General features: G+C 39.2%; 1 protein-coding gene across 1 annotated transcript; it reads right to left on the reverse strand.

Annotated features, from left to right (window-relative positions):
* Positions 1–5140: 5140 nt before the first annotated feature.
* Positions 5141–35615, reverse strand: ERCC4 (ERCC excision repair 4, endonuclease catalytic subunit). The gene is made up of 11 exons (XM_063099727.1): positions 35409–35615; positions 33912–34092; positions 26250–26445; positions 25105–25312; positions 23009–23189; positions 21903–22031; positions 20866–20976; positions 18533–19130; positions 16756–16848; positions 10127–10239; positions 5141–7963 (listed from the first exon to the last, which is right to left on the reverse strand). The coding sequence occupies exons 1-11, from the start codon at positions 35613–35615 to the stop codon at positions 7230–7232; spliced, it is 2751 nt and encodes a 916-aa protein (XP_062955797.1). The 3' UTR covers positions 5141–7229.
* Between the last annotated feature and the right edge of the window lie 36474 nt (positions 35616–72089).

Below are 72089 nucleotides of genomic sequence, written 5' to 3' on the forward strand. Positions count from 1 at the left end.
TCTGTCCACCGTCGCACCCTAAGGCCACCAGACTTATGCTTCTCTCCTAATGCTGTGGGTCACTCCCTTGAAATTCTCTCCTGCTTTTCATTCTCATTTTGCATGATTCAGTTTCTTCTGATATTCTGTCTGCTCTATCTTCCCACCACCTAAGTGTAGGCATTTTCTAGCGTTCTGTTGGTCCTTTGTGTTTCTTTACCTTAACCATTTATTCAGTGTCTCCGATTCTCATTTCAATGCAGATGTCTATGGTATCTTAAATTGAGATGGTCCCCCTACTCGCTATCTCAACATCTGCTTGATCAAAACTGAGCTTATCCTTCTTCCCAACAAGATCAGGTCCTTCTCCAGACTTTTTTTCTGATCTCATCATTTCCTGAGCCGAGGCTTACAAGCTGGGCATTTAGACTCTCTTCTCAGGCATGAATTTCTTTTGCTACTTTCTATAGACTGTCCTTTTTGGATGCTTCTGCAATTGATGTCCTTTCCATTTCCAAAGCTATCATCCCAGTTCTGGCCCGCATTACCTATTGCTTAGATTGTTAGATCAGATTCCAAAGTGGTCTTATGACCTCCAGTCCTCCCTTCTAGCCAGCAAAGTATGGTAGAAAGAAGACAGGCTTTGGAATTTGAATCCGCACTTACTTGCATCTTGGCTTTAATTTCTTAATCTCTCAGAGTTGTAGTCTCCTCATCTGTAAAGGTAACGTACATACACAAAATACCCAGCACACTGTTAAGTGCCCAATTAATATTACTTTCCATTTCAAACTCACTATTGCTAGATCAAATTTTAAAACAGACTTCTTGACCACATCTTTTCCTTAATCAGACATTCACTTGTCTACTGAAATAAGAACGAACTCCTCATCTTGGCCCTTCAGAGACTTCTTACTTCTACTTCGCTGTTCACGACTCTGTCTTTAGATATCATCATTCTATTTCCCATCTGCTTCTTCGCTAACGTGCTGGACTTGGATTGAAATGCACTGCCCCGCATCTCTGTCTGTTGAAATCCTAGCTGTTCTTAAGACCCATCTGGAATTCTCCCTCCCCTGTGAGGCCATTCCGGATCCCTGCACGGACAGGACATCTTCGTTCGACCTCCGCAGCACTGACACCTCTCTTGCAGCATTTTACTATTCCACTCCTTTTCTGTCTTTGACCTCTCTTCACTGCAAGACTGAGCATCCCTTTGTCTTTTTGGTGGTTGGCGGGTACCAGGATCTGAACTCTTGACCTCGGTGTTGACTGAACGTCCCTTGATGGCGTGGACTGTTACAGCATCAAACCCAGAGACAGCCCTTTGCCTTAAGCAATTAATGCCTGATGCTAACAAACCTGCCAGGCATGCTTCCCTATCTTCTCTCCTAAGCTTCTGTTGGGTGTCACTCTTCCCAGAAATAAAGTTGCTCAGGGAGGCAAATCTGTTACTCAGTGAAGGGCACTCTTGAATTGACATCAAATTCTGGAGCTCATTAATTATAGGAAAGGGTCCCTAAATTATCATCACCTCAAATATGCCATCCTATCGTTTCATTAGATCCAGTTTATTTACTGTTTTCATAAATCCCAGGAGACCTTTTTGTTTGAAATCACAAGTTGATTTTGTTTATCTTCCGGGCCTCAGGGAGCCCTGTTCTCCTGATATAGAAATATCTTGGTCACACAAATAGATCCCTGCGAATATCTAAAATTCCTCTTCTTTCTCATTCATGAATCAGACTCTTTAACACTAATAGTCAATGGCTACACAGAAAAGGAACTCAGGTTACTAACATTCAGTTGAGCTCTTGTAAATAGAATGAGAAACGAGTCCACCGAGCAATATGCCAGCATCTTAAAATTTATCTATGGTGCTTAAACTAGTACCTTATCAATTTATAGTTTATTATATTAAAATCTTAGTACTAAATTGTACTTATTTAAGAAATATATGTAATCATGTGCCACATAACAATGTTTTGGTTAACAATGATTCGAATATACGATGGTGGTCCCATAAGATTATAACGGAGCTGAAAAATTCCTATCACCTAGTGATGTCATAGTGCAATTACTTAATTTTTAATAAATTTATTGTAGCGTAAATGTGCAGTGTTTATAAAGTCTACAGTAGTGTACAGTAGTGTCCGAGGCCTTCGCACTCATGCACTGCTCACTGACTCACCCAGAGCAACTTGTTGCCCTGAAAGCTCCATTCATGGTAAGTGCCCTATACAGGTATACAATTTTTAAAATCTTTTATACCATAATTTTACTGTACCTTTTTTAGGTTTAAATATGTTTAGATACACAAATACCATTGCATTACAATTGACTGCAATATTCAGTGCAGTAACATGCTGGACAATTTTGTAGCCTAGAAGCAACAGGCTATACCATATAGCCTAAGTATGTAGTAGGCTATACTTTCTAGGTTTGTGTAAGTACACTCTATGAAGTTTGCACAACGATGAAATCAGCTAACAATGCATTTCTCTGAATGTATTCTCATCATTAAGTGATGTATGACTGTATGATATATATATATTTTATATGGATATATATTATCCTCTTCTACTTTACAAAGTTTAACTAGGATTATGAGATTGGAAATAGTGTTTTATCATTATATAGGAGCTATGGGAGCTTATGTTGGCAATGCCATTGCAAAATACAATTTTCAAAGTTAAAAATATGACTCTCATACAAAAAGAAAAAAACAGAAGTCAAAGATTTTATTTGACTCAATTAATAAGGAAATCAGGATGATGTTAAGACTGGTTCAGAAGGAAATCAAGGACCTGGAGATCTGCAGTTGGTCAGTCACAGGAATGCAAAAATAAATTTGCCAGAGAATGTAAAGCTGGTTAATGCTACATTAGGCAATAACCTTTGCAATGTTACTAGACAAGAATAATTGTTTGCATTGACACACATTTTCTACAACCTAATCTCTACTCTCATAAAGTTGCAAAATAGTCTTCCTAATTAGTCAACAAAAGGTACACAGCCCTAGAAAGTCAGAGGCAGCATAGACTACTAGATAATGTCTAGCTCTACACAAAAAGGGTACTCAGTATTCCTTTGCCTATTTCCAAGTTTTGCACGATTATCTAAGAGAGGTATGAAAACAAACGAATTTGCTTTTCCTATGACATATTTGTAATTATATACATAATGTTTCATCCATCCCGGATGTTTCATTATGGGCTCTGGAGTCAGACTGCTTGGGTTTCAAATTATGGTTCCACCGTTTACTGCTGGGTGACCTTGGGCAAATTACTTGGCCTCTCTGTGCCTCAGTTTCATCGCTGTAAAACAGGATTAAATAAGAGTACTTTTATGGCTTTGTTATGAGGATTAAATGAAATAATGCATAAATGATCCATAAATGTGTTATATTACTACTGCTAAGAAAGGGTTCATTAGTCTGCCAATGTCTTTACTCAGACATTAAAACATTTTGAGAAATAACCTACTTGCACCTCTCATGGATCTACATTTTGTAGCAGAAGCAAAAATAATCAAATCATTGAAATGAGCCAATCAGTAAATGAATAATTAAGCTTATTTAAGAGATTACAATAAAGTCCAGATGCATCAAAAGGATAATTTACTTCTTCTAACTTTGACATTAAAGGAAAAAAAATGTATGAGGCAGGGGTGGCAAGAAATTAACCTCTGTTGAGAGGTCAAAGGCACTGTGCTTACCACATACTCATCATGCACCAAAAATGAGTATTTTCAGAAGGAGAAGAGTTTTTGTTTTTCCTCTTTAAGGAGACATGCTACAAAATGAAAAGCAGGAAGGGAAAATAAAAAGAAAAATACACAGGAGACTTAGAGGTTTACCATGCGAGCCAAACAGCAAAGCAGTGGCTCAAAGAGCACTTCAGCTTTAATCATTTATTCTGCATAACAAAAAAGAAAACGATTAAACATTCTCTGAATTTCACATGATATTTACCAATACACTGCTGGTAATATATGCCTTTTCACTATACATTGTTTTTTTACTTTGCTGAGGAAAATACTGAATAAATATACGTTTTATTAAACACACACCTCTGTTACAGATTGATATAAATCAGTTATGTCTCACTCCCATCAAATTTTGTCTCCATACTCTTAAATTAAAAAACAACAGCACAGTGGTGGAGGCCACTGAAAAACTGCTGATAAAGATGGTTAATTCAGTGCTGAAGTTCAGAATGGGACAGGAAATAGCTATAAATTAAAATAGAAAGCAACATAATAAAAAATGACAATTCATGTCAAAGCCTGGCTAAATTTTTATATATTCAGGACTGAGAAAAGAGTTTTCCTAAAATGTTAGTTAAGGGGACATCTCTAGGTTAAACTGAACACAAAAGAGAAAATAATTCTCCTAAAGAAGTTGTGTGAGCCAAAGGAAAATCAAATTATGCTTGAAAAACAAGAGCAAAGACCAGTAATGCCTGTCTTCCTCCCCGTCTACTGCTTCAGATTTGCTCTAAGACTGCTGAAGGCCATTATATTAATTCTATACTCTGTTATCTCAACACGACCAAATCTAGACTTAACCCTTCATGTCCTAATGGATTGATGAATGAGACAATTACTTTCAGTCCCTCATGAGCTAGGAAACTGCATGCTGGGTGCACACAAACATTGCAGACATACAGCTTACTCAGTCAGTCTCAGACTGAAGAAACAGTAACTTATTGCCAAAAGAACAATATTTATGGCTAGTATTAAAAATGATTTCTTCTTGTATAATTTGAAGGAAATATCAAGAGAGGCACTATGATTTAAACCAACAAAACTGGAAATGATCTCACAGTATTTCACATGTTGAAATTTTTATACAAAAAACTTGTAAAACAGAGCAACAACGCTGATCTAGCTTTTTAAAAAGGTTTTTAAAAAGCTAAGTATGAGTTCATAAGTAAATTGGATATTGAGTGTTCTGAAAGAAAAAGACAGTTTAACAAAACGATGCTAGAAAACAAAGTAATACATTAATTTTGCAACTGCATGCATCTCTAGTTCCTTTAACAAAAATCCTTAGATTGTAAAAATTTGTAAAAAATTTTGAGAAAAGTAAATACTTTTGATGGATGTACTGAAACTTTCCACAACTGGAAATACATTAAAATATATTTATTTAGTTGGAAGAAGTGGCAGTGAGAGTCTTTCATCTATAATGACCATTTTAGAGTTCATCAGAAATTATCGATCATAATTAAAATACATGAGACAGTGCACTTGCGTTCAGTAGGTACAACAGCATATAGATTTTGAGAGCCAAAGAACACTGGCACTAAATACAATTAAGACTGTTATTTACTAGACAACAAGAACTGTTTAAAATGGTAGCTTTAAGACGAGCTTATTTTTGAAAACTTAACTTGGATTAAAACCCCAATCACAGAATGTGCTATGTTAAGCTTTTCCTTTTATGTAATGAAAACAACAAAAGGCAGGTGGAATTATACAAGAAGAAAAAATAGAGATTACATACCACAAACAGAAGTGCTAGAAAAGAGTGAAGAAACATAATAACCATTACCATTTGAAGTGATATATTATTTTAACATACTTCAAACTATGATTAAACTTCAATAAAACAATAAATACGAAAGTGAATGTTAACATTAATGTAATCATTCAATATTTTTGTTTTCTATTGTAGAGGGCATATTTTTAACCCCGGGACAAAAATAGCCCAAATCTTCATTCTACCTTAAATTCATGTGTGTTTCTGTCCACATTGCCTCACAGAGGTCCACGGACACAAATCTGGTTCTTGACACCCCTCAATTCATTCTTACAGTACTCTAAATCCATCTATACTGTTAAATACCAATAAATCAAGATGCCAATATGAGTGGTTCAGTTTGGAAAGGATAGTTAAAAGCACTTTTGTTAAAGTTGAAGACAATTTTGTGTCATGTGGTCCACTGTCTCTTCGAACAGTGTAATAAGCAAAAAAATAGCTGACATTGATGAAATGCTAAACTATGTGATATGGCTAGCAAAATTGATGTCTATATTAGCTCTTGAGGTAGAAAATGTACTACTCATTACGAAATATTTAAATCATAGCTAAGTTAATAATGTTTAAATATAAAAGTTTAAAAACTGAGCAAAGATGCTATGAACATCCTGTATGTACACTTCAGTAAAAAGCCAACCTAAATCAATCAGAAGGTTTAGAACGGGATTACTTTATGGGTTTTTAAACACATATATTTCTTCTGAATTTTTATATATTCTATGCATTGATCTTCCACTTATCTACAATCCTTTTATCTCAACTCAAGGAAGAAAAGCCAAATCTTAAAAGCTTTGTGGGCCACTCATCTGCTTGTGTTTGAGTCCTCACACACAGCAGGTAGGGCCCTCTGGCACAGGAACATGAGGAATGGAGAATCAGAGAGGATGAGCTGGTGTTGCACTTCTAGGGGAAATGGTGCTGACGTCTTAGGATATGTGAGGAGAGCTGGGAAGAGACGCCTTAAAAGACTCTATAACTTGCTATTGGGCTTAGAGATTTCTGATTTTAGGTTGAATATGTGTAAAAACAGAATTCCAAGGGCTCTTTCACCTACACCATCAAATTCATTTTATGTCTTAAAAATACTAGTTTTGAACAGTCAAGTTATAGTACACACTACATACATTCAGGTGATAAGACTAGTCAGCCAGCTTGAGAGATGGCTGTCTCAAATTAGTAGAAGGAAAGCCCCGTGAATTTTCCTTAGACGCAGACAGGTGGCAGAAGCTTGGGGTTGAAGAAAATGTGAGAGAGAGAACAGGTCAGGAATGGCAAAGAGATGTCCCTTCTCAGTGTTCCAGAGTGCCTCTGTGTAGACAGAGGGTAGGAGCATGACCGTGTATTTTATCAGTTTGTGAAGCAAACACAGATTTCTGCTTGTTTCAAAAATGGCCTTCCATAATAAACACTTGAAGAAACTTTACCTGATCCTGACACACCTCATTTAAAAATTGAATATACCAACTCTGGCATGGACAGTGCAGGGAAGGGGAGAGCAGACGCGGGGAAGTTAATACGATGCCTAAATGCAGAGTTCAGAGAGGAACCTTGGCTTCTGGTCCAGTGACCTTGAAACAGAATGCACAATCATTAAAAGCACTAAAAGAGAATGAAGTACCGAGCTAATGATTAATAATGCCCTATGATGGCTGGCAAAGTGCAATTGAAAAGCACAGTCATGGGATCAGAAAACAGCCACCACTGCTCATTTTTTCACTTTTCCCTTAGAGACAACGTCTGCATAAGAGGCGTGAATGAAGTCATATAGGTGCTTAGCATTTGCAGCATTCCCCAGTATACTTGTGAGCTTGTCTTGGGACAGGGTTGCTAATTCTGCGATGTTCTTAATGTGGCTCATCAAGGAGCGACAGTTTTTGGCATTTACCCCTGGCATTTTTAACAAGAAGTCTTGGGGACCAGGATTATACTTTTCTGACTCGGGCAGGGTTTCTGAATCTGCTGTAACGGCCAGTGCTGTTGCCACATCAGGTTGTGGCTTATTTTGTTTGAGGTCCTCAAACAGCTCGGCAGTTGCATGAGGGGAGGGGCACCAGAGAATCCGGAGTCTGGGGAAGTGAAGTGTAAGGAGAGTGAGTTTGGAACTAATGTCATTGCTGGAGATCTCCTGATATAAGGCACCTCTGGAAGTGAGGGAGAAAGGCTTATTAGGGTCAAACTCGATCAGAAGCATAGGTCGCTTGTAATAGCGGGACATGGCGATGCACTGGCTGTAGAGGCGACCGTTGTTTAAAGAACCGATCAAATCACTGATACTCTTGCGTTCCACGCACATTTCTGGAGTCAGGATGTAATCTCCAACCTCTAACGTCACCGGTTCAATGTCAATGCCCCGACGATGAATCAGAGACGGGAGTTCACTTCGAAATTCGCGCATATCCACAACTATGCTTTGCTGCGTACCATTCTGTTCCTGGCCACCTAGAAGGAAAAAGTAGCATTTTTAATAATGTCATTGGGGAAGACCTCTCAAACAGGGAATATAATAAAGTTTAAAATCCATGTTTCTGTTATTAATCTCTGATGGATGGTTACATAATATTATAGGTATTATTCCACATTTTTCTATATTCCCCAAAAGACATAGAGAAAGAGGCAATTTCCCTTAAACTAAATAGAGCTAATAGGAAAGGTGGAATCTATTGGCACTTCCTTACTTACAGTGACTCAAAAATATAAACGTGCTTGCTATGGTCTTTCCTCCACAGTCACCTCTATTGTCCCTTGTGGTTGCACTGGCCAGAGTTTGCTGGACACTGTATTCCTAATTCCTAGGACTGTAGATGCTTAAAAATGCTCACTGAGCAAATTGCCTTGGGAGCTGTGGCACTTGTATCAGTGAGTCCAGAGATGGGAAAGGGAAGGAGCTGTGAAAACAAGAATACCTTAGAACACAGCTTCTCACACTCAGTGTGCACGTGAATCAACTGGGATGGTGTTACAAAACAGATTTTATATTCAGTTGGTCTGGGATCTAAGGGGTCTAAGACTTCACATTTCTAACAAAACCTCAGGTGATACTAATGCTGCTGGTTTAAGAACTATACTTCTAAGTATCAAGGGCTGTTGAAGGCAGAATAATGCCTACCTCTCCCAAAGATGCCCTTGTCCTAATCCCTAGAACCTGTAAATATGTTATCTGACATGGTAAGAAGGACTTTGCAAATGTGATTAAGTTAAGGACTTTGAGATTGGGAAATTATCCTTGATTATTTTGGTAGGCTCAAGGGTCCTTAGAGGCAAAAAGGAAGGCAGGAGGGCCAGAGAATAGAGAAGATGCTATGCTATTGGCTTTGAAGGTGGAGGAAGGGGCCAGGAGCTAAGGAATGCAGGCAGCCTCTAGAGGCTGGAAAAAGCTGGGGAAGGGATCTCCCCTAGAGTCTCCAGAAGAAATGCAGCCATGCTGACACCTTGCTTTTAGCCCTCTGAAACTCCCTGGGACTTGTGACCTGCAGAACTATAAGGTGATAAATGTGTGCTGTTTCAAGCCACTAAGTTTGCACAGCAATAGGAAACTAATACAAAAGCATAGAGGACTGAAATTGAAAGAACAGACCTCTATGAACAGCTTTCTGCACCTACCACCTCAAATCTATCTTCTTCCATACTGCTTTACATTCTGCAGTTCTTCACGAAGTGTCACCAACCTAGCTGAAAAACGAATCTTCAAACAAGACACAGATGCTCTGAGGCAGTATTTCTTAAAGTTTGGTCCAAAGACCACTTCCATCAGAAGCCCCTGAGATGCAGACCCCATTTCAGTGCCACTGAGTCGGCATTTCAATGGATTGAGGCCTGTGAATCTACACTTTTAACAAACATCTGAGGTTATTCGTAGGTCTACTAAATTCTGAGATCCACCACTCTAACTGTACTTGACATCAGCAAAGAGTAATCAACTCAATCATACTTCTTTTCTCATGCTGCTTAGCTGACAGCTGCTGCATGGGGAAGTGGGAATTTGGGAGTGGGAAAATGATTATTTCTGGATCAAGGTGCATTTGGAATTCAGCAAGTCTTGGTTGCATGTCACAGTTCGGACGCTGCACAGCAATGAGAGTACCAGACAGTCACAAGATCCGGAGAGGTACCAAGAAGTCACAAATGAATACAGAGAGTGGGAATATATGTACCCCTAGCCACTCCTGCCTGCGTATACACGTAAGGAGAGTGGCAGAGGAAGTAAGGAGAAATTTTCTTCAGCTACTCTATGAGTTAAGTTGGCTTCTTTGGGTTGAGATAAAAACCTAATCACCATTTACCAAAGTTACTTTGCAAAAGTATATCCTGAGTCTCAACCAGCCAAATTTAAAAGCAATGCTGGAACATAACTCATTCTAAGCTGGGATGCCTAGAACTCAATCCACTTCTCTTATAGATGATGTGGTGCCTTAGCTCTGGGGAGGACATTTGATTAGTAAATGGCAGGCATGAGGTTGGAGTATGGGAGCAGACATCCTCTCCCTGGCCTGATCTCCATTTTTAAGAGTTTGTTGAGAAAAACCAAGCCTTTGCAGAGTAATTTTGGAACCTCAAAGGCTTGTTTACAGGCAACAGGGGTGCTTGGCAAAGGGAAATACTCACCGGCTTTGCGGGTGTCAGCAGAAACGTTTGTAGACACTGTGCCTCTTACTAAGTCTAGGTTTGTTTCATCTCTGCCTTCCCTTTCTTCAGGGACAACCATGGTAGCCTTTTCCCTGGAGGAGAAAACATTTTAAACATTTTTTGAACTAATTTAAAAGTTCTAGATTTTAATCTTTTGTAAATTCTAATATCAGAAATGATCTACCTGGCTGTAGTAGTAAAAGAGGATACGAGAAATATATTAGAAGTAAATATGCAAAGACGAGTGATGGGTAAAAGAAGTAGGAAAAACTCCTTGGTTGGGTACTACTTCCTGATGTGCCAGCGTAAAAAGCTGCTTATTTTCTATTCTATATTCAAGCACTTTGAGACATGAGAACATAAGCACATAAGCACATAAGAAATGCCACAGAGAGATTATTGAGACTGTTTTGTGTTATTGAGCATTAACAAATATTTAAATCATTTATAGTCAAATATTTTCAGGGTAATCATAAATAGGGATGGTTAAAAATCAATGACTAAAAAAATGGAAACACGTATGATAGAACTTTGATTTAAAAAACTCTAGGTGGGAGGCCTCCTTAAACACCTCCAACTTTAAAGGAAAATCAAGGTTAATACAAGAAACCAAATATCCATTAGAGATTAAAACAAAAAATCAGCATCTTAGTTTAGGCCTAAGAAGCAGCACTCATCACTCATTTGTGCATTTATATAAATACATTTATGGAGTGCTCCTGCGTGCTGTGCTAGATACTCTGGATATAAATCATGCAATGATTTCCATCTTCAAGGTACCTTGGTATCTTATACCCTGTAGATCTAAAGGGCTGTACAATCATAACTAAGACGTGCAGTTCAGAATTACATCATGCCAAGACCCTCTATAATCACAGAAAGAGTAAGCCAGGTTTGCTGCAGTCTTATTTTTCAAAACTAGTAAAGTATGTTATAATTAATTCGTGAAGCAGCAAGCACTATGTGTCCAATCTGTGCCAGGTGACAGAAAAGATGTATAAGCTGGGTTCTCTTCCCTCCTGGGACTTGCGACTGAATTGAGGAAACAAAACAACCATGAAAAAAAGATCTGAGGAACTGCAATAAGAGACTAGAGTAAGGTGAGACAGAAGAGGAGCTGTCAATACTAATTAATGCATTTCAGCAAGGGTTCAAACAATTAAGATTTTCTGATCAAAGGGAATAAAATCAGAGACGAGTGATGTTTTAGAGCAGGGTACCATTACAAGATACCACTATAGAAATTACAATTTTAAATTCAATACTATTTGAAACAATCTACGTAAGCGAAATTACTAGTGTGACATTTTATGAATGGATCACAATGGGGCAGAGAATAGTTCTAGTTCCATTTTTTTCTCATTAATCTTAATACCAGTGTCAGGTAAATACTTGTGCTGAAAAATTCTTGGCAATGGCAGTGGCTCTGGCCCATTGTGACTGCTCTAGTACACCTACTATACTCTAGTTAGGACAAAGGGCAAACCACTAAAAAAAAAAACTGCTGCTCTTAAATTTCTTTTTCTTTAACATTTGGATTAAGTTCACCATTTTTTTCCCTCTTTATTTCCACTTATTTCCGATTGGCTAAGCTATGTATCACACATGGAGGAATCCCAATTTCCTGATTAATCTGTAATCTGTGAGGGGCTGTATCACATAGTGGGTTAGAATGCAGACACTGGTTCCATTTGTGTGGCTCTGAAACCACTTACTGGCTATGTGGCCTCAGGCAATTCATTTTTTTTTTTTTTTTTTTGTCTTTTTCGTGACCGGCACTCAGCCAGTGAGTGCACCGGCCATTCCTATATAGGATCCGAACCCGCGGCAGGACCGTCGCCGCGCGCTCCCAGCGCCGCACTCTCCCAAGTGCGCCACGTGCTCGGCCCCTCAGGCAATTCATTTAATGGCTCTGTGCCTCAATTTCTTCATCTGTAAAGTGGGGATAATAATAATGAAACCTATTCAAAACACCGTTATGAGGATTATGTAATATATGTAAGGCCCCTAGAACAGTGCCTGGCACATAAATGCTGTATAAATATTAGCTGTTATTATTACTGTATTTATAACATGGTAACCTCATCCCCTAATTATCTGTGATCATACTAAAAAAATGAGGATTTGCTTTCAAATAATTCCACAACTGTTTCAATTAACATTGTTATATAAAACAGCTAGTTTCCCACTAAATTTTATAACATAAGTACAAATTGAATCTGAAAAAAATATACTCAAGAAATGACATCCAGACTGTGAAGAAAATAAAGTCTTCTTAACTAGTAATTCAAATTAATTTAATAGAAATTTGCCACCATCATTATAAATATTCAGTCCCTTGCTTTCAAAATTTAGCATGATTATCCAAGTTACTCTATGTGATAGACACAAATTAATAATTAAAAATTCAGATTTCTACTTCCACTTAAAGTACCAAGGTTTTCTATTTTTGCTTTAATATCTTCAATGATACTTGAATAGCTATTACAACACTATGCTGTAGGAGGGAGGTAAATAAACTAGAAGTCTCTCCCAATGGGCATTTACTCAATCCCTCATGCTAACCCATCTTGTGATACTTTCTAACTGTAAAATTTCAAATAATCTTACCCCTTCCTTTGAAAAGCAGTGACCTTGTCAAGAACATGTATACTGAGGATTTTTCTACTCAGGGAGCATCTTACTGTCAATACTTAGAAGTATAGCATTTTTTCTCTTTGCTCGTCATCTGTAATCTACTGATCTTTAATCCAGCTAAACGATCCTTTCACTGCCAGTTTGGCTGATTTGTTCCTTTCTGGTTATTTTAAACAGTAGTAAAGCTTTTGTTCTGACAACATCGCCCATGGAGGTCTTGGCAAAAGCACATTATCTTATTCTCATATTCTATTTCTAAGCACAGGCACAGTGCAAATGCTCTTTCAGCAACGCACCTCAAATATTTTTGTGCTTTTAAAAACAAACACCTCTCAAGTTCCCCAAGTTTTCTGGGAAAATATCTTAAGATTCTAAACAGCATAACCATCTGACTGCTGTGTAAAATGGAAGATCATATTTTAACAGACAGTTGCCACTGAGAGAATTTAGAAGAAATTATGCCAGATCATAGATAAAATTACATTAAGACCTGGTATGGAAATTACTGTATTGATTGAAATGTGGGAGAGTCCATGTTCCCTTCCAGTTCTGCTGAGTGAGGTTTCCAGTATGTGCTGGGCTTATCCACATCTTGTCACTGAGACTCTGAGGTGCAAGAAGCACCTGCATAAACCAGGAACGGCATGGGGTCCCCAATACCTTACACTATGTACTGAAAGTGCCTTTTTCTGGATTCGGTAACCCTGAGCTGCTGGGGAAGAGGCAGCCACATGCAGAAAGCGTGCAACATGAAACCCACCCACTTGGGTGCCATCCTCCCCCAACACCATTGGGTGCCTTTGCTATAACACCGTGTGGGAAAGGGTCAACCCAGCAGGCCTGGGCCGTTCCAATGCTGCACATTTCCAGGAAAGGCCTGTCTCCTCTGGACCAGCCCTGGGCCACACAGTACCAGTTGGATCAGAGAATTTATGTTAATAATGTGATTTATGGTGAATATCTGCTTTTGTTCTTGGCGGCTGGAGTCTGAGTAGCTGAAGTCAGTCATGTGGGTATCCTGTGTCTACAAGACTGAGCCCCAATAAAAACTCTGGACATCAAGGCTTGGGTGAGTTTCCCTGTTGACAACACTTTGCATGTGTGGTGACATGCTGCTATAGGGAGAATTAAGCATACCCGTGTGACTCCACTGGGAAAGGACACCTGGAAGCTTCTGCCTGTTTCTCCCTGGACTTCGCCCCATGTGCCTTTTCCCTTTGCTGATTTTACTCTGTATCCTTTTACTGCAATAAACTGCACCATGAGTATAACAGTTTTTCTGACTCATGTGAGTCCTTCTAGTAAATGGAGCCTGAGGGTGGTCTTGGGGACCCCTGACATGAGCACCAATAACCTAATCTGAATATTTCAGCTCTATGTGCTCATTTGTAACTCGGCGACAATTACTTTAATCAGAGAAAACTTAGGCAAAGGATGCTTTAAAAAGAGTGAAAAAATGGTTAGGAAGTATTAGCCCACAGCCAGTCTCACCCATTCTTTGATTCTTTCTACTAACTATCTCTTAAATCTGTCCTTGTCTCTCCATTAACCTCATCTTGGCTACCACCCTCTCTCACCAGACAGCTGCAGCAGCCCTCTGACTGGTTTCCATGCTCAGTCGTTCCTCAGTTTGATGCCAGTGAATGCTTTTAAAAAAACATACGTAAGTCACTTTCCTACTTAGAACGCTTCAGTGCTGTCTCATTGACCTCAAAGTCCTAAATCCTTAACAGGATACCTCTGAGCCTCATACATGCCTTCGTTCCACATAACCCCCTCCTCTACCCCATCTGCCTAGCACCTCCCACACATTTTTCATGTATCAGCTTGAAGATCACTTCCTCAGAAAGGCTGTTCCTAATCAGTTTCTGAGCTTTTTGTCTCTTTGACAAATTCTCTTATTACATTCTTCTTTTACCTTTACAGCAAGCAATGCTCCGTACACTTCTATTACAGTATTTATTATAATTTAATGCCTGTCTTTTCCACTAGAGGATAAGCTCCAGGAGGGCAGAGACTTTTTCTGCACCAATGTAACCTCAGCACTTTAATATTAGCACAAAGAATATCTGTTTACTGTTTGAGCTTTGGGGAATGAAGGTCTAGAAGACACAGTAAGACAGGGATGTGCTAAGAGCTTTAAATAAGAAGCAGCAGCCTCTATAATACCTGGTCTGTAATAACACCATTTCTGAAATATTATTCAAAAAATATATATACACACATATACCATATAAACAATCCCACAGAACACATTAGTAGAAAATATATTTTCATAGGCTGACAGGGCTGAGCAATAATTGTAGGACTGGTGGCTAGAAGAATCCATGGCTAAGGCATATCACAATCCTAGGGGATTTGAAAGGAAGGAAAGGGAACTGCCCATGTGCCATGCTGGATCCATCCACAGAGACTCAATGACACTGATTTGGTAAACACACCAGTTTCCAGGAATGCTTGCCCTGGACTAACCAGAATGTATGGATATTTTATACATACACTGAGAACCCACAGCCAGCCTTGTGGGATAGTTGGTGTAGTGGATTGAATTACGTACCCCGAAAACTCCCTGAAACTTGAACTGTGTCCCCCAAGTTTTATGTAGTAGAAACTTAGCCCCCACTGTGATTGTTAAGAGGGTAGGAAATCCTATTATGGTAATTGAAAGGTGGAGCCTTGAAGAGGTGATAAGATTGCAGGACTGCAGTAGTGAATGGATTAAAAATGATGGTCAGGGCCGTGGTTCTGAGGGCTTTAAAAGAGGAGGAGATTGTCTTTCTCTCTCTCTCTGCTCCCACCATCTTGCAATGTGAGACCTCTGAGTCACTGTCACCACCACCGGATGGACTTTGAACTTCCCAGCCTCAGAAATTATAAGAAATAAATTTCGTTTTTCTTTATAAATCACTCAGTTCCATGTATTCTGTTGTAAGCAACACAAAATGGACTAAAACAGTTGTCCATTTGGAAATTCTGTCTAGGGCTATAGCAGGCTGACTGCCATTGAAAATAATTTCTGCCCTCTTGTGGCCACTAAAACACTGCCAATGTGTAGGCTTGGAAAATTGGTCTGGCCCAATCACACTCAGCCTAGGCCCTGGTCTCCTCTAGTCTAGCCGTTTTCTGGCTCAGCTCAATGATGCCCCGTCCAGCCCTTGCCCTGGCTTCTGACACGCCTTAGAGATCATCAGACCCATCTTCCCACTCCAAGCCACAATCTTTCTGACAACATCCCTAGTGGGTGGTTCAGATTTCTTGAACCCTTTCAGTGTTAAGAGGTAAGATATTCATTGGTTGCGAATATCTCACTTACAAACATTTTCCTTATGTTAAACTAAAGGGCATTTTCTACTTGGATTTAGAACATTACCAGATACCCATTCTCAAAAACATACACATATATTCAAACAAACAACACACCTTTAAAACAATATTTTCCCAGAGTGATTCTACTGATGGTGACTGGAACAGACTGGGTTGTAAAAGCATTTCCCAGTAAATGGTAAAGCAGCCACCCAACCACAGACAAGGGAAATTTTACAAGGAGAGAAAAAAAAAATCATAATTCAAAGGGAAGATAGGAATCTTGTGTACAAGGTAGGGAGAAGGGAGATTTAAGAACACATTTCTTAGAAAAATAGCGTTTTAGTTTTACTTCTGGCGTTTTATGTGATATTTTTGTATAAACAGGAAAGCAGCTTTCTTCGTCACATTTCTAATACTCTATTAAACAAGCCATTGTTTAGTAAAGCAACTGGACATGGTGTAGGGGGAGAAACAGGAAGTACATGCCGAAGCATATGCTGGGGAACAAATCAGACCACATGTTTGTCTTGATGTGATCCTCTCCAACTTCTTCCTCTCCCTGTCTTTTCCACCAGCTCTTAAATATTCCCCAACCCAAAGAAGCCTCTGTACCTTGAAAGGCCTTCAAGGCAGTTGTGCATTCATACTGATTTTCTATGTATTACCTTATGAGCTTTTCAAAAGCTTCTTTTTCTTTCCGCAAAGCAGTGAGATAGCGCTGTTCCTCAGTTGAACCTCCATATATGAGAAAGTAAACCCTGCAAGTTAAGACAGAACTCTTTCAGCTTGCAAAAACATAATTTTTAATCCCTGAAAGGGACAGCAGCACATGTGAAATCAGAAACCTGGAGTGCTCAAATAACGAATAAATGACTAAGAATAAAAGGTTTCATTCATTACACGCTCACTAAAATTAAGCTGCCTAAACCCCACCTGTTAAAGTTCTCATTACCACACTTTTTTTTCTTTCACGAAAAAAGGAGGAACAGAGTTTAGGTAAACACTGAAATATAACTAGAGGGATAGAGTAATTCTTTCCTCATAACTGTAAACAAATCAGAAAACACAAAATCTTAGAGGCTTCTCTTTTTTCAATTTTTTCTTTGCACCTCTGCCAAACAATCATTTAAAAAAGTTGAATAGTAGTTATAAAAACCAACTTATGAAAGTTCATGTTAGTGAAAGATAAACAAATGAAATCTATGTCTTAACAGGATGCAGCCACTATACATTTTATATATACATGTGGACACAGAAGACAAATGAAATTATATCAGGCATCTCAAAAAATACTTCAGTATCTTTTCTCTTAGAAAAGGCCTGCTTTTCTGTCATGTTTGTTGCTAAGACAGCTGAATTAAGCACCTCCTCATCCCTTTTCTTCACCTTCTATCAGAGTTCCTTTCCTTTTTCAGTCCTCAGTTTTTCTTTTAGCCTTTATCTTCCTAGATTAGACAGGGAAAAGACCCGTGGGCAATGAGTTAAAGGACTTCAGCTCTCACATGGATGTCACATGTGGCCAAGGCCAAAACATTCACCATTTCTGGGCCTCAATTTCCCATTGATAGAGCGAGTGGTCGAACTCCCAGGTCCATTCTGATTTTGACATTTTGTTTCCAAATATCACACTATTTTGTTCTCAGGCAAGGAAGAAGCTTGGCACACACGAGCTATCTACAAAGTTGATCAACAGCAAGGTATGAAAACCCTACTAGCTTCATCTAATCTCTTCATACTGCATTATTTCTGATCCATCCTTCCATTCATTTCTACTCTGAAAGGCTGTGTTAGTCAAACTGCTAGAAAAGGTTTCTTTTGGCTCTGTTTTTGGTTCACACTGAGTTCAGGATATTAATTTTGCTGTTTACTTCCCCTCAGATAATTGGAGAGCCAGAACACTATATTCTTTGTGAGGCATCACTTTCCCATCTGGTATTTCTGTAGATTTTTCATCTGATATTTCTTGAAACTCAAGAAAACTTGGTACAGTAATTTCCCCAAACACTAGTTTTATATGGTTGTAATTTAGAGTCACTTCTTAAAATGTCTAAGAAAGACATTTTAGAAGATTAAAATATTTTAGCTCAGTTATAATTAGATTAACTTTTGGTAGAACTTAGAATATTATAAATTTGCTAGACTTTTTCAGAGTCTAGGAAAAGATCAACACCTACAACATGGTACAGAACAACAGGGCGGCAAGCAACGAGGACATAAGTAGTCCTCTAGGCTTGTTGTTCTACGATGTTCGCCATCCTTCCCATGCAACTTCCCAGATTCATCAGAAAGCAAAACAAGGTTTCAAAAATGTGCCCAGCATCACAACAATGGACTGTTAAAGACAAGAAAACTAATATGCAACAGGTATAGTTTCTGTGTTAAATCCTAAAGAACTGTGTAATGCAAAGCTTTAATAAACAGTCAGTGTTCTTTAAAACTTGCCTCAGAGGTTTCCCAGGCCTACTTGCCCTGTAAATTTCCAGCTGACGTACGAACGTTAGCTCTGCATCATAGAGAACCACATATCTTGGCTCCACTTCATGGAGTACCCTTGTCAGAGCATAGGGGTCGCTACAACCCAGAAGTGGATGGATGATAGTCAGGGGTTCTTTCAGGATTCCATAAGCAGCATCTGATGATAAATTTAAATCAAATTCTTCATGTTTAATTTCTTCCAAACGGCTTTCTGAGCTACTGCTTATTTCTCTATGAAATCCTTCCTCGACATCCCCTTCCTCTTCCAGTTCCTCAGATTTTCCTATCATCTGAGTTAAAGTCAACCTTCGTTTTTTCTTTTTGAGAGTCTTTTCTTTGGTGGAAGCCCGTTCTTTGTTTTGGGGGCCTTTGGGTCTTTTGCTGGATTTCATAATTCTCTTTGAACTGTCCTCCTTTCTAAATTGCATCCACACTTCTTCAGCTTTGCTGTCCTTCTCAAAGGTTTTCCGGTAGAGCTTCAGTAAGAAGGCCTCTGCTCCGAGAGTGATATAGTCCCTCAGCTGGGAGCATGTTCGCTCATCACTGGCACAAATAAGTACTTGGCCTAAAATGACAAAACAGTGTTATATTACTATCACCTCATTTGTCCCCCTACTCCTGCCGTGACTCCTCGTCCCTTCCCCCAAAGGGAAGACATCTTATCCCATGGTGGTAAAGATCCATAATTTACAAATTGTTTAAAAAGGGTCTTAGATACTTATCAAATGCTTTCACTTCTCTGGCAGGATTACTTAGATCTTTTGAGTAAAGTTGAAGCCAGAACTATTTAGAGTCTTATGAAAGTACAGCCATGTAATGATAGAGGCTTTAAAGAAGCTCTTTTTAATTAATAATTTTCCAGAGGATCTTATAAACCAAAATAGTCAAATGGATTACAGAGTCAAATGTTAAATACTAAATCATAAAAAAAAAAGTGACTATTCTCTCTCTCTCCAGGTGGAGATGAATTTCTAGGAATCTCAGAAAAAACTGATATCTATACTTTGAGATCGACTCTCTAAGAATAAAAAACTGTGCATTAAAAAAGCTAAAGACAAAAATAAATTTATGTAGCAACTATGATAAATGTTAATATTTTTAATATATACTGTCAACACAAATTGAGGACATTAAGTCTAAATTGGCAAAGCAGACCAACACAAATCATCAAAGACGAAATGCATTTCAGAAACTACTGAGCTTACTATATATCAAAATTTAAAACAAGACATTTTTCTCTAACCAAATTTAAAAAACTTAAATATATATAAGTATATGTATGTGTGCATACATAAATATATATAAATTATCTGTACACATACACACAAATACAGAGAATCTCTAATCATGGTTAGCTAAGTGAAAAAGACATAAGCTCTCACATTGCCAGAAGAAAAGAAGATGAATAAAAACTTCCTGTTAATCAATGTGGTAAATGTCTCAAGAACTTTGAAAATGTTAATATCATTTAACCCATTAGTTCTATGTCCAGAAATTATATCTACACTATGAATTTAACAATAAGAAAACCTGGAAGGAAATACACCAATGTTAACACTGGCTGCTAACGGTAATTTTTTTCCTTCTCCCTTTTTCTTATCCTTTTCACTTTTTCTACAGTGAGAATGTGTGACTTTGGGTCTTAAATCATAGCACCGTAAATTCTGGGATGACATCAACAGCATATTTACTAATATAATGATTGTGTGCTTGTCTTTTACTGCTTGCAGGAGTTCAAAGATATCAAGAGTTTTTTTTTTTTTTTAAATATAGTTTTTTTTCTTTTATTTTCTATCTGGTTTCATTTTTTAATTTACTGTTCAGGTTCAGTCTACTGTGCTAATCTACTAGCATATCCATGTTTGAAGAGAGCAGCTATAAAATTTGGAATTTTTTTCAAGGACTAGGTCAATATCACTCCATAGAAGAGTTCAGGATTATTTGGAAAGATACTTGTGGAGGAAATAAAACAAAAGAGCCATTACCTTATTCCTTGGGGATCCCGGATTTAAAGCCTGGTGTACATATATGTGCAGATTTGTGGAATCTTTAAATAGAAGTCCTGAGAACCCAACCAGTAAAAAAAAAACCCTGCTTTCATGAATACACAATGATTCAACCTGTAGAAAATCACATCAAATGAACAGAAACAAGGTTGCCACTAAGAACTCAGGGTTCATTCCGCATTTATTTTTCTACACTTTATAAGCAAAAGAGTGAGTTACTTTTAAAGAGCTAATCAAATCAAGCCTCATTTGGTAGATTTTGAAAGCAAACGCCGTCATCTCCTTTTTTCCTACCTGGACCACCAAGGGCTTCGCTCTCCTTATTTTCTGCTTCAATCTCTTTCAATACTTCCGTTAGTGCCTCCCACTTCGGGCTGCTTTCTAAGACCAGCTCCTTTTTAGCTTCTGTATAGAAATAAAAAGTAACCTCATTCTATGTGACAAAAATATTTACCCATAAAGCATTCCAACAGCTTTTAAAACAACAGATAACACAAGAACCATTCTGTGAGCCCATTCTTTGAGCTTTCTTCATAAAGCTAGATAGAATCTGCTTTCTTGAAAAAGACTTACTTATAGTCGAAATGAAAGACACTTCAAACCAACATTAATACAGACTTTATAATGCCTTGATAAAAGGTTATATCATGGCTACCCATAAGAGGTGACTCAGTATTAGTTTTCAACTGTGACATTATATTTGAGCTGCTATATAAAATAAAGGGATCAGTACAGAATGACAGTATTTATTATTTCTAAAATCCCCATGTTTTTCACAATCCTGAACACAGATAAAAGCAGACAACAATCTAGCTTTTATTTCTATAAGTATTCAAACACATGATTAATATATTCAATTAAGTTTTGAAACAGACCTTTAAACTAGGCTGAAAGCAAGCGTTAACTCTATCTTATACCTTAAAAAAACTAGTGATATTTAGGATACTGATATCTGCCTCATTCTAGTATATTTATGTTCTTTAAAAGTTAAGAAGTGTTAAAACATTCCACTCAGACTTTAAGTGCCCAAAATAGTAATTACTCTGACGTGAAAAATAATTTATCAATCTATAGTTCTTTATGTAGCATACTCTTGATTGATATTTAGCATTTGTAATTTGGAATCCCTTGGCAATGGATTACAAGACTTGCCATGCTGAATACTCTTAACATACATTATATATGTTACATATAACATACATACATTTAACATACAGGCACGCATTTTTTACATGGTTGAAGGAGATTTTAAATGACATTTTAACTTGATGAGCATTTTCACATCAAATACTTAAATAAAAGACATTAAAAGACTTAAGCCTACAAGATACCTTGTCCTTCATTAATCTCCATTTTTTCAGAAGTTTTGCCTTTTTTACTTATTTTGGCATCTGGAACATGGTAAACCCTTGCTCGTGCATTCACGAACATCGAGGTACTGGAGTCAAGAAAGAGCCAGCCTAACATGAAAAGTCAAAAAAATAGGCATCTTCAATTTATGGTTAATTTAAAATAGTCTCTGATGGTCACATGACTGACATGTGCAACTGGCCGCCATCTTGTTTTCCTACCAACCACACCTTCTCCCAGTATTATAGCCTCTGTCACTGTGCAGCTAGACCAGTGGTTTTCAGAATGTGGTCCGTGGACTCCTGGGGGTCCCCAAGATGTTTTCATGGGGTCTGTGATGTAAAAACTTTTCTCATTAAAATACTAAGACACTACTTGACCTTTTTCTCTGTGTTGACATTTCCAATGATGGTGCAAAAGCACTGGTGGGTAACATTGCTGGTGTCTTAGCACAAACCATGGCAGTGGCATGAAAGCATACAAGTAGTCAATGCATTTTTTACTGTCATGCATATGCAGTTAAATACTTAAGAAGGTCCCTGAAGAAAGAGGCAAAATTAATTGTCAGCCCCGGTGGCCCATGGACCACACTTTGAAAAACTATGGTTTAGTCAAACAGTGACAAAGGCCACAACAGTGGTAGGAAGACAAGATGGTAGCCAGCTGTGTATGTATATTTCCTTACAAATCTCTTCTGCTCTTCAGTCCTTAGTCCAGTTGATGAAACCCCATACTCCTTTGCATTCTCTTTGGGAAAAATAAATTTTAAGTTCTTAACAACTAAACTTCCAGAACAAAACCTGTTTCTAAGTTGGGAACTGCCTGTACTACACACAGTCTTTTCTAGAAATAAAATTGCCCAGAATGGATATGAATATTTAATATTAAACAGAACAGAAGTTAAGTAGGTGGAAACATTAACTATCAATAAAACATACATCCTTGTGCTAATGAACATAAAACATAACTTGAAATCTTAGTATAACATGCAGTTGAATTTGGCACTTCCCACAACTGATTCTCCCCCAAAATCTAACACTTTATTCAAATCAGCCCCCAGAATAATATTAGTATTTTTATCTCCCACCTGAATTCTGACCAAAAGCCTTTTCTGTTGCTCTCAGAGATTCCAGAAGATTAAGGAATGTAACACAATCATACTGAGAGAGATACTGCAGCAAAGTTCGTAGTATCTTCAAATCCTGAACCAAGGATTTAGTCTTGGCTCCAAGCTGGTGCCATAAAGGATCAAGATAATGGCGGATTGTCTAAAACAAGTATAAAATTTACTATTGCTAAAAGATGTTCAATACAAATCATACTTTCAAAAAAGATTATCCCCTGTACACCTAAAAATGAAACATTATTAGCCAAGGAAGTGGCTAGAAAATTTCAGCTCATAAAATTCTAATAATGATTAATTTTTCAAATAGCAAAGTTTTCTAATTGCTAGAATCTTATGATCAGATAAAGTCAATTTATCATTATCTGTATTTACATTATTGTTGGGAGAAAAAAGACTTGATAAACACCAATTATTTGTTTTTATGAACAGAGTCAAAGCATGTAGCTCAGACATCTTCAATTCCTGCAGAGTTTGGCTCTGACTCTATCCTGGATGGATAAAGACATGGGATCCAGTTGGACCACAGAGCAGGGTATATAACCAAGAAAAACACATGGCATCAAATTAAATAACAGTGTACTTTGTTAGTATATTTATTTTTTTTAAAGTAGATTCATGATAGGAAAATATTTGTTAAATTAGCAGATAACTAAGTTTAAATATTTTTTAAGATTCCAAAAAAGTTCACTAAAACAAAAGAGCTTTATATATATATACTGTGTAGGTATCTACATATCCACAGCTACGTATATGCACATTTCCTTCTCAAACTAATTCTGTAACTTTTTAGTTACAGAATTTTCTGATGTTTATCAGATATTTGTAGCATAATATGGAGCAGTATCATTGCATGGCATCTTATCTAACAGGAGTAGTTTTTGGATGACTGTAACTTATTGTTCAAACTAGGATATCTGTGAAAATGAAACAAGATACTGTTAGTAATTACTCCAGGACAACAGGTAGATACTGGGACTGTCCTAGACAAACTAGGACATATAACTATGTGCCTCTTTTGTAAAATCATCTACAAAAGGTTAAATTTTTTAACAAGATGCAAGTTATGTCCATATTTAGATTTGGCTACTAAAAGAATATCTAAAACAATTACTACTACTTACTACTATCTTAATACTCAGTACTATCTTACTACTCAGGGGATGATAAACAGAAATCTAGTGCAAAACATATGAGGCTATATTTTGTTTTTCTAGGGAAATATACATTCTATTAAAAGACTTTGAGGATTTTTTTTTTTTTATTACCATAGTCTAAATTATAACACACTTTAAGCACAGAGGAAAAGAATACATGATGTTAGGTTTATGTACCAATATTTCACAGTAATCTGACATTTGGGAAGAATTAGAGAAATGAGAAGTTAAAATTTTCCTTTTTTATAATCACTGTGTATTATTTTCAGTGACAAAAAGATTGATTCAAAGTTTAAAAGATTGGAACTTGTTGTGCCAAAATATAAAAAAATGTTGCCAGGAATTTTTAAAAAGGCAGCATTTTCTGGATCTACAATTCAATATTAGACATTTATAAATCTATATTAATATTAACTTTGATGAAAAAAAATTAGAATAAAAATTCCTTGAACTAAAGTCATTTTCTCAATTCAGAATATAATTTTAAGACAGCAAGTTTCACATTCCTCAGTAAAGAAAATTTGTCCAAATTATTATTTATTTCAAAAAAGAAATCAAAAATTCATGTACAATTATGAAGCATTCTTATGTAGAACTCTTTGACCTGTAGACATCCAAATGCTGTCATTTCAGAGCAAAAAAGTTTTTTATTCTCCTCTTGATTATACTTAAGAGATAATCACTTATTGTGTAACTGCAAAAGTCAGAGTTATGCTTTACATACCAGTCCACAAATTTTACTACAAATTATTACTTTCCAGTAAACCAAAGAAGCTATACTTTAAATCACTTCCAATTCAATTCTAAAATAACAGCAAATTCCTATTAAGAACATTGCAAACTTGCATTCTTTAAAATTACAATATAGCAAACTGTGCTTAAAAAGGAAAAGAAAAAGAGTACCTTGTCAAAAGGTTTTCCAATAGCATTTTCTAAAGATAAATCTTCCACTTCAAGCGATGGGTTATGGCACTTTAGTTCCTTCAGACATGCATTTAATATGTCCAGTATAGCAGTCTGTATAGCCAGCATGGCAGGTGTCATAGAGACATGAATTTCTACGACTTCAGGTTTGTGCTGTTCTAAAAATGAGTTTACTGCTACATGGAACCTAAAGAGAGAAAAATCTTTCAAATATTTTCTAGAGAGCAATGGCTATGTATTTCTGGTCTCATTTTAATACTCTAATAGTCTTTGTAAATGCAATTAAGAAACAAACAAAATGGACAGCAAAATGACAACACTGTCAAGAATATTTTGAACCTCAATGAATGGAGGAGTTATTATTCAAATAAGTCAGGGGTCTATGAACTATGGTTTGGGCCTAATCCAGTGCCCGATTGTATAGTCTTGGTGGCACGCAGCCATGTCTGTTGTTTACACATTGTCGATGGCTTCTTTTGTGCTGTAACAGCACAGTTGTGTCAATTGTGACAAACAATATGGCCTGCCAAGCCCAAAATATTTACTATCTAGCCATTTACAGGAACAGTTTGTTGACCCCGTAATAAGGCATAATAATCAAGAAAGAAAAAATATTACAACTACTACTCTTAAAATAACATACAGAATAACCACTCAGGTTACAAAGTAACCTCAGTTGTGAAAATGATTGCAAATTGAAACCTTATGTTTTTCCTAGAAATTTACATAAATTCTTCAAAATCTTCCTGCTTAATTTCCCTAATGCGTAATTTTCAAAGCAGAAATGGTGGTCTTAGCCAATAAATCTGCAGTTCCCCTAAAGCTGTTGTACCTGTGTCTCTAATTCCCTGGGGATTTCACTAGATATACAAGTAAGAATAAAGTGGCTTTCCTTGGATGGATGTGATGGACTACCAGAAATGTCTCTATCAAATCTCTCTCTACTTCCAAAAGAATCACAAATGTGGTGCCTACATATTTGTATTTGGATGTGTTTGCTATACACCTGACTAGCATCTATCAAATGCAGTTACAGTAAATATTACATTGTGTTATATTACATTAAAGTGCAACTAAGTTCCAGTACATCTTCACACAAAAATTTGTCACATAACGCCGTTTACCTTGGCCACAGATATAGCTTCCTCACAAAAAGGTTTCTCATCACTCTTTCCACATGACAAAAACCAGTATCAAAGGCAACAGCATTGTCTGTAAAAGCTTTTATAAAACCACGTTTGTTTTTCTGGCGAAAGAGGCGCAAGATGAATGCTTCTTGACAAGACTCGATGATTCTGTGGGCTCTATACACCAAGATGCCTGGGGGGGGGGAATTATAATTTAAATTACAGAAGAGATAAGGAATTTTCAGGCTCACTTTTATTCATTCATTTATCACATTTGTCCTGAGTACCTACTTGAGAATGGGCAGGCACCATTCCAGGCTGGGGTAACAGCCACGAATCAGAGATGTAAACCCCTGCCCTCATGGAACTTGCAATAAACAATATAAATGAGTAAAACATTTAGTAGTTATAAGTGCTAAGGAACAAAACTGAATCAGAGAAGGAGGAGAGTAAGGGTGGAGGAGGGGTGGTGGTTTGTGATCTGGGCCAAGAGCTCCAGGCTGAGAGAACAATGAGCAAAGGCCCTGGGGTGGGGTGTGTCTGGCACGTTGGAAGAAGAATTTCTGAAAGCAAAGTGGGGCACTAATTGTCTGTTTCTATATGAGTCAGATGTGGACTACACAAATAGCTGCATTTTAGAGGTTTGGGCAACATTTACATCACTTACTAGATCAATTCAATTTTCAGAATCAGAATGTGTTCAATTGAGAGGTAAATTAGTCCATTTAAAATAAAATAAAATGAAAAAAAAACTTTAATGAATATATTTATTATCTGTTTTCTTGGGGGTATGTGATTATGATAGCTCTGAATCTCAAAAACAGGGACAATTATACATATTTCCTTATTTATAAAATGAGAATACTGGACCAGAAGATCTTTCATTTATATATGCCACTTTGATGCAATGTGGTTAATGATAAGTTAGGGAGAAATGTGTAACAAGGGTGTATAAATGTAACTTATTGACCCAAAATTCAATTATTCTGATGACTTTCAGTCTTTTAGACTTGAATAAGGGTGGTTACCTTATATATATTTGCTGTAAATGTACTTGCACATTTCAGTCTAGTTCTTATTACTCGTATGGTCTGGAAAATGATACTATTAGTGATTTATGACTCCTAGTAGTTCAATAAACTCAATTCATATTCTACTGTATTGGTGCTTAAATTTTGGATCTAAGTGGATAGAAGTAAAAGTTATTCTAGCTAAGCAAATTATTTTTCAAATATGGTAAAAATGAGTAGTGTTAATTAGGGATCTGTACACAAAAGATTTTCAAAACCCCCCAATACATGTACATAGCTAATTTACTACTCAGAAAATACTCTATCTAGTTGGTGAGTTTTTCCAAAGACTCTGCTAGGCCCCATTATGTTAACCTGGATTGAAATATTACATAAAATATAAAATAATAAAAATGGACTTCTAAAGAAAAGGTGAACCTAATTTAAGAAAATGTTGTGCTCCAAAAGGGTGCCATTCAGTCTCAATAAATTCAAAAAAATTGGAATTATCCCATGTATCTTCTCAGACCACAATGGATTAAAACTAGAAATTAATAACAAACGAAACTCTGGAAACTATACAAACACATGGAAATTAAACAGCATTCTACTTAATGACATATGGGTCCAAGAAGAAATCAAGCAGGAAATCAAAAAATTTATTGAATCTAATGAAAACAATGATACATCATACCAAAACCTGTGGGATACTGCAAAAGCAGTATTGAGGGGAAAATTTATTGCATTAAATGCTCACTTCAGAAGAATAGAAAGATGGCAAGTGAACAACCTAACACTTCACCTTAAAGAACTAGAAAAACAAGAACAATCCAAACCTAAAGTTAGCAGACGGAAAGAAATCATTAAGATCAGAGCAGAACTGAATGAAATTGAAAACCAAAAAACAATTCAAAAGATCAACGAATCAAAAAGTTGGTTTTTTGAAAAGATAAATAAAATTGACAAACCATTAGCATGGCTAACAAAAAAAAGAAGCAGAAGACTCAAATAACAAAAATTAGAAATGAAAAAGGTGATATTACAACTGATTCATCTGAAATACAAGGAATCATTCGAGACTACTATAAACAACTATACGCCAACAAATTTGAAAATCTGGAGGAAATGGATAAATTTATGGACACACACAAGCTCCCAAAACTGAACCGTGAAGGCGTAGAAAATTTGAACAGACCAATAACAATAAAGGAGATTGAAGCTGTTATCAGAAGGCTCCCAACAAAGAAAAGCCCAGGACCAGATGGATTCACAGCAGAATTTTACCAAACATTCAAAGAGGAATTGACACCGATTCTTTACAAACTATTCCAAAAGATTGAAACGGACGCAAATCTCCCAAACTCATTCTATGAAGCAAACATCATCCTGATACCAAAACCAGGTAAAGATATAACCAAAAAATAAAACTACAGGCCGATATCCTTGATGAATATAGATGCAAAAATCCTCACTAAAATACTAGCAAACAGAATACAGCAACACATACGAAAAATTATTCATCACGATCAAGTGGGATTCATCCCAGGGATGCAAGGTTGGTTCAACATACGCAACTCAATAAATGTGATACACCATATTAATAAACTCAAACACAAGGACCATATGATCATCTCTATAGATGCTGAAAAAGCATTTGATAAAGTTCAGCACTCATTCATGACAAAGACCCTCTATAAGTTAGGTACAGAGGGAAAGTATCTCAACATAATTAAAGCCATATATGCCAAACCCACTGCCAATATCATCCTGAATGGGGAAAAGCTGAAAGCTTTTCCTTTAAGAACAGGAACTAGACAAGGATGCCCACTCTCACCATTCCTATTCAACATAGTGTTAGAAGTACTAGCCAGAGCAATCAGAGAAGAGAAGGAAATAAAGGGCATCCAGATTGGAAAAGATGAAGTCAAACTGTCCCTGTTTGCAGATGACATGATCCTATATATCGAACAGCCTAAAACCTCTACAAAAAAACTCTTGGAATTGATAAATGATTTCAGCACAGTAGCAGGATACAAAATCAACACACAAAAATCAGTAGCATTTCTTTTCTCCAATAGTGAACATGCAGAATGAGAAATCAAGAAAGCCTGCCCATTTACAATAGCCACCAAAAAAATAAAATACTTAGGAATTGAGTTAACCAAGGAGGTGAAAAATCTCTATCATGAGAACTACAAACCACTGCTGAGAGAAATTAGAGAGGATACAAGAAGATGGAAAGATATTCCATGCTCTTGGATTGGAAGAATCAACATAGTGAAAATGTCCATACTACCCAAAGTGATATACAAATTCAATACAATCCCCATCAAAATTCCAAAGACATTTTTCTCAGAAATGGAAAAAACTATTCAGACATTTATATGGAACAATAAAAGACCACGCATAGCCAAAGCAATGCTGAGCAAAAAAAATAAAGCTGGAGGCATAACACTACCTGACTTTAAGCTATACTACAAAGCTATAATAACCAAAGCAGTATGGTACTGGCATAAAAACAGACACACTGACCAATGGAATAGAATAGAGAATCCAGAAATCAACCCACACACTTACTTCCATCTGATCTTTGACAAAGGCACCAAGCCTATTCACTGGGGAAGGGACTGCCTCTTCAGCAAATGGTGCTGGGAGAACTGGATATCCATATGCAGGAGAATGAAACTAGATCCATACCTCTCACCGTATACTAAAATCAACTAAAAATGGATTAAGGATTTAAATATACACCCTTAAACAATAAAACTTCTTAAAAAAAACATAGGAGAAACACTTCAGGAAATAGGACTGGGCACAGACTTCATGAATATGACCCCAAAAGCACGGGCAACCAAAGGAAAAATAAACAAATGGGATTATATCAAACTAAAAAGCTTCTGCACAGCAAAAGAAACAATTAAAAGAGTTAAAAGACAACCAACAGAGTGGGAGAAAATATTTTCAAAATATACATCTGACAAAGGATTAATATCCAGAATATATAAGGAACTCAAACAACTTTACAAGAAGAAAACAAGCAACCCAATTAAAAAATGGGCAAAAGAGCTAAGTAGGCATTTCTCTAAGGAAGATATACAAATGGCCAACAGACATATGAAAAAATGCTCAACATCACTCAGCATCCGGGAAATGCAAATCAAAACCACACTGAGATACCATCTAACCCCAGTTAGGATGGCTAAAATCCAAAAGACTCTGAACGATAAATGCTGGCGAGGCTGCGGAGAAAAAGGAACTCTCATACATTGTTGGTGGGACTGCAAAATGGTGCAGCCTCTATGGAAAATGGTATGGAGGTTCCTCAAACAATTGCAGATAGATCTACCATACGACCCAGCTATCCCACTGTTGGGAATATACCCAGAGGAATGGAAATCATCAAGTTGAAGGTATACCTGTTCCCCAATGTTTATCGCAGCCCTCTTTACAATAGCCAAGAGTTGGAACCAGCCCAAATGCCCATCATCAGATGAGTGGATACGGAAAATGTGGTACATCTACACAATGGAATACTACTCAGCTATAAAAACGAATGAAATACTGCCATTTGCAACAACATGGATGGACCTTGAGAGAATTATATTAAGTGAAACAAGTCAGGCACAGAAAGAGAAATACCACATGTTCTCACTTATTGGTGGGAGCTAAAAATTAATATATAAATTCACACACACACACACACACACACACACACACACACACACACACACACACACACACACACACACACACACACACACACACACACACACACACACACACACACACACACACACACACACACACACACACACACACACACACACACACACACACACACACACACACACCGGGGTGGAGGGGAAGAAGATATAACAACCACAATTATTTGAAGTTGATACGACAAGCAAACAGAAAGGACATTGTTGGGGGGGAGGGGGGGAGGGAGAAGGGAGGGAGGTCTTGGTGATGGGGAGCAATAATCAGCTACAATGTATATCGACAAAATAAAATTAAAAAAAAAAAAAAAAAAAAAAAAAAGGGTGCCATTCTTTTGGAACCCAGAAGGAAGAAGAGAACTGATACTACATCCCAGGCACTGGGTTAGGTACTCTTATAGATTTTTATTTCATTTAATCCTCATGCTAATTGTATGCGGTAGGTATTATTACGGACCATTAATGGGAAGCAACTTGGCTGAGGTCGCCCAGCAATAAGTGGGAGACCAAAGGTTCCAAATCATGAATAAAGCCATGTTTTTCCTACTAAGTGACACTACCTCAGGAACCCCCTTTTTAAAAATGTAAAATAAAAACAAAAGCAGTTTTAGTCCCACTTAAATCCTGCTTAAATTTTTATGCTATGACATTTTGTATCTCATACTGTACTGTAATTATTTCTTTACATATCTGTCTCCTCCACTGAACTGCTTGAGGAAAGGAACACAATTAACAACAGGTATTAATCACAGAATGCTTAGATGTGCCATGAATGATGCTAAGTATTTTATATAGCTGGGTATTATCTCATTTCACCCTTACGATAATCCTGGAGGGAGGTACTGCTCTAATTGACAGGAAAATACTCTGAGGCACAGAGAAATTAAGAAACTTGGCAAAGGTCACACAGCTCATGCATGGTGAAGGTGAGCTCAAACCCAGAAGGAGTCTAACTCAAAATTCACCATTTGTTCTCATTCATCTTTCTATCTTCAGCACCTAGCACATTCCTGCCAAACAAGAGTCCCTTAGTAAGTTAAATGTTTGTCGAATGAATATAAAGTTGAATTACAGCACTGAGTGCACAAATCTAATATCGTGTAACTTTTTTTTTTTAGATTTCCCGGAAAGTGTGTTCTGATTTCTATCTGGAGATATCAGGACCCATTTTAGGAATGAAAGTCTCCTGTCCTACTCTTTTGAAAGTACAATCTGGGTAGATATTTATATGGCTCTCCCCCTATTTAGGAGTTCTGGTTGGCAGAGATATCTAGGGCAGGGTGTGGTGGTGATAGTGGGTGATGACAGGGGAACAAGTTAGGGCTGGCAGGATCCAGTACTTTACAGAGGATTACATGCTTCAGGGACTGCCCTTTGGTGACAGGGCACTGCCTTTTGTGAAAGCTCTTACAGGGGAGCCTGGGGGATGAAGATTCTGAAAGAATTCATTTATGGCATTCACTTGCATCCCACTCAGCCAAGCAGCAGGAGCAGCTCCAGCTTCATTATTGCATGGGACTTGATCAGAAATGGGGAGGGAATCTGGCGCTTTTAATTAGGAGCTACCTATAAGCTAGACTTCAACACTGCACTGATTCAGATTGCTCTCTGCCTAATTTGGTTGAGCTGTAACTGAAAGTCACACAGTAATACTGACATCTAGTGGTAGTTTCAATACAATTTTTTTCATTTTGCCAACTAATCAACAACAAACAAAAAAAGCTTATAAGAAAGCAGCAAACTGTGAAAGACTTTATCATGTATCAAGATTTCTGGCTATAAAAAGCCAATATGTATATTTTTGGCTATCATTTCTTAAGAGTTTACTATGTATAGGCACTACACTAATAAGCAATTTATTTTTTCTCATTTGATCCTTATAACTGTAGGAGGCACAATTTTATTGATTTAATAAATGAGAAGAGCAAGGTTCATGAAAATTAAGGAACTATTTTTGTAAGCAAGATGTTAGCATTCAAAGTCAGGCCCATGCCACTGTTTATAACAACTTTAAATGTTATAAAAGAATAACAAAACTCTTCCTCAATCAGTTTACCATTAACTATATAAAGCATTCATTCATACATTTATTCATTAAATATTTATTGAGAGTTCAGGTTCAGAGCAATATGATAGACACAGTGGAAAGTACGATTGTGAATTTCATAGTCTCTCTGCCCTCCAGAAGTTCATTAAAGATTGCACTAAACTCATCCATCATTCATCCAACAGATACATGTTTAGTGCCTACCATGTATTAATTACTTAGTCGGGAATGAACAAGTCATACCTTGTGCTTAAGAACCTTATTTCATAAGTGAAACAGACAAATAAACAGGCAAATATAATGTAGTGTGCTGAGTGCTGTGATTGGGGAGAAGCACAGGATAATCTGAGGACATAGACACAGGGCCCCTAAATTAGTTTCGGGGAAATCAGAGAAGGTTTCTGAAAGAATTAAAAAAAAAAAGAAAAATAATTCCTTTTCTGTTAATTCCAGCTAAAATTAAACCATTTTCTCAAGATAATTAAGCAGCTACTTGGCTTAATTTCAAATCAAGGGAAAAAATACTCTTAAAAAGGAAAACCAAATCTTTTGGGAAATATACAAAGATTATTTATAAACATTTCAAATCTGATTAAGTTCTAAAAGCAAATGGCAGCCAATTACAAGTATTTACTGAATATGAATGAGCTTGGAAAACAAGAAAAAGTCAACCTTACAGTTAGTTACTTATTCAGGTCACAAATATTTTTTGAACATTTACAATATGACAGGTATTGCGCTAACAGCTGGAAGCACAATGTTCAACAAGAAGATCTAGTGGTGGCCACAAGAAGGTTCTAGTTTAGAGTTTAGCAGAGGGGACAGACAAAAATTAAAATGTACAAATTTATACACAAATAGTAATAAGACTTCAAATTCTTACCAGTAATTAAATCTGAAGGTATTCTATCAGTCAAGAAATCAACCACAAGTATACGACTTGTTGCAAATATAACGCCACCTCGTGTGTAAACCTCATAACGACTGTTACTTGCGATTTCACTTGTTACACGGCAAGGGAGATGTTCAACTCCTTCTAGCTTCAGCAGATTGATAAAATACTCCTATATCAAATCAAAATTAATTAGGAGGCTGTTTAATACAGGACAGTTTTATATAGGTTGCAGGTATTTAAAACGATGTGCTGTCTTTTTCAGAGATAACGAATTGACAAAACGTTACTACTATATGTTGATCAACCAACCAGTCTGCATTTAACTAGGGTTTTTTGTATGTTTGTTTTCTGAGGGCTTTACGCTAAGGAATAATTGCACTTCAGTCATCATTAGCACTTTAACAGGAAAAACAAACAACTTTTTAAAACCCTGGGTAAAGACTTCTGCTACCTAGAAAATACCTCCCACCAAAGCCAGATTTGCAGCCAAGTGTATTCTGTGAGAAGACAAGGGAATCTTTTTCCCCAGACAGTGTTTTGGACTATTAGTTCTGTCCTGATCCATCTTAAAGGGACTTCATGATGTCAATGGGTCCCCTGCCCCTTTGTACCTCCAGTTCAAAACCAAGTTACTGGGCACCATGTGTTACCCTAGGCCCTACACCAAACACTGGGGATGCTAGATGAATCAAACAGGGGCCCTGCCCACAAGAAGTTTGTGGTCACTCCTCTCAGCTGACATTTTCCTCCTGGCCACTGGCTCTATTTCGGGGATCATCAGACTTGTCAGACCAGACTGTGTCCCCTCTCAACACCCGCCAGCACAGGTGTATTGCCATTCCATCTTCCTCAGTGTTCCCCATTCTCCTTAACCCCAGCTAACTTTCCCCTATATCCTCAGCTTCCAGCTCCCTTCTGACTCTGTGGCCCTCTTCCCACAGCCTTGGTGGTTGCCCTATTCCCCCAGCCCCTCCTCTTCCCATCAGGGTTTGCCCAGCCTCAGCGTCTCCTTTCAGGTCTCCCTATCACCCTCCGAGTCCCCTCCATCCCATCATTGCTCCCTTTTAGGGATCCCACTCCTCTGCCACCGGAAACGCCTAATATCCAACTTCGGGACTCCCCCATGGTTCCTGTCACGACCCTCCTTCAGACATCTCACCCTCCCCTGCACGAACCTCCAATCTCTCCCTACCGCCCCATCCTCCTCAAGTGACAGCCCTCCTCCTCTCAGAACCCCTCCTTCTAGAGTCCTCGCACAGTGTCAGGGACCTGCATCCTCCTCGGGACCCCTCCCATACTGTTCAGTGTCCTCGCGAAGTGTCGCGGACCTGCATCTGCCCCAGGGCCCCCTTCAACGCCCTCCCACTCGTGTGAGGGACCTGCCTCCCCCGGGAGCCCCTCCACCTCTGGTGCAGGCCTCGCGTCCGCGCAGGAGGCCCCCCACGCGCTCGGGTCCCCTCATTCCGGCGCCGGCGGCGGCCGCACCTCCTCGGCGGGCTGCGTGTTGAGCGCCAGCACCAGGCAGGCCGGGTGGCAGTGCAGCCGGAGGAAGTGGTAGAGGAGCCGGTCCGCGCCGAGCCCGCGGGCGCACACCACCAGCCCGTCGGTGTCGAGCAGTTCCAGCACCAACTGCCGCTCGTACTCCAGCAGCGGCGCCATAGCCGTCCGTCCCGCCGGCAGTCCCGGCTCCATGGGAGCCCTTCCGGGGCGCGGCCGAGCGCAGCCGAAGATGGCCGAGCCCGAGCGGACGAAAGTCGGCCGAGCCCGAGAGGGCTAGAGCGAGCCGAACGCAGCCGAAGAGGAGCCGAGCCCGAGACGAGCGTTGTCCGAAGGAAGCCGAAGAGCCGAGCCTGAGCGGACAAAAGTCGGCCGAGCGCAGCCGAAGAGGGCCGGGCCCGAGCGGACGAAAGTCGGCCGAGCCCGAGAGAGCCGAGCCCGAGTAGACGAAAGTCGGCCGGGCCCGAGAGAGCCGAGCCCGAGCGGAAGAAAGTCGGCCGAGCCCGAGAGGGCTAGAGCGAGCCGAACGCAGCCGAAGAGGAGCCGAGCCCGAGACTAGCGTTGCCGAAGGAAGCCGAAGAGCCGAGCCTGAGCGGACGAGAGTCGGCCGAGTGCAGCCGAAGAGCCGAGCCTAGCGGACAAAAATCGGCCGAGTGCAGCCGAAGAGCCGAGCCTGAGAGGACGAAAGTCGGCCGAGCGCAGCCGCAGGGCCGGGCCTGAGCGGAAGAAAGTCGGCCGAGCGCAGCCGAAGAGGGCCGGGCCCGAGCGGACGAAAGTCGGCCGAGCCCGAGAGGGCTAGAGCGAGCCGAACGCAGCCGAAGAGGAGCCGAGCCCGAGACGAGCGTTGCCCGAAGGAAGCCGAAGAGCCGAGCCTGAGCGGACAAAAGTCGGCCGAGCGCAGCCGAAGAGGGCCGGCCCGAGCGGACGAAAGTCGGCCGAGCCCGAGAGGGCGAGAGCGGGTCGTACTCAGCCAAGGAAGAGCTGAGCGGAGCTGAAGATTTGTGAAGTCACCGGGAGATGTTCGCGCTCCCGACGGTGTTCCCTACAGGCCTCAGCTCCATCCCCGAACTTCCAGTGATTCCACGTGTCCCGGTAACCTAGACCTAGATCGCAAGCTACCAAAACGCAAGGAGAGGGGAAGGAAGCCTCAGGAGCTTAATCCCCCGACACGGACAACTGAAAAAGTTATTGTCAATCTTCCAAGTGCGCCTAGATTTGTAGCAACGTGTGTCCCAGGGTGAGCGTTGGTCCTTACTTTTGCCATTGGATCTCTACCCCTTTAACATTTTTTTTCGAATAAGCGGAAAAGTTTACTAATTCCAGGCTCTTATTTGCCTCGAAAGATCTTGAATACAACAAACTATTTAAAAGTCTTAACCAGGTGTCTGCGCTGCAGCCATGTCCCGCCTTTCACTAGAGGGACACCTTCCACAATGTTTGTTATATACCCAGAAATGCCTACTAGTTAATCGAACTAGAGGAATTGTTATAAATCGAAATCACAATAACCACTAACATTATTAAGTCATACTTTTAGTCCTTTTTTTCCCTAAACACACACACTCTCTCACCGTACAGGGTTCTTTTACTGATATGAGATAATAAACCCCGAGTTTGTCACTAACACTTGGCAAACCTCTGAACATGATATTTAATATTCTTTTACAAAGTCCTTTTGTATAGCCGATGAGATTTCTTTAATATGGATGTACCATACTTATTTGTCTAATCCCCCCCCCCCGGTATTATAATATTTCACTAAACATCTTTGTACATAAGTTCAATCGTGCTCTTAATATACAATTCTAGAAATGGATAATTACTGGGATAAAAGAGAACAAACATTTCTGAGGCTTTTCATTACGTTCACTTTTCCACCGTGCTCTCTAGAAAGCCTGTACCAATTTGCATTCACACCAGCAGTTTATAAGAGGATCTGTGTCTCTACCTCGTTACCGCTTAATCCAGTATTGTGCTAACATTTTGTCAAGATGAGAACAGCATACGATAATTCCTGAATGCTGGTTAAATGGAAAGGGACGTCTGCAGACACTTCACATATAGCATTTCCTATGAGGCAGATAGTTTTCTTTCCAGTTCTGCAAGTGGGAAAATGAGGCCCAGGCTGGTTATTGTAACTTGGTCAAGGATGTGGAGCTAGTTAGCGTATTTCTTAGGTTTAATTCAGGATCGGGTAAGCAGGGACTCAACATGTATCTAGGAAATGCATTTTGAAATGACAAGGCTGAAATTCGAACATGATTCCCAAGCTGTGGTAGGCAGAATAATGATCCCCCCAAATGTTTATATCCTAATCCCTGGAACCTGTATGTTATTTTACATGGCAAAGGGAACTTTGCAGATATAATTAAGTCAAGGATCTTGAGATGGGGAAATTATACTGGATTATTCAGGTGGGCCCAATGTAGTCACAAGGGTGCTTGTAAAGAAAAAAAGGGAGTAAGAGGGTCAGATTCAGAAGAGATGGGACAGGGAAAGCTGAGGTCCCAGTAATGTGGAAGGGTCTGGGAGCCAAGGAATGTAGCCCGCAGAAGGTGAGAAAGGCAAGGAAATGGATTCTCCCCTAGAGATTCCAGAAGGTCTGCAGCTCTGCTGACCTGTTTTGAACTTCGGACCTCCAGAACTGGACGATAATGAATTTTTGTTGTTTTAAGGCACTAAATTTGTGGTAACTTTTAAAAGCAGCAATAGGAAATGAATATACAAGCATTCATTATTTCTACTACACTGAGCTCTAAAGGTGAAGTCCCTAGCTGATCAAAACAAAACAAAAAACCATAGATAGGAGTAAGGCAACAAAAAGACCATAGATAAGAGGGAGGCAATCATTTTGGAGGGTGATTGGTCAATATATAAGGAAATTTTAAATACCCATATAGATACATATGCATATGAAGATGTATTTACACAGCAAATGTTTATTGGGTACTCAATGTGTCAGGCACTGTTCTAAGTGCTGGGAGTTCATTAGTGAGCAAAACAGGCAAAATCCCTGCACCACAGAACTTGTATTCTAATGGGAGCTTGTGTATGAAGAGGAGAATTCATCATTTCATTGTGTGAACTGTCATTATTTCTTGGATATTTTTCCCAAATGTCCAACAATAGGACACTAGTTAAAATTTCTTCATGCACCCCTAATATGTGGAGTATCAGACAGCTTTTAACAGCTGTATGTAGAAAGATACACAACAGGAATTATTATACACCAAAAAAAAAAAAAAAAGCAGTTGCAAAATAGTAATGTATGGCATGGTCCCATTTGTCTAAAAATATCAGTAAACATTAATTTCATGTGACTGCACAGAAAAGCTCTGAAATGAAACTAAATCTCTTAACAAAAGCAATTGCCTTTGGGAAGTTGAACTAAGTGGTTGGTATCAGGGTCAAACCTTTTACATTTCAGAGTATTCCCTTCGGTTCTGTTTGACTTTCTCACCATAAGCTTGTATTGCTTTTATAATAAAAAAGGAAGACAAAACTGTATAAATACTTCATCAGCACTAAATAATATTACCTTATGAATTCTAGATTTAATATGTGTGGGGTGGACAACACTTAATGTCAGATGTTGGTATCTGGGGAGCAGACTTTTGTAAATTCTAATAGATTGTGTCTACACATTTTTCTTTTGTCCCTGGGTAAATGTTTTCAACTTAAAGAGATTTATCACCCTAAGTTACTGTCATGATTCTCAAAACCTTTCCTTATTTCTTAGACTGTTCTGATCACTAGAGCCATCTCTCTGTCCTCTAGGTCACTTTGCAAGTTTCAGATTTGCCCATGAGGATACAGGACAGGCACTCGTCCTTTGGCCTTTGGCACTGGGCTGGAAATGAGATTAAGCGTCATTTTTCTCCTGACCTGAGCTAGCCCAGCATACCTCAGTTAACCTTAGCTTGACTTCCATAGCTAGGCCACTGTCATCTCTCTCAGCAACCTCATTCAGTCTTTCAGTGTATGTGTGTACACATGGAATGACTACTAAATCCAGGTGCTAGGCTTGGGGCTGAGGATTTGGGGTGAGCAGCACACCAAAGTTCCTCCTCTCATGGAGTTCTCATTCAAAAGGAAGCCGCTAAGCAAATGAGCCAATACTTAATAATTGTGTGAGTGCTAAGAAGGAAAAGCCCAGAATTCCTGAGAGTGTATGATAAGGGAACTTAGTTTAGTCTGGCTGTCCAGGAAGGCTGTCCTGAAGAGGTGACCTTTTTTTTTTTTTTTTTTTATTATTATTATTTTTTTTAAATTTTATTTTGTCGATATACATTGTAGCTGATTATTGCTCCCCATCACCAAAACCTCCCTCCCTTCTCCCTCCCCCTCTCCCCCCCAACAATGTCCTTTCTGTTTGCTTGTTGTATCAACTTCAAATAATTGTGGTTGTTATATCTTTGAAGAGGTGACCTTTGAGCACAACTTTGAAGCCTGGTTAATTATGTTAAGAGGGAAAGTAGCTTGTTCTGGGCAGAAGAAGCTGCAAGTGGAAATTCCCAAAGATATGAAGTCACCCAATAAGGAGGTGAGAGATTCCTAGGCTTAACGCATCTCCTAGGATCAGGTCACCATTGAGCGTCTTAGAGTTTGCTGTGGTGGTTTAAGGGCTCAGGCTCTGAGTCAGAAAAACCTGGGCTAGAAACCCAGTTCAGCATCCTGTTAGCTGTGTGACCACCTCAAGTTACTTAACCTCTCTGTGCCATCTTGTCTCACCTTTAATTTATTTATTTTTTATTGAATCAAAATTAATTATACATATTTTGGGGGTTCATCATTGAGATATGTTGATCAAATCATTAGCATATATTGTTACAAATCGTAATAATTCTTTATGCCCCTTGTCCAATCTCTTCCCCTCCCACTCCCCCTCTAGTTACCCTAGATATCTTCTCTCCTTCTGAAAGGATAATGGTTACTCTGTTGATTTGTTGCCTAGATGATCTGTCCAATGCTGAGAGGTGTGATCAGGTCTCCCAATATTATCATAGGGAGATGCTTCTTTTGTCATTCTGAAATGAGCTTTATGGGGAGAGACATCCTCTTCTTTATCTCTGCTGGTGATTCTCCTTGTGTCAATGCACTCCAGTGGTTGGTGGACCATCTGTGTGGTGGTTGTGGCATCTAGCCGCTTTTGCGGCAGCCATGGTTGTTGTGGTGGGCTACCCACATGGAGGTGATGTTTTTGGCATGCTCCTTGGTGCTGGCACTGTGCCTGGTTGTGGGAGGGGGGTCCGGTCCCCTTCTGGTCCCCCAGCCCCATTGTCTCACCTTTAAAAGGTGGTTAATAATACCTCCTTGTGGTGGTTGTAGATATTAATTGAGATCAAGAATATAGCAAGATGTGTGTGTGTGTGTGTGTGTGTGTGTGTGTGTGTGTATACAGCCAATTTTAATACAGAAACTTAACAACAAGTGCTTTAAAATGATTTGACGTATTCTAGGCACATGAACCTTTATGAATGAAAGCCATGCATTCCTCCTTACTCCTGAGGAGTGTCTGATGACTGTATCCACCCTGCCCTCTAATACAGGGAAAAGTAGTGTGTGGTTGTTAGTCATTTGGGTTCTGGTTTTAAAATTCCTTAAAGATGAGTGTGAATGAAAAAGAGGAAATTAGGGCTTTTTTATGTGGAAGGGTAAAGAGGGTTTGGTTGAGAACTTGAAGACTTGGTGGGGGGACGGTCTGAGGAGCAAGTGAGGAGGTGTCTGGATGGGACCTGAAATCCAGGAACCTGATCTTAGGGAAGTTGTTTTAAGAGGCCACAGGTCACAGTCCCACTTGCCCAAGAGCCTCCCACCCAGATTGTACAACTCCTTCACCCCCCAATTTGTGTGTCAGGGGTGGGGTTCAGAATTCCGGCAAATGAGATGCCCAGCCATCCCTTGCTCTGTCCCTGCCTTGCTATATCAGTGAATATCACCCCATAATTGAGGACACCTTGATCTCAAAGAAGGGGGAATCTTTATAGTCCAGGGAGTCCCTACCCATATAAGGAGGGAGGAAGGAGGTAAACAGAGCAAGCTGGAACAGGACATTGGTTAGCGATGCTCCCTGCACATGCATGTAAAAATCTGGCCATAGCATCTGCACATTGTAAGGCTGCAATAAGCATTGGTTAGTCATTGTTAACATGGACAAGTCACTTGCCCACCTATCTGGTTTCTCTAGCTGATCAGCTGTCCTAAACTGTGTCAGGATTAAAAGTACACTCTTTCTCCAGGTTTTTGTACATTAGTGCCACCCTTACCCCCCATCCAAAGAGGCTTTTTCAGACATTTTTTTCCTAATTTTTCCCAGTTGCCTTGCTTATGAAAATTTACTACTACAGATACACTGTATTTCTCTTTGTGATAGTTAGTTTATTATTTTTTTACTTTATTTATTTTAACGGGCTGGCCAGTACAGGGATCCAAACCCTTGACTTCCGTGTTACGAGGCTGTGCTCTAACCAATTGAGCTAACCAGTCAGCCCAAGTGAACTTTGAGTAAGCAGTGTGGTTGGGCCTCATCCAATCAGTTGAAAGCCTGGATAGAACAAAAAGACCAGGCTCTTTGAGCAACAGGGAATTCTCCAGCAGACTGCCTTCGGGCTTCATCTGCATTTCCAGCTCTTGCTGGTTCTACAGCAGACTGCCTTCAGACTCAAGCTCGAGTACTGGCTCTCCTGCGTCTCCAGCCTGCCAGCCCACCCTGAAGATTTTGAACGTGTTAGCCTCTGTAATCATGTGATCCAATTACTTATAATAAATATCTCTCTGTACAAATATATACACACATCCTGTTAGTTCTGTTTTTCTGGAGAACCCTGACTAATACACTACCTGTGTACAATATGTATATCTGCTCCTTATATGTAAAAAGAGTAAGAATTTTTCATCCTGCCTAGAACAAATTATTGTCCCTTTGGGGGCAATATTTTTCCCATTGAAAATGTACGCTCTAGAGCCAGATTATGTGGGTTCAAATACCACACTCACTACCTACTAGCTCTGTGACCTTAGGTAACCCGCTTAACCTCTGGGCCTCAGTTTCCTCGTCCTTATCATGAATTAAAGGTAGAACTGACCTCACAGGGTTACCATGAAGACTGAATGAGTTAATATCTGTAAGTCAGTGCCTAGCATATAATAGGTGATATGTAATTGGCAGGTATTTAGCATCTTTACTTTGCAGTTAGGCAGTAAACTATAATAGTTAGGTGGGGACTCTGAAAGTTAACAGATTGGTTCAAATCCTGGTTTGGCTACTACTGGCCCATTGAACCCTTTGTGACCTGTGAACAGACATTAATTAAAAATGTGAATTAACAAAAGATTTTTTTTTAATTACCTTACTTTTTTATTTTGGTATTTTTGCTAGTTTGTGATTCTTCCTAGGATACCCGGTATGTTGGGGATGATGAACGTTCTTATAGTGTGTGTGTGTGTGTGTGTGTGTGTGTGTGTGTGTGTGTGTGTGTACGCGCGCGTGCATGTTGGGGGTGGGGGTAGGATTAGCGCAGGGTGAGTGTTAGGTGATGAGTTTGAACAATAGCTTCATTCCTTTGTTAAACAAATCTTTATGGGATGTCTCTGCATAATAATCACAACAAATGTAATACTTGGCTTCTATGAAGTGCTTACTATGTGTTAGGCACTAGATTAAGTACATTCAACTCTCATTTTATTCCTCAATCCTTGGAAGTAGGTACTGTTATTCTCTTTATTTTTCAAGTGAGGAGACTAAGACTTAAAGATGTTAAGTACCTTGTCCAAGGCCACCCAGCTGAGTGTGGAGCATGGAACCCAGAACATCTTCCTTCTAAACCTGTGTTTTTCACTCCAACCTCACCTGCTTCCTTCATTGTCTGACACTGATAGGACTTGAATGCCATCAGAGTCCCATAGATTTGAACATGTGGCTCACATGGTCACATCCTTTCCATGCCTAAGCGTCCCTTTAGCATAAAGTCAAAATGTGTTTGGATCAGTGTCTCATGATGGGAATAAGATTTTTATAATCATTGATTGAGACAATACTTTTTAACAAGCTACTATCAATTCAATAACACTTTTCCATAGATTTATGTCTTATTAATCCCAACAACTTCTACAAACATTAAAAAAAAAATCTCAGTGTATGTCCTTGAGAGATCTATTACTGATTCCATCTGCAAACAATAGTCGGACCAGTCATGACTGGAGAAGTTGTATTAGTTAGGGTCCTGGAGAGAAACAGAACCAATAGGATGTAGGCATAAATGGAGATTTATTGTAAAGAATTGGCTCATGTGATTCTGGAGGCTGACAAATCCCAAGACGTGCAGGGTAAGTCAGCAAGCTGGAGACCCAGGAGAGCCAATGGTATAGTTCCAGTCCTATGGCCAGGAGGTTCAAGATTCAGGAACAGACAATGTTTCAGTTTGAGTCTGAAGGCAGAAAAAACTGGTGTCCTGGGTGGAAGGTATCAGTTCCAGGAACAGAGATTTCTTCCTTATTCAGAGAAAGACAGCCTTTTTGTTCTATTCATGCCTTCAACTGATTGGATGAGGCCCACCCACATTTTGGAGAGCAATCTGTTTTACTTAGTCTATCTATTAAAGTGTTAAACTTAGGCTGGCCAGTTATCTTAGTTGGTTAGAGGGCAGTGTTACAACACTAAAGTCAAGGGTTTGGATACCCATACCAGCCAGCAGCACCCCCCTCCAAAAAGTTAAAACCATCCAAAAACATCCTCAAAGAAACACGCAGAAAAATGTTTGATCAAATATCTGGGCACACCATGGCCCAGTCAAGTTGATGTATAAAATTCACTATCACAAGTTGCAATACCTCTGGAGCTTTGCTTGGAACTTGAGGTCCATATGGGGCCCACTGGTGTGAATCATTTACATGAATTCTCTGAAAATGACCTGCATACTAAACTCCAAGTCTGCATATTAATGTTGTATCATACGTCCACTGAGAGAAGACTTAGTATTTGGTTAACTAATCATTACCCATAGAGGCAGAGAGAATTTAATCATTAAATGATTTTTTTCTCTTGAGAATAAAGACCTTTGATGAATCTGTAATTAAATTAAAAATATTTTTACTGTATATGACAAGCCATTTGTCATTTATGGAAAACGGAAAAAAAAGTAAGAATGAAGCTAACACGAAAACCAATTACCTGCTCCTCTTTGGAACAAGTAATGTTTCCTGAAAATGATACTGGTTCTCTTGGATTAGGTAATTAACCTTTTGTAGTGATTTAAGAGGACCCCCAAGGAAGCTCTCCTGTGGGGAAAATCACACTTAAGACAGGCAAGCTCTGTAAAGTGTGTTTTTCGTTGTTTTTGGAGACATTCCTTTTCTCTTCCCGCATCTTCCTTCTTGCATGTATTCTGGAAAGGAACAGAGGACAGGACTGACTATATAATTTGCAGGGCCCAGTGCAAAATAAAAATGCAGGGTGTCTTGTTAAAAAATTATTGAGATTTTCAAGATGATAGCAGAACATTTGACCAAATGAGGGGCCCTTCTGAGGGGTCCTGGCAAAGAGCTTTGACCTTGCAAATTACAATATTCTGAGAGTTGTTTGTCTCGGTCAGTAGGTGCCTATGTCTCTGTTGTAATCCATTTGCCAGATTTAGAGTTCAGGTCTCTAGTGGAGAAGAGAAAATTGGAGTGATAATGCGTGGTCTTTTCCCTGGGCATTACATTCACAAGGGGACTTAAATTTAGACTTCAGATGTTCCCCAAATCTGGTTCTACTTACAGTCTCATGGAAGCACAGGCAGGGGCGGTAGAAGAAGACATTGTATTTGGGTCTGACTATTGGACCACATTGCTTGTAGTGGCTTGTGAGTTAATATGAAAAGAAAATAAATCATGTAATTTTATTATAGGAACTTGCTATTGGGGTGGAGCAAGAAAACAGAATGAAATCTGTAAATTATAAGTAACACATAGTTATCATTCCAAGCATATATGCAATAATGCTAATGATTATCAAAAAAGTTCTAAGTAACATTGTTTTGCTGTACAAACCCCTAACCCTATGGTTTCCCGTTATCAAAAATAATTGATTTTGTTACGTGGAAAAAGCAAGATGCAAAATGGTGTGTAAAATATTGTACCTTTCATGAATATAGATTTATGCTTTAATATATATAAAGAAAATCTGGCAAGATATAGAAGAAACTGAGACTGTTGGTTTTCTGTCAGAGAAAATTGGGTAGATGAGAAGGAGATGAGAGGGAGATTTTTTTCATTGTTTATCTTTTAATTCTTTTTGTTTTCTAAACCATGTAGTTCAAAAATATATCAAACAAATAATATTAATGTAAATAAAATAGAATTCAATAAAAAATTTAAAAATTATACATTGCACTGTTGTGTGTTAACAGTGTTAATTTGTTAAGCAAATAATTCTAAATTATAGATAACTTGAAAAAAATTCTGTTTTGTAATTTCTTCACAGCCCAGTCCTCTGAGATGCTTAATTTGGAGTTCATTTCTTATATTTTTTTCTAAGAAATACCACCAGGTAAAGGTTCTTTCTCAATAAAAAATAGGTTTAGGAAATTCAAAGTTCACTTGTTTCAAAAGTGAAATAGATTATTATTTAATATAGATCTAATCATTGCCCATTTTTACCTTTACAGGAAATATATGGTATATAGCACTGACATTTACAGCGGGAATTATGTTTAGAAGCCGAGATAAGCACTTGAAATGAGCAAAAGGAGGAAACAGGATGATAGTTTGTGTATCATTTTGGTGGGGGAAATGAGGTTGTGGAGTAGGTTATTCATGGGAATGATCCTTTAAGACAAATAAATCAAAATGTTGGCTGATATTTCTTTACCGAATCTTGAAAAAAGCGAGTAAAAGCATTCTTTCCTTTTTTCTCTCTTGTGCCACTTCTAGATAAATCCTTGATATTTTAACCATAAATTTTATCGAAGAATGTGATGGTCAGTCAGAGTGGTGGATGCTGTGTTGTAGACTCCCAGATCCTCCCACCCACTCAATTCAAAACAGAAACATTCATTCCTCTATCTGCTTGAAATGTAGGGAGCCAACAGTTCTCATCCAAGTCTTTCTAAGACTTGCTGTCAGGTGAAAAGAGTCGCCTCGCCCACGGTCACCTCTTTCTGGGGCTACTCAGGTATAATTGGAATGGACATATTCAGTAGTTGGCAGAACCCCACATTGGTTCCTTGGCCTGTGGGGTAAAAATTATCACAGTGGGAACAGGCCAACAGCAAACCTCTGAAATCGCCCTCGCCCCTCTTCTCTAGCCAGAATAGTAAGCAAACAAAAACAAGGTTGCAGGGGTGGCAGTCTGCATCATATCCTCATTTAATTCACCAGCTTGGCTCGAACAGATGAATCCTGGCAGATGAGAGCAAATATTACAAACTCATCAAAGTAGTAGCCCTGATTGCAGTGCGTGGTGCTTTTGAAACCTATCTGCAAATTCTTTAACACTCTTTTTATCAAGAGGCCAGACACGTGAATGGAAAAACCTTTGTGATGGTCTTAGTCCCAGCCACCATCTAGCTGTAACCACGTGAGAGACCCTGAATGAGAATTGCCTTCCTAAGCCCACCTGACCTCCAGAATAGGAGCAAAATAAATGGTTGTTCTTGTTTTAAGTCTTTCTTGTGGTGTGTTAACCAAGCAGCAGATAACTGGAACATAGCTGCTGTGCCAGATGTGGTATCTTTTGCTAGAGCAGATAAATATGTCCTCAGACACTTGGGAGGTGGCCCCTTATCTAGCAAATGTGTTGATTTTCACTGGTATCAGAAAGGACCAGAAACAGTTTGCATTTACTTGGGATGGAAAACAGCATACATTTCCTGTCTTGTGCCAGGGATATCTTAACTTGTCTGTCCTCTGTCAAAATATAGTCCCAAAGGTCCTGGATCATCTGGACATACCACAGAGTGGACCATACCCAGTGGTCCACTATTCTGGTGACATCATTGGCATTCCAGATGAACAAGAAGTGGCAAGAACTTTGGAGGCATTGGTACAATACATGTGCTCTAGAGAGTAGGAGATAAACCCTGTGGAGATTCAAGAGCTCACTGCATCAGTGAAGATTTTAAGGGCCCAGTGGTCTGAGGCATGCCAGGACATACTATCCAAGAAAAGGACAAAATATTACGCCTGTGCCTCCCACACAAAGAAGGAAGAACAACCCCAAAGGACTCTTTGTGTTCCGGTGGCAGCATATTCATACTTTGGAATACTGCTCTGACCCATATACCAGATGACTTGGAGGGTGCCAGATTTGGGAGGGTTTCAGGGCAGGAGTGGGCTCTGTATGAGATCCAAGATGTGGTACAGGTGATCCTGCTGCTTGGGCTATCTGACTCTCACAGACTGTATTATAGTAGAGATATCTGTGGTGATGACAGGCGCCATATGCAGTTTATGGCAAATCTCAATAGGGGAATCACAATGTAGACATTTAGGATTCTGGAGCAAGGCCAGGCCACCTGCAGTGAAGAATCACACACATTTTGAAAAATAGCTCCTGATGTACTATGAGGGCATGGGAGAAAAAGAGCACCTGGCTTGGAATATCAAGTGACCATGTGGCCAGGACTGCCCGTCATGTAGAGCCAGCATCAATCTATCATGAGATGGAGGTGGTGCATCTGTGACTGGGCATGAGCAGAGCCGCAGGGCACTAGTAAGCTGCACTCACAAGTGCAGTTCACTTTGCATCATTCATGACCCTTGCACTGTTGTCTCCTCTCTGCCTTACACCTATGGTTGCACGGGGGTTCCTTAGGACCAGCTGATGAAGGAGAAACAAGGTCAATTTTGATGTATAGATGAGCTGGCTCAGTTTGTGGGTGCAAGTCAAAAATACTGTGGCTGCATTACACTCCCATTTAGGGGTGACCCTGGAAAACAGTGGTGCAGGGAATTGTTCTGATGGGCAGAGTTTCAGGTGGTGGATCTGGTTCCTTTATGAGAAAGAGAAGTGGCCTGCAGTTGGAATATTTATGAACTCAGGGGCAGTGACAAATAGTTTAGTGGGTTGGTCAAGGCCTGGAAAGAGACAGACTGAGAGATTGAGGACAAAGGGATCTAAGAGGGGGCATGTGAATGAGAGTATGGGAGTGAGCATGAGGTAAGAAGATCTTTGTTATATGTGTATTGCTCCCCAAGAACATCCTCTGCACAAGAGGCACTAAACATCCAAGTAGAGAGAATGAATTAGTCAATTGATATCAGTCCACTTCTGTTATTGGCTACCCTAGTGCTGGGACAATGGGTACATGAATGAATCAGCCAGGTGGAAAGAATGGAGTCTATGCATGAGCCCAACATCAAGGGCTCTCACTGTCCAAGGCTGACCCAACTTCTGCTGCTGCTAAGTGTCCAAACTACCAGCTACAGAGACCAACATGGCAGCCCCTGATGTGGTGTGATCCTTTGAGGAGACTACAGTGTGTTGAACTCTGTCCCTCAAGAATTCATGTCCACATGGAACCTCAGAATGTGACCTTAATTGGAAATAAGGTATTTGCAGATGTAATTAGTTAAAGATCTTGACATGAAATCACCCTGAATTTAGTCTGGGCCCTAAATTCAATGGCTAGTATCTTTATAAGAAGAGGAAAGGACACAGAGAGACACATGTAGAGAAGAAGGTCATGCAAAGATGGAAGCAGATATTTCATTTATGCTGCCACAAGCCAAGAACACCAGGATCTATGAGGATCTGGAAGATCCAAGGACAGATTCTCTCCTGGAGCCTTTGGAGAAAGTGTGTCCCTGTTGTCACCTTGATTTGGGCTGCTAGCCTCCAGAAATGTGAAAGAATTCCTGTTGTTTTAAGGCATTTGGTTTGTAGTAATTTGTTATGGCAGCTTAAGGAAACTAATACAGAGACCAACCAGTCATTTCGTGCCAAGTTGGCTACACTGCACCCCATTCACCGTGGAAAGGGCAGTGATTAATCTTGACTAGAATCAATACATATTCTGAGAGTGGGTTTGCTTTTTCTGACCTCAGGGCTTCAGCCAGCTCCATTATCTGAGAATGTGCCGCATTTGATTCATCAGCATGGATTATTCGTGATATCACATTGAACCAGGGGTTCATTTTATACCAGTCTAGGAGTAGCAATGGACACGTGGCTGTAGGATCCACCGATCCTGCCATGCACTGCACCACCAGGAAACTGCGGGCTTGATAGAGTGATGGCCTTTGAAAGGTGTAGCTGAGGCACCAGCTTGAAGAGGATACCCTGTGGGATCCCCTCTTCCATATGCAGTCAACTCCTGAATAAGTCACCAGTAGATGGTGCTATCTCCCCAATAGGCAGAACAGGTCTGGGAACCAAGGAAAGGTTTCAATGACTCATATGTGGAGAATTTGTGCTTCCTGTCCCCACAACTCTGGATCTGTGTGTTTAGAGGTCCTGCTTCTCAGAAAGGGAATGCTTACGCCTGGGCTACAGCAAGAGCCTTTACACCTCAAGCTATGGCTGTTCTCTGGTCACTTCAGGCTCCTTGTGCCAAGAGCAAGGAGAGCAGGTAAGGGGAGGAGTCACCATTCTGACAGGTGTAATTGTCCCTAATCCTTAGGAGGATGTCCTTGCTGTTATACAGCGAAGGCAGGGGAAAATGTAATTGACTCCTAGGTGATTTTCTTGGGTGTCTTTTGGTACTCAACCCAATTTTGATGGTAAAAGGACGGTTGCAGCAGCCGTGCCTGAGAAGCACAGGTGACTGTCCTTCTATCTTGTCAAGCAGAGGTGCTAGCTGTGGGTAAGGGGAGTCTAGAATGGTTGGTGGAGGAGAGAGATAAAGAATATCATTTTTGGTACAGAGACCAGCTTTCAGGATGGGGCCCTAGTTCATCGATTGAATATCCTCTTGCAAACTTGCCCCAGGAAAAGAGGCCTAACAGAATCCTGGAGAGCTGTTCCCAAAATTAATTGTGTAAAGCATGTGGATAGAGCAGGAGAAAGGGTAGATTGTAGTGGACACTGTAGTGCACTGAACAAATTATTACCTTCCAAGAGGGAAGCAATCATTCTTTCAGGTATCGGGAGTATTGGTAGCTGCAATTCTTAGCTGAGTTCGTAAGATTATCTCACGTCTCCTTACAAGGGCAGACCACATCCAATGACTGGTTGATACAGCGGTTTAAAGATCTTGTCCACTTGTCCCAATTCAGGATGACTGAAAGGTCAACTCAGCTGCAGAGATCCTCATAGAATCAGCTGAGGCCTTTGTTGTGACTGCATCACAATTCAACTTCTCCTTTTGACTGATCCTGTTTTCTTTACTTCCTTATAGGTGTTGAAAGCTCCCTGGTGAATTTTCTGTATGCAGATCTCTTTCACAGAGTCTGCTTCCTAGGGAATCTGACTTGGGACACAGGGAATGCATTTATCAATTATTAAGCACATTTTAACACTATTATGCACATGTTTAGTGAATGAAAATTGGGAAATACAGAATAGAAGAAAATGAAAATTAGCCATAATCATTGTTTTCTGGGTATCTTTAAATTTATTAAAATAATATCATACATATTGTATTGTTTTTTCACCTAACAGTGTAATTTGGAGATCAGTGTGAGACAGGTGGTTGGTGGTAGGCAACTGAAACTGATTCTGGCTTATTCAAAGGCAAAGAGATTTGTTGAAAACTATTGCATGGTTCACAGAATTGCCAGGAAGACTGGATGATTTGGTTACTAAAAGGACAGAAACCAAGGAAATTAGGGACCAATACAATAGGTAAAGCTACACCTGAAGAAGAGTGTGGCCTACTCAGTGGTGGGCTCATTCTCTGCTGTCCCTGCTTCTTTGCATCTCGTTTCAGATTTGTAACCCCAGAGAGAGGTGTCTGCGCACATCCCAGCTGCTAGAGAGTGGAGAAGGTATGTAAATGGTCTTTTCAGGGTCTGGAAAGGGATACAGTAGTCATTTAATGTTTCCTGGAAGTTTTTTTTCCCCTTGGTTCCATCTTTTCTGTTAGAGGGTGTCCTCATATGCCTGGTGATCCTCGGCTCTCTGGTAATATTAAAGAATGGGGCACCAAAGGGTTGACTGGTAGCTCTGTGTGCATGGTGGGATTTGTGGCTTCACTGAGGGATTTCTGTACTTTATCATCTCTAGTTCTCTCCTCTTGGGCAAGTATGTTTCTCTGGAGACCAATCTACCAGTGTTCTACCTGGGGATATATAAGTATGGCTTCCAGAGTTCCAGAACTTGCTGGCTTGTTTCTGCAGAACAGAGAGTTTAATAATGGCCATGCCTTTCCTCTGGCTTTAGTGAACTGTTCACTTCCACTCTAATATGCTTCTTCTGGTCTAAGATAGTTTCATACACTTTACTTCTGCTTTTTAAGAGTTTATGTAAGATCATAATTGGATGTTGGACTTTATAAATTATTTTCAGCATCTATTGATATGATCCCATGAATCTTCTGTTTGATCTATTGAAGAATTGATTAAATTTTAGATTTGCTGATATTAATCCATTCTTGATTTCCATATGCATTTTAGTTTATTAGGTAACAGCACTTTTTGAAGGCCTATAGTAGTGTATGTATGGGGTGTAATCATGGTAGCCAAAGAGAAGCCCCATTCCAAGGAGTTTCACACCATGTACTGGAAAAAGCACAGGCTCTGGAACCAGAGAGGCATTTCTTTGAGTCCTGCTTCTGTATCTTATCATCTATATGCTTCAGGCAAGTTTCTTGAGCTTCAGACTTTCAGCCTGTAAAATGGGTATATAGTAATGAATGGTACTTCATGGAAATGTTTTGAGAATTAATCGAGTTTATCCAATGTGTAGTCAGAGACCAGTAAATATTAGAATGATATTTTTGAATTAAATGTATTCCTGCAAGAGCAGAGCCATTTGATTACCATAGATGTCAAAGACAGTATACAGGTAATTTTGTTAGAGTGACTTGCAGCTTCAAAGAACTACATTTCATATTATATTTTCAGCATTCTGAGAAAATACTTATTCCTCCTCCAATCTTTTTATTCACAACACATTTTATTCCTCATGCCAGGTTGCATATTACAATATATTATTAAAATTAAATAAAGAAAATATATTTGGATGGAATTTTTCCTCAGTTTTTTCCTCCAGCAAAATTACTATGGTTCCAAACAAAGTGAAATGAAATAAATGGAAATTGCACATTAACTTTTTTGTGTGATTTATTTTGAATTGGCAGTAAATCCAAGGGAAGAAACTGAAAAATAGATTCAATTCAACTTGAATATAAATGCATTTTTAGATCAAAGATACATGTATATATATATTAGTCCTTTGCCAATGTATAATACACAGAGTGTAGTGCATATAGCTATAAAACTTAACCTTGATTGGTGTGCATGTAACAACTAGCATGCTTTATTATTTTTGTTCTAATTGACTTGTATAAATACAAATGTCCACCTTGATGGAATCAGCAATAAATCATACAGATGTTTTAATCTTTTTGTGTCCTACTTCCAAATATAACTCCACCAATATAGATGGTGTTTATCATCTTTGGGAGTTGTGAGAAATTGCTTGTTTATTTTGATGAAGAAAATAAATTACTTTCCCATAATATTAGTGTGAGTCTCTAATCTCATTAAAGAATTTAAAAGACTCCAGAATGATTCAAGACTAGTTAATAGCATCTTAATTATCTCACATTATTTTAGGAAAAACAAAAATGTCCCTCTGGGGTGTACTTTGTCTCAGTAGGAATAAAGACTGATGGGGGTCCAGGGAATGGCTTTTTATTCATGCAGCAAATTCTTCAAAAAGAAACACATGACTCAACTCAGATATGTTGACTGGACTCTGGAGAGGTGGCTTGTTGGAGGTGAGAGGGGAGAACACCGGTTACCAGGAGGAAGGGGGCCCGATGTTAGAGACACAGTGGAGAGGGTGAGAGGATGAACTGGTTTGCTCTTGAACAGAGCAAGACTGGCTAGTTTAATTCTCTGGGAGTAGTGTCCCTTGCAGGGTAAGGACAAGGAAAGAAATGGGGAAAAGCTGCCTAAAGTTGAAATGAGGAGGAGGTGAATCATGCTTTGACTCAGACTCTGGGTTTGATGGACACATGGCTATCGCCAGACACAATGGCTTCGACATCACTGCTCGTCGCCACAAATGAGCAAGTACATAAGAATACCAGAATTCAAAAGACTGGCCCAAACTGAGCAATCAGAGCAAGTATTGCCTTGTGAACTGCTGCAAGAAATGGGAGAATAGCTAAGGTTTACAATATTTGTAAATTATGATTTAACGTAATTCTTTGGAATGTTGCATTTATAAACATTACATTTGTGGGTGATTGTAAAGAGGAAAGAGGTGGAGAATAGGAAGGACTGTATGAATAGAAAATACATGATTGATAAATTAAAATCTGTAATGGACACGATTGTTGTCTATTTCAGAAAATAGAATCAAGTGAAACAGGGGACATGATCAAGAATTTCTCCCAAAACTCAGAGGAAGAGGGTAATACATAAAAACTGACTTAAAAGACGAAAGACTTAAAAAAAGGGGAGAAGAGTAATAACAATTTCAGAAGAAACGAGTAGCATATTGAGAAGGAATAATTCAAAGGAATAATACAAGATACTTTTTCTGGCTGAATGAGGTCTTAGGTGCTAAATTTGTGATTTACTGAGTATAGGCAGAAACGACTAATGGAAATAGACTAACAAAGACTATAACCCGTATAGCATCAAATCTAAGAAGCTTTTATGCTTAGTCTTTTCAGAGGTGTCAGCAGAAGGGGTTTGCAGAATGATGACACTACTACCATACGACACACAGTGACCAAAAGGTGTATCATGATTTTAGAGTGGATAAAAATGGGAAAAGAATTTCATTTTCAAATCAATGAAATAGGCAATCATGATGAAATGTTTAAATTTTAAGGATAAAGGAAAAAAATGTGATGAACATACTGAAGGGATAAAAGACTACTTAGCAAGGAAAAAAAGAAATAAGAGTAGGATTTTTCTCATTGGAAACACCAAATGATCGAAGACAATGGAGCAATTTGTACAGAATTTGGAGAGAAAAAACTACTTATTGAAGATCTTGATACCGAGCTCCTCTGCAGTATATGAGGATACTTCAAAAGGTTCATGGAAAAAAGAGTACCCTTGTACATCTTGAGCAGGTCTGAGAATATCTTTCTGTTGCATTCCCACTTGAACAGCAGAGGAGCTGAGTATCAAGATCTTGAAAGACATTCTCAGACTTGCTCAAGATGTATACCTTTAATAGACACTTCCTGAAAATAATTTCTTACCATCACATTCCAGATAGCCAAGAAATGAATCAAATTAAATAAAGTAAGTAAATTAGTAATTCTTACATTAAATCTAAATAACTATTGCTAGTATATCTATAAGACAATGAAAATATTTTTAAAATCTTTAAAGAGAAGTATATAACATATAAATGTATTAGTCAGGGTTCTCCAGAGAAACAAAGCCAATAGGATGTGTGTGTGTGTGTGTGTGTGTGTGTATGTGTGTGTATGTGTGTTTGTGTGTCTGTGTGTATACTTAGTATATACTTATTACTAAGTATACACTCAGTATATACTTATTACTAAGTATACACTCAGTATATACTTATTATAAAGAATTGGTTCATGTGATTATGAAGATTGGCAAGTCCAAATTTATAGTATGGGCTGCAGCCTCAAGACCCAGCAGAGCCACTGATGCAGATAAGGTCCAATGGCTGTCCACTAGAGAATTCTCTCTTACTTGAGGGAAATTCCATCTTTTTCTTTTACTCAGGCCTTCAACTGATTAGATGATGCCCACTCATATTATTGAGGTCAATCTGCTTTACTCTAGTGATTGAAATGTTAATGTTAGTTCAAAAACACCCTTTCAGAAATACCCAGTATAATGTTTGACCAAATATCTGGGCATCCCATGGTCCAGTCAAATTGAAACATAAAACTAACAATCACAATAAATAAAAATACTTTAATGGTAATAACCAGGGTCTAAAAGGACAGATTATATCCTCAAAACTGGGAAATGTTGAGGAGTGGAGTGAAGGAAAGAAGTACATATAGAAAGAAGTACATGCTGGTAAACCAACTCTCCAAAACCAAAACTGAAGCAGCCAAACAGAACAAAAAAATCCAAAATCTCTCCCAATTTGTAGCATTTACTGATTTCTGTGGTGTAAATACTTCCATGACGGCTGATTTCAAGCTACCAATGTGATGTAACCAAATACAGAGCTGGGAAGAGATGTGTACAATCAACTCTCGTAAGCCAGTACAAGGAGCCTTTACCACACACTGTTCATGAATACCTATGTGCAGGCTAAGTCCTCACCTACTTCACCTCTCACCCATGCTTCATTTTTTCCCTTGCATTTGCCCAATATCTCTTCCTCTATTATTTTATTTTAATCTTCCTCTTTGGTATATGTATTTTAAGAAATACATAGTTTTATTTTTTTAAAACCCTACTTGGAATTCCTAACTATTTGACAGGGAAATTTAACCTATTTATACTTATTGTCACAGTAAACATATCTAGCCTTATGTCTGATATCTTATGATAACTGCTTTTGTACTTCTATTTTTTAAAAAAATGATTTTCATTGCTTTTTTCCCCTTTCCACTGTATTCTTTAGGATATTTCAAGTTTGTTTTCTATACCACTTATAGTGTTCTATGGTGTCTTTTTTGCTTTAAACTATCTACAATGTGTATTTTAATTCTTTTATTAGAACTTAGACTTCCTTTTAAAATTTAATTTGGCTTTTTTCTTTTGCATTTCTGCCTTCATCATCTATTACTCCCTACTTTTGTGTCGAGGCCTCCTGATTTTGTATCTAATCTATATCTAGATATATCTAGAGCTAATCTATAGATATAAAGTCTATCATTTTTATCTATCTATAGATATAAACAGAGATATATATAAACTTACTTGCTATTTACTAACATATTTTGAAAAAATTTATTCATTTCTTTTATAAAACCATTTTTAAGTTGTGCTTTATCATTAAGTCTTTAGAGTACTGTTCTCTTTCCTTATGCTTTAGTACCTTTTTATAGGCCTCAGATGTGAATCATAATTTTAAGGAAGCAAATTTTTGCATCATTTAATTATTCTACCAAAATATTCATTATGAATAATAAGACCTATGATATTTTATGACAATGTATTATCAGTCCCAAGTTACCAAGCACTCAAAAGAAAATACATTCTGTGTTTTTTGAAGTCTCAGAGTAAAAACAATTTAAAAATAACATCATCTACATAACTTATTTTCATCTATTGAGGAGAAAGTCTAGGTATATGTGAGATTATTAGAAATTTATATAGATGGAAAATATTTGAAATAAAAATTGCCTCATTTTTGTCGTAATTTATCAAATCAGAAAATTAAATTTTATTTGAGGTTTCCCAAATGTCCTCCTTAAAGTTTGATATTTTAAACCTAATCCATAATATGTAGGGTTTTAACAACCTAAAGCAATTTGAATATTTACAAATTTGCTTAATGAAGATCTCCCCAAAAAAGCAATGCTTATTCACAGATGCCCTGCCTCTTCTTGCCTTTCTCAGGAACAGTGAATTTTAAGTGCATCAGCACCAGAAATTTATGAATATACAAATATCTATGCTCACACATCAGACTAAGCAAGCCTCTTGTAAAAGTGGAACAACTTTATATAAGAAGTATGTAGCTTTCCAAATGTTGTTTGTATCTAAGGGTTCCTATAGAGAAATATGAGAGGTGCCTATTTTTACAGTCTTAGAAGGCACGTACATTTCAGGCACCAGGAGTGAGAAACACCTGCTGGTGTAGGAAGAGCCAGATATACTCTATTTTGACTTCAGACCAGCTATCAATATTCGACAAGAGCACCTGTGCTGAGAATTAGTCAGTTTCTGCCCTCAGACTCCCTGCTGTGTGATTTTCTGCAATGTTAACTCTTTCTTACTGCTGTCATGCAGGCTCAGCCTGCTGATTTCAATGGATTAAGTACTAAATATCACTTTTACACATCTGGAGGAGTTCTGCCAATATGCAGTAGGTTACTGTGCCCTAGAAGTCCCTTTTAATTCAGTGCTTCGGGGTAGGGTAGCTCAGTACCTAGAGTGGAAGTGTGCTCTGGGGGACGGAATATGGCCTTCAGTCATGTAGATTTGTACCGAGGTCCAGGGTTGCCTTAACTAGCCGTGTGGCTTTAGTAAGTCACGTAGCCCATCATTTATTAAGCACTTTGTCTTAGGTCAGATTCTCCAGAAGCATACTCTGAGAGGAGGGTGCCTGTGCGTATCAATCAGGGTTCAACCAGAGAAGCAGATCCACAAGGAGTAATATAGAATAAGGGGTTTATTACAGTGTTGTGACTGAATACAATAGTGGAAGATGGTTGAGCAGTTTATCATTGTTTCTTCAGTGTCTGGAGCTAGGCTTAAGGTCAGCAGGGCGGGCAGACGGGAAGGAAAGATGGATGTACAATGGAGGAGAGGAGGAAAAAAGAAGAAAAAGGAAGAAAAACTGGAACCTGTGAGAGTGAACTGGAACCCACGCTGGTTTCTAACCACCTGCATGCCTCTGACTTCCAAGACGTAGTGTGTCTTGCAGGTGAAGCTGGTGCCCGTCATCATGCAGCTAAACACTCACCCGGGCCAGGAAGCAGAGATGCTGGAGGGGGAGGGGCTGAATAGGGACAGTCCGAAGGTGGAGGGGCTGAAGGAGGAGAGGCCAAAAGGGAAGAGGTTGAAGGAGCAGGCCAGCAGGAGCTGAAGGAGCTGTGGACCTGGCCATCAGCCCTTGACAACCAGGTTGGCTTGTGAACCAGAGACAACGTAGATGAGTTGCAACACTGCCTGCCCCTAACCAACCTTCTCAGCGTAAACATGGTTGCTCCTTTACTTTTGCCCTCTATATCTGGAGCTAAATTTTCCTGTGGCTAAACCTAACCCAGAACTCTCTAGGGATGAGAATTCTGGGGAATGTAGTTCTAGCTTAGCTAAGTGGATACAGTACAAATCACTACATGGTACGAATAAGTTAGGAAGGGAGGGATCCCAGGAGAAACTGGTAAGAGTGAGGGAAGCAAAACAGGAAAGAAGCAGCCAAGCAGGTTGCGATTTCAGGCCAAGCTTGGGCTGATCTCATAGGGGTAGGTACTGTAGGGTTGAGGTTATTCCTGAGTTATCCTTCCCTGAGGCAAGGGAGCTGGGCTTTCATAAACCGGCACCGTTAAGTTGTTGTCTAAGGGTCCAGGGGTCAGGAGTAAACTCCCAGCCTGTCTTGTTCTCTATAAATGCAGGCATAGCAGCAACTTTGGAGAAGTTGCAGGGGCAGGCTTTGGGAAGAAAAGGCAGGCTGAAGCTGGAAAAGGGGTGTACAGAAACAGTAAAAGGGCCCAGAGATGTGGTGGGTTGACATACATATGTCCATAAATTTGTTGACACTCCTTTCAACAGGTGAAGCTTAATTCCTCTCTCTTAAGTGTGAGCTGGACTTAGTGACTCACTTTCAACAATAAAATGAAAAGGAAGTGGTGCTATGTGACTTCCAAGATGAGGTCATAAAAGGTATTGTGGCTTCCTTGTTGCTCTCTTTTGGATATGAGAAATGCCAGCTGCCATACTGTGAGGATACCTAAGCAGCTCTATTTTCTGGAAAGACTCATATGGCAAGGAACTAAGCCTTCCTGCCAAAAGACAATGGACTGAGGCCAGTTGCTGAGCTTTGTGAGTCAGTTATGATGGAAGCAGATTCTCCATTCTCCAAAGCAGTCAAGCCTTTGGATGTCACAACCCTGGCTGATATCTTGACTGCAGCCTCATGAGAAACCCTGAGCCAGAATCACCCAGCTGAGCCACTTCAGAAACTGTGAGTTACTAAGTGTCTGTGGTTTGAAGCTGCTAAATTTGTTATACAGCAATAACTAAGGACTCTTTTCCCTGCATTATATACACAACCCTCAAAGGGCTCTTTGGAAAGGCAAGGGGAGATGTTGGGCTTTGGAGCTGTTGCTCAAAAAGGAAGTAAATTGTTTGCTGTAGGAGTGCTGGTCAGAACTCACTCCATCCTCATGGCCTTCAGAGCTCTGGCTTCAGTAGTTAACAGTCTTTCCCCTGTACATGTTACTTAGCAACCAAGGAAGGGAGAGGAACAGAATACTATGCTTGTGTAAGATCAGGGGAGTGACTCTAGCAACCCCAAGGATAAGCAACAGGTGGCTGTGAGGTACCTGGGAACCTTCCATGTCTGCAGCCTTTCTCTCTTTGGCATAGCTCCACTTTTGTCCCTAAGTCCTTTATAAGCTTCAGCTCTTCCCCTCTCCGCAAGAGTTGTAGAGAAAGCAGCTGCACAGCATTCAGGTCAATAGTCTGCCTGATCCACTTCCTGTAAATACTCACCTGTCAATAATACTAGTAACAACAACAACAACAATAATAAAACTCTTTGTAAATTGTACAGAGTTTCCTGCTTCATTCTTTGGCCTCAGGATACCTTTCTCGTGGGCATTCCGCTGTTAGCTCACACTTGGACACTTGTTGATTTTAGTGACTAGAACAGATACGTGGTGGCTGTTTTAGGAATGTCCAGACGGGGTTGGAGAGAGATGGGAAAAGACATGAAAATGTTTCCTCCATATGGCCCAATCATTGTGTCAGGTACCATAACAAATATAAAGAAAAGCAAGGCATGGATCTGTAGTCCAGTTAGAAGGCCTGGATCTTGTAGTCCAGTTAGGGGATCTATTGTTTAAAGATGTGAAAGAACTTGCTTGTCAAACTCTGTGGGCTTAGTACCTTTTTCTTTCTTCTTTTTCTTTTCCTCTTGTGGCAGATCTTTGACTATCGTTGCAATTTCTTTTATAGATATTGGTTTCTGATATTTTCTTGGGCCACTTTTGATAATATATCTGGAAAACATTGCATTTCATCTAGGATTTAAAATTTAACAACCACAGTTTACATTTGTACAGCTTGTTCTAGTTTATATAACTCTTTTACAAATATTTTCTCATTTGAGGCTCAGAACACCTGAGATGAAGATAGGATGAGCATCTATATTTCCATTTTGTAAAGGAGGGATACAGCACAGGTCCTGGGGTCAGACAGATCTGGGATGTGCTACTACCCCCTGTGACCTTGGGCAAGTAAGTCAATCTCTCTGAGCTTCAATACCCATCTACAAAATCGAGATTTTTAAACTAAATTTGGCCTGAGGATGACTTTGCACTTCAAGTCCTTATATAATGAACTTCAACCTAACTTAGTAGGTCAACTAACTGAACTTAGGAGTTTATTTTTGTAACAAATAGCTGAGTCTCAGCCAATCACAGCAGCCAAGCTTCAGTCAATCGCAGGAGGCCAATCAGACCATGTTTAAATAAGTCAAACACTAAGCTGTAACCAGTCAAGCTGTTTCTGTACTTCACTTCCATTTCCTGTCCGTAAATGATGTCTGTACACATTCTGGAGCAGAGCTCTCTGAACCTCTTCTGGTTCTGAGGGCTGCCCAATTTGCAAATCATTATCTCCTCAATTAAATTCTGTTTAATTTGTCTAAAGTTTTTATTTTAACAAGATACTAATCATCTCTTAGGGTCATCGTGGAATTTAATTAAAATGATGTAAAGCATTCAGTGTAGTTCCTGACCAAGAATAAGTACTCAATGAATGGTGGCTCTATCTAAGCACAATATGGGGAAACTGAGGCTCAGAGGGGTTAAGTGATCTGATAACATTTACCCAGTGATTCAAGACTCAAACTCCTAGTCCAGGGCTCTTTCCTAAATTCTTCTGCTTTCCCAGATATTCTCCAATTATTCATTTGCTATACTTTTAATACATTGCTAGTTTTGACTTGCTAATATTTTATGATGGATTTTTACATTTGTTTTCCTAAGTGAGGTAGGATTTGAGTTTTCTTGCATGTTATGTTTGGATTTGATGTCAAGATTATAATAATTTTGCAAGATGAGTCAGGTAGCTTTTCGTTTTTACTACTGAAGAGGGGGTTTATGTTTAAAGATTTGGGGGGACTTACCTGTCAAACTCTATGGGCTGGGGTTTCTTTTTTCCTCCCTCTCTCTCTCTCTCTCTCTCTCTCTGTTTCTTTCTTCCTTTCTTTGTCTTGTGGCAGACTTTGACTACTATTGCAATTTCTTTTATGGTAATTGGTTTCTGAGTTTTCTATTTTGTCTTGGGTTACATTTGATAATATATCTGGAAAACTGCATTTCATCTAGATATAAAGTTGTCTACTGTAATCTCATTTGATTTTTAAATCATTGCAATGCCCATAGTTATGTCCTCCTTTTCATTCCTAGTGTTATTTGTGACTTCTCCTTTTGTTTTTCAGACTCAAATTTGTGGGGCTCTGTCTATTTTATGTATCTTTTCAAAGTCTCAGTTTGTGGCTTTGTGGGTCAATTCTAGTATTTTTCCTATTTAATTAATTTATATTTTTATTTTTTCCTCAATGATCTTTGGTTCTGTTTTGTTGTTCTTTTTTCTAAGTTCTTCAGTTGAATGTTTAGTTTATTTTTTCCCAATTTTTAAATTTGCAAATCTAAGAAATGAATTTACATGGTTATAAATGTCCCTCCAGATACTACTTTGGCTACAGCACACAAATTCTGGTATTTAGTGCTTTCACTGACATTTGGTTCTAAATATTTTGTAGTAGCTACTTTGATTTATTGCTTAACCTGTTAATTAAAAAGAATATTTTTAGGTTTCTAAATGTAAATAGGCTGGGAATTATCTTTTTAAATTTGATTTATAATTTTATTGCACTGTTATTGGTATGAGATCAATTTTTATTAAATTTGTTGAGACTTCTTTTGTGGCTTAAATACAAGGTCTTTTTTTTTTTGTAAATATTTTACGTATACTTGAAAAGTGTGTAATCTGTTGGGTTTTGAAAATCTTCTATGGCTTGACTTAAGATTTTTCCCTTTTTGAGAGTGATGTGTTACAGTCTGTTCTGACTGTGGCTGAAAGTACAGACAAGCAGAGTTAACAGTTTTGCAAAAACATTTAAATGGCAAATCCCCAATTACTCCCCACTTCAGAAGAATGTTAAACCTTGGACTTTTGTACTGGTGGTTGTGGCTCCGCCAGGCAGCTTGGTTCTGCACAATAACGTTTTCTTGACTGAGGAGCTGGCTGCTATCCAGACAGAAGGGCATGTGCAAGTCATCCAGAAACAAGTCGACTGTATGCAAGCATTTGCACAGGCAGCCTCCATTTCTGTTACCCCAAGGAACAAACTTTTGCTCTACCCACTCTTCTGTGGATGAATGAAACCTTCTGGTGGCAGATTTCCGTAATTCTAGTCTCTCTATTGTCAGGCTTTCCTAATGATTTGCTGGGTGCTGGGCTCCATTAATTTTTTTTTTTGTTGTCTTATTCGTGACCGGCACTCAGCCAGTGAGTGCACTGGTCATTCCTATATAGGATCCGAACCCGCGGCGGGAGCGTCGCCGCGCTCCCAGCGCAGCACCCTACCGAGTGTGCCACGGGCTCGGCCCTGGGCTCCATTAATTTTGAGACCAATCTGCTTCTCACTTCTATGCCAGCCCCTCTTTATGATGGATAATTTCTTCATTCCCCCCCCCCCAAATCTATGCTTGCTATAGGTCAATCTATCGAACATTTGCAAGTATTATTATCTTTATGAATGCTTTAAACTATAATTTGTGAAAATTCCAATGTGCTGGGGTTGCATTAATGTTCCTAAGTCAGGATCTACAGTTTACTATTGCCATGTTCTCTTACTTAGGAAATGTTTTTGAACAGCTTTATTGAGGTATAATCTACATACAATATACTGCTCTTATTTAAAAGGCACAATTTGATAAGTTATGACATGTGTATAAACCTTGAAACCATCACCCAGACTAACGAACCTATCCAATACCCTGCAAAAGTTTGCTTGTTCCCTTTGTAATCTTTCCCTGTGTGTGTGCCGCGCAATCCTCCCTTGAATCCTTTCATGTGGTTCTTCCTCTGGCCTTGAATGTATCCTAATATGTATTCGCTGATCAGTCCCAAGCTGAATTTCAAGGGGACCCACCAGCGTTCTCTCTTGGGACAGCATTCTCCTCTGCTGTTCTCTGTCTTCTGCCTTGGTCTCCCCTGACTCTGAGCTCCATCTCCTAGACTTGGAGAATATCCTGGGCTCGCATCCCTGCCTCATGTCTGGAAACTAGTTCGTAAGCTGGGGCAATCATAGTGATCACCTTGTTTCCCACCTCAAGAACCCTGTCCTTCATTGCCTGAAGTGTGGTGTCTTGAAACTGTTGTTTCATATATTTTGCCCATATTTTGGTTGTTTCAGGCAGGAGGGTAAATCTGGCCCCTGTTCCTCCATCTTGGCTGGATGTGGAAGTCCCAGTGAATATTTTTGATCTCCTACCCTGTGCCATGCACAGCTGTAAGCACTGAATATTCGAAGACCAACAAAATAATGTGGCCCCTGTTTTCTAGAATTTACTATCTAGAGAAGAAGACAAAAAGTAAATCAATACACAAAATTATTATAGATGGTCATGCACACTAAGAAGAGAGTGTGCTAACTTGAGAATGATGCAGGTGGGAGTTTCTTCAAGCTAAAATGCAAAGGAAAATCTGAAGAAGAAGCCAGTTACATGAGCAGCAGAAGGAAAAGCATAGCAGTCATGTGGAACAGTGGTGCAAAGGACGTAGAAAGGTTGGCATTCTCTAGGCAAGGTTGGAGGGTCAGTGGGATGGGGAGATGTAAGACGACATGAAGTTGGAGAGGAGCGTGAGAGCTGGGTCATGGGAGCCCGGGAGGCCATCCTAGAGTCTGCGCTGATTTCTAAGTGTGATGGAAGGTCATGGAGGGTTTTAAGGAAGGGCACTGCCTGATCTGATTTAATTGTAAGAAGGTCACTCTGACTACTGGTGGAGAATGAGTTAGAGGGGGAAAAAATAGAACCGGGGAGTTCAGACAGGAAGCTTATGCTTAATCCAACCGACAGGTGATGACGGACTTGAAAAAGCCTACACTATGGAGATGATGAGAAGGGAATGAATTTGAGATATACCTGGGAGGAACAGAGACAGATTTATTGATGACGAAGGCTAAATGATGGATTAGTGATGAATTGGTGGTTGGGGCATAGGTTTGGGGTGGGAAAATCAATAGGTTCACTTGGGATCATGAGTTCCTTATGGAAACCACTGAAAAGTGGAACAACTGAGACATTATAATCAGGAGCAGTTTCTTCTGAGTCTCCGCTGCCTTATCTATAAATGTGAGATAATTATACTTTCCTTTTTGTTGTGAAAAATGGATGAAGAAATATGTTAAACATCACAGTGTGGGTGCCCCCAAAACTAAATTGCTTTGCACAATTAGCAAGCTCTAGGCAAAACCACTAACTAGGCCAGTGGCTCCCAAAATTTGCTTTTACCAACTGACACAGTCGCTTAGAAAAAAATGGGTAAAGTTATGGGTAGCTGCCAAATTCATATTTTGCCAAGTTAGAACATTAAATAAACAGCTACTAATTATGATCACCACTACTTCATAAAAAGAATGACGTTTTAGCATCAAAAATGTCAGAAGGCCATTCATCATAGTCAGTTTAGCAGCAATGAAGAGCCATATTGTCAATTTAGCTTTATAATGACCACTTCATGTTCTTTATTTTTCCCTTTACACTCCAGCGATCAGTGTCACGGGCAGGCATTGGCACACAAGGGCAATGATCAGTGTCATGGGTGGGCATCAGCACACAAGGGCAGTGATCAGTGTCATGGGCAGGCAACGGCATATAAGGGCATTTTGAGGAGCCACTGAACTGAGTAGCAACTTAATTCAGCCTCTTCTCCTTTGTTTGCCTTGCATCCCCTATTCCTCTCTGCCATCTTATTGGTTGGCAAGAAAAATGTTGCCCTTTCTTCCCTCTTTAGTGTATCCCACTGTGGTAGTCACTGTCTCCCATCTTCTCTCTCTTCCTGGATATCTAAAAGACTACATTTCCCAGCCTCCTACTGTTGATAAAACCATGTGACTGGTTCTGGCCAATGGGCTGGGAGTAGAAGTGTTATCTGTCACTCCTGGATGAAAGCATTTAAGAGCCAGTGTGTGATTCTCCATGATGTATTTTTTAAAATTCCTCCCCTGTAGTGAAGCACCTGTTGAAATGCAGGTGCCACAGATGGAAAACAGCCACCGTATGGAGGAGGGCTGCTAAATAAAATATTTATTGTCTGGCCCTTTACAGAAAAAAAGTTTGCCAGCCCCAGGGCCAGGTGTGTATTAGTTTGCTTGGGCTGCCATAACAAAGACCCATAGACTGAGTGTATTAAACAAGAGAAATTTATTTTTTCACAATTCTGGGGACTAGAAATTTGAGATGAAGGTGTCGGCAGGGTTGATTTCTTCTGAGGAGTCTCTCCTTGGCTTGTAGATGGTTGTCTTCTCCCGGTTTCTTTACATGGTCTTCCTTCTCTGTGTGTCTATGTCTTACTCTTTTCTTATAAAGACACTAGTCACTGGATTAGGGCCCACCCTAATGACCTCATTTTAAATTGACTACCTATTTAAAGACCCTATCTCCAGATATAGTCACATTCTGAAGTCCTAGGGGTTAGGACTTTAACATGTGAATTTTGGGGGGGAACATGATTCAACCCATAGTAAGAAGATTATGGTGTCTGATAGGCCATGGCTGGGTCACATGTCCCACTAGGGCTGAGTAAGGGGAGGTAATTTTCAAGTAGAAAGCAGGATGTTTTTGCCAAAATATATTAGAATGGATGCTGGGTGCAAAAACAAAAGAAAAAGAAAAAAAAATGTCCAGTGACATTGCCATGCTTTAGGTCCTCTAGAAGAGAAAAATGTGTGGGCTGACTGGAAAGAATTCTAAAGAAAAAATCCACGTTTGGCTGTGGGTGAGCTGACCTGCTGTAGAGATAATGAACCAAATAACATTAGAGGAGAAAAATGTGTACACTATCTTCAAATGCAAAATAAAACAGCAAAACCGAAAGCCATAAATTCAAAAACCTTTTGAGCAACCCCATTTTGAGCTATTGTCTATGAAATCTCTGGCATTAAAGATCAAGGGAAAATAGAAAATGTACAAGATAAAGGGCTCACAAATTGTGGGTTTATGTTAATTACATGGATCTTTGCCAGGACCAAACGTCTATGTTAGTAGCATAGCAGGGGTTCTTATAATGGCAGACATGGAGGGGCATGCTGCCAAAAAAGAAAAAAAATCAGGCAAAAGGTACAGTTCGATATGTCTGGGAAAGGAATTCTTGGCTCAAAAAAGGAAAAACAAGAATGACTCAGTTCCCAGCAGATTGTTTTCTTTACAGTCTCTAGGAAGAAAATTATCCAAATAAATTAGGACTGAGCTAGTACATTGATTCTCAAAGTGTGGTCTGCAGAGCATCTGCACCTGCATACCTAGGACTTGTTAGAAATGCATGTTCTCAGGCTTCACCTCAGAACTACTAAATCAGGAACTTTGAGGATGAGACCCAACAATCTGTACTTTAAGAAACCCTCCAGGTGAGTCTGATGCATGCTAAGTTTGAGAACCATTGAGCTAGTAACATTATTCATATTCAGAATAAAATCTTTAAGCTAGGGATTGCTGTATTAGTTAGGATAAGGTTTACCTGCATGTTAAAAAAAAAAGCTAAAATAATAGTGGATTAAATAAGATATTTATTTTTGTTGTACATAGCAGAAGTCCAGAGGCAGAAGTTTAGATCTGGTAGGGTGGCTTTATGATCATCAAAGACTCAGGCTCCTTAATTTTTTTTCCTCCACTAAAATGTAGGCTTTCATATTCAAAGTGCTTCATGGTTCAATGTAGCTGCTGGAGCTCCTGCAATCACATCACCTTTTTCAGGCAGGAAGTAGGAGGCAAAGGGAAAGGAAAAAAGGTCTATCTCCTAGCTGAGTCAGGCTTCTTTAAGAAATCTTTCTGGAAACTCCACCCAACAACATTGACTTGTATAACATTGATTAACCCCATGGTGAGAGAGGCCAAGAAATATTTCTTTAGCTAGTCACATTGCCCCATCAAATAAAATTGGGGTTATTTTAGTAGAGAAGAGAGTAAAATTATAGGCAACTAGCAGTCTCTTCTGTAGTTACAAACTGACTCTTCCTTAGGGATTTGCAAGTTGCGGGGAGAGAGGTGTGTTCAGAGAAGGGAGACCTTTCCCTCTAAGAAGGTGAGGGATTTTTGTCTTCCCTTTCTCTCGGGAGGTGGTAAAGATTTCAACAGAGATTTGGAGAAGTTTTGGGGGCAGACTGCAGACCTCAGTTTGGGCAAACTAGATTAAGAGCAGGGAGAATGGCACCTGAAAGATTTTGCTACTTGTTATGGGTCCATGTCTTTAGAAGGTTTCCTTTTGCAATTCAAAGGAAAGCCCTAGCAGTGAATTAGGGCTTCTCTCAACTGAATCAGCTGGGAAGCATATCTTTTTGCTTTTCTGCCCTTCTTTTTTTTCCTTCCTGGTTCATGGATGTGACCGCTAGAGCTCTCGCAGCCATTTTGTTATCATGAGGCAACTTGGAGGATGGAAGCCATATGCTGAGGATCGCAGTGTAGTAAAATAGCAGAACCTTAATTTTGTGATGTCATCTACCTTTAGCCTTGGCCTGTCTACTGCTGGACTTCTTTCATGCACGAGGAAAACAAACCCCTAATTTGTTTAAGCCACTTTTATCTTTTAGGGATTTGTTGCTAGCTGCTGAATGTAATTCCTAACTGATGCAGAGACATCTTTTGATGTTTAAGAGTGTGATGTGCTTGTAGGCAAAAAGTAACCATTAATCACTATTGTAATTAATGTGAAAAACCACAGTGTTTTTATTAAGAGGTAATTAAACTTTAGCAATAAACTAGTAATATCAATAAAAGGCATTTGTAGTATGCTCTGAAGATAGCCATCAACTCTCGTTATCCTAATAGGATATGATACTTTCTGCTGCAGCCAGGATTGTGGTAGCAGTTGCAAGATAAGTGCTGCCTGATGTGCTGGTTGCTCAAAAAGCCATGCAATCTTGGGTGAAAGTAATAACACTCACACTACATTTAGTGCATAACATAAGATAATTTCATTAAACAAAAATGGTGTATATCAATGTGAGAATCCAGGCCACAGGAGCATCTTGAATAGAGATGATGCACAACAAACTGACTCTGGGAATACAGATGTGTTGGGAGAACGTGTATGTATCTAAGCACTGGAATCTGGCTTATTTCTCCCACAAAGCAGAGGAGGTGGGCTCAGATTGCAACCTTGGGTTTAGAGGGATGAGTGGACTTTATTTCTACCTTGGTAAAGTGCATCTCATGCATTCTCAATGTGGTCAATATTGCCTCCAAGGGGGCAAAAATTGGTTCTTGAGGGGATGTGTAAAAAAAAAATATTACTCTTTTTTTAGTACAAAGCACAAATATAAATACAATACAAAAAATTATGTACAGTACATCTGTGGTAATAACATTTTCATGGTGGGAGGGAATATTAGGAAAAAGAAGTCTACAAAATCTGCTTAGAGGGGTGACCATGAAAACAAGATTGAGAAATACTAGTGTATCTAATGTGGTAGATTATATCATTGGTCCCAGTTCTTCACTCCTTGACCCCATTTCTTGACTTTGAGTGTGGCTACATCATTTGCTTTGGCTAATGGGATATTAGAGCTTGGCATATGAGCAGAGGCTTGCAATGTGCCTACACAGTTGGACTTGTCCTCTTGTGTTCTGGTGACCATGAAACCATTGCCCTTTTAGGGTGAGCTCCCAGAGTGAGCCTGAAATGAACCACAGCCTGGAGCAGAGGCACCCAGTTAATGGCAGTCTCCATCAGCCAAACCACAGCCAGACTGCAGACCCATAAGCATGATAATTAATGCATGTTGTTGTGAGCCACTGAGACTTTTGAGGGGAATTTGTTATGCAGCCTTATTATGGCAAACATTGACTGATGCATCTTGGGTTCCTTCACAGTGGAGTCCTGATGTCTCAAATAATCAGTTCCACTTTTTACATTTGGTGCACATTGCAACAGAATTAGCCAAGTTCTACTTTAAACTTGATGGAATCATTATCTCAGATGATAATTATCTCCCAGTATTTTGCCTTGAAGTATTTTGGCCTCTATTTCTCGCTATGGTCTGGATACCATTTGTGGCTGCCACTAATTAGATTGAAGAGGACTGTCATTTCCCCAGGATGTTTGGATGCTTCATGGCTTTTGCTGGCTTCTAATTTATCTTTGGATGTTTTAACTGCTGCTTTGTCTTAGCATTCCTTTGAAAACACTATTTAGTTATGTTTTCATTACATTCTTTCTGAAATGGGAAGGCTTTCTTTCTGGTGTGGGAATACATGAGCTTTGGGTTAATGGGGTTTCTTAGTAATGCTTATAAGTTAAATATGAGCTTTTATTTTCACTAATGAAGCATTATTTGGTATGGTTTCCTTCTTTATTTGTTGTGAGCAGGATGTCAAGTGAAAATTCAGTCATTCACCAGAACGGTTTTTTTCTATGTCTGTCTTCAAATATATGTAAATATCCAAAGACTTGGCTTCATGTAGACAAAACTGTTGTGCTTTAGATGTTTTTGATGTCACATAGACACAGCCACATTATTGCATCTTTGAAGAGTCATTTTCAAGAAATTCTTCAAAGGAATTGCTGATGCAATGTTTTTTTTTTTTTTTTTTTAAGAGGAATTGCTATTTACCACAAAATGTTACGGCCTTAAAGTATTTTGTGTGCAGTAGAGAAAAATATCATTAAAATATTTTATATTTAAAAATGCAGTTGGTAAGTAGTCAAATGAACAAATGTACTTAAATCCTAACAACAACAACAAAAAGCCCACAAGAGCATGATATATTGATTTTGCATTTTCTTCTAAGCATGATTATAACATAAAAGACAATTCTAAATTAAATTCAAAACCACAATAACTTTGATTTATGACTGGGTTGTGTCATGGTTATGAAAGCGTGTAGAAGGAGAGGTTGGTATTTGCATGTCACCAGTACTTTTTAAAGATAGATATATAGAAACACAAATAAGCTTTATTTTCCTGCAGCTTTTAAATTAAGGAGCCAAATTTTTCTAATTATTAAATACTTCTCTTTTGATGAAGTGTTAGAGAACCTCATTTGTTTTCGAAGTCATTAGATTGGAGCTTTGTACCCTGCAGGCCAATATTTCCTCAGTTTCCCAGCCTCCAGTCTCGTTACTGTTCAATCCCCTACTGCTCAAAGTTTGACCATAGACCTGCAGCACTGGCCTTCCCTGGGAGCTTGGTAGAAATGCAGAATCTCAGGTCCTGCCCCAGACTGACTGTATCAGAATCTGCATTTTAACATGATCCTCAGGTGTTTCATGTACACATTAAATGAGAATCCCCAGAATCCATTTTCATTTCAGTCACCAGAACTGGGGCTGGCACATCAGTCACATCACCTTTTAGAAGGCATCATTCCTTCTGCACCCCTGGGCACACCCATCCTTATATAAGGACATCTTTAAATGTTCAGGTGCACTGAAACAAATGCTCATCTGCATCCCTTGATTTGCATGGGTTCCTGGAACAGTGACGGAGAGAACTTGGACTTGGCCCTCAGTTCCCCGAAGGAGGTCTGCTAGACAGGTGAGAGAATGGTCCCCTGACTGCAAAGTAATTTGTGTAGGAAAAAAATCTTCCTGAGTGGGCTGGGATGAACAGTTGGGTACGTGGCAAAGGGAGCCATATCACAGCTACCACGTGGGACTGGGCTGAGCATCGTGGGACCAGACTGCCCTGCAAGGTCTGCTGTTCTGTGCCAGGGGTATGTGGGGATGATTGGCAGTAGAGACATACAGGGTCTGTAGGAGCTCAGGAGCTCTTCAGGGGCTGAACTTGAGACACAGGTCTGAACTTGATCCTTTGAGCACAAGATAACTAGTAGAGTCATTAATATTTTGAGTAGCAGGAATAGTATAGAAGAAATTATCTAGATAAGACTTTTCGTTCCTAGAGAGCCAGTTGTTAAACATTTACCGGCACATCTCTGAAAGCAGGTACGTACAAACATGAAAGATCCTCAGAGAAGAGCTAAAGAGTAATTCATCAATAAGTTATACCTAATATTTGTTAATTCCTCTTATAACCTGAATGAAGCAAGAGAAATCTCCATAACAGATTTCTAAGCATTGGTGAGTGATCTTTTTTTTTTTTTTTTCAAAAATAATTACAGTGAATCCAGAGTTTGTGGAAAAGGAAATTGATGTGTGTGATCCACAGGCATTAAAAGGGACACTGAGGGAAGGATTAGAATGGTGGTTTTCACACTTGAGCCTGCATCAGAATCCACTGGGTGGCCTGTGCTCACATAGCTTGTCCCCACATTTGGAGTTTCAGATTCAGTAGCTCTGGGGTGGGGCCTGAGAGTTTGCATTTCTAACATGTTCTCAGGTGACTCAGGTGACGCTGCAGTGCTGGTCTGGGAACCACACTTCACACTTTGAGAATCACTGGATTAGAGTCAGGGACCGATCCTGGAGCATTTCAGTAAGAAGCTGGGTAAAGCCAGGCTGAGAAGGAGGGGAATAACATGAAGGCAAATGAAAGAGTGAAGG

Source organism: Cynocephalus volans, chromosome 6 (genome assembly GCF_027409185.1).
Source record: "Cynocephalus volans isolate mCynVol1 chromosome 6, mCynVol1.pri, whole genome shotgun sequence".
Classification (NCBI taxonomy): domain Eukaryota; kingdom Metazoa; phylum Chordata; class Mammalia; order Dermoptera; family Cynocephalidae; genus Cynocephalus; species Cynocephalus volans.

Coding starts and splice junctions, on each gene's coding strand:
- ERCC4 (XM_063099727.1), bottom strand. CDS start 35,615: ATGGAGCCGGGACTGCCGGCGGGACGGACGGCTATGGCGCCGCTGCTG. Junction 23,190..25,104: donor TTGGAAAACCTTTTGACAAG/GTACTCTTTTTC, acceptor TACTTGTTTTAG/ACAATCCGCCATTATCTTGA. Junction 7,964..10,126: donor TGCTGACACCCGCAAAGCCG/GTGAGTATTTCC, acceptor TTTTCCTTCTAG/GTGGCCAGGAACAGAATGGT.